General features: G+C 34.3%; 3 protein-coding genes and 1 long non-coding RNA gene across 8 annotated transcripts; 2 read left to right on the forward strand and 2 right to left on the reverse strand.

Moving 5' to 3' along the window:
* The first annotated feature begins 226 nt into the window (after nucleotides 1-226).
* LOC112287405 (uncharacterized) lies at nucleotides 227-2,578 on the forward strand. Its single transcript, XM_024530347.3, has 3 exons — nucleotides 227-1,764; nucleotides 1,870-2,055; nucleotides 2,147-2,578. The coding sequence occupies exons 1-3, from the start codon at nucleotides 778-780 to the stop codon at nucleotides 2,189-2,191; spliced, it is 1,218 nt and encodes a 405-aa protein (XP_024386115.1). The 5' UTR covers nucleotides 227-777; the 3' UTR covers nucleotides 2,192-2,578.
* A 2,404-nt stretch (nucleotides 2,579-4,982) lies between these two features.
* On the reverse strand, nucleotides 4,983-5,761 carry LOC112287425 (uncharacterized). The gene has a single exon (XM_024530378.3). The coding sequence runs from the start codon at nucleotides 5,758-5,760 to the stop codon at nucleotides 5,179-5,181; it is 582 nt and encodes a 193-aa protein (XP_024386146.1). The 5' UTR covers nucleotide 5,761; the 3' UTR covers nucleotides 4,983-5,178.
* A 16,020-nt stretch (nucleotides 5,762-21,781) lies between these two features.
* On the forward strand, nucleotides 21,782-22,777 carry LOC112287877 (uncharacterized). 2 transcript variants are annotated; one of them, XR_016505261.1, is made up of 3 exons: nucleotides 21,782-21,971; nucleotides 22,262-22,356; nucleotides 22,487-22,777. It is a non-coding gene; the product is annotated as an uncharacterized LOC112287877 (long non-coding RNA). The 2 variants fall into 2 exon arrangements; XR_016505262.1 differs by having other exon boundaries at nucleotides 21,848-22,122.
* Nucleotides 22,778-23,208: 431 nt separating this feature from the next.
* On the reverse strand, nucleotides 23,209-28,757 carry LOC112287876 (NAD(H) kinase 1). 4 transcript variants are annotated; one of them, XR_016505260.1, is made up of 13 exons: nucleotides 28,096-28,757; nucleotides 27,617-27,727; nucleotides 27,306-27,465; nucleotides 26,902-27,039; nucleotides 26,426-26,646; nucleotides 26,061-26,174; nucleotides 25,754-25,848; nucleotides 25,445-25,551; nucleotides 25,054-25,127; nucleotides 24,651-24,729; nucleotides 24,140-24,456; nucleotides 23,767-23,982; nucleotides 23,209-23,623 (listed from the first exon to the last, which is right to left on the reverse strand). XR_016505260.1 is itself a non-coding variant. In XM_090253887.1 (13 exons), exons 1-13 carry the CDS (start codon nucleotides 28,111-28,113, stop codon nucleotides 23,577-23,579), a joined length of 1,425 nt encoding a protein of 474 aa, XP_090110013.1. In that variant the 5' UTR covers nucleotides 28,114-28,757; the 3' UTR covers nucleotides 23,209-23,576. The 4 variants fall into 4 exon arrangements, 3 of the variants coding, with proteins under 3 accessions (XP_090110013.1, XP_024387226.1, XP_024387228.1); XM_090253887.1 differs by having other exon boundaries at nucleotides 23,767-23,856; nucleotides 24,286-24,456; XM_024531458.3 differs by having other exon boundaries at nucleotides 23,767-23,856.
* Nucleotides 28,758-72,089: the final 43,332 nt, after the last annotated feature.

Genomic DNA, 72,089 nt, shown 5'->3' on the forward strand with positions numbered 1-72,089 from the left:
GACTCGTTCAAAGATGGTAACCTCGCGACCAGCCCAGGTCTTTTGAGATACTTGTCGCTGATCAGGATTGCCGACGGCAACTGGTCCACGTGATAGGCTGCAGCTGTGTTTGACGCCGAGAAGCAACGTCTTTGAGTGGTCGGGCATGATGGGCATGAACCCTTTGATTTGCCACCGGTGTCGAATAATCCAACGTTAACGGCATTTGGGAGTATGGCCTTTGGGTGCTTGCTTTCCAGGTGCAGCCTGTGGGTAGGTCCTGATGATTGGAATGGCGGCGTCCCACGTCAAGAGTCAATCTAGAATGAGCAACGGTGCCACATCGAAGGTAGGTTTGGGTTCTTTGTTATTGTACAATGATGCATTCAAAGTGGGAGAATCCAATACCCTATATTTGAGCGTGCTGGGGCATTGCAATACTCTCACATCTCGTTTGAAACGACTTGGCGACAGGATTTAGAATCCGAGGATGAGAAGGACCATAACGGGGTCCGGACAAGATTGTTTGAAAGGCTTATGATCGTTAGACGAGGACTTTAGTAATATCATTTCAGTTGCAGGATGCAATGAGCAATCTGTTTGACACGAAAATGCGAATCGGGAATCGCAAAAGGCGAGTCGGCGAGTAGAAGAATTCGCAAAGATAGGGAGAGATGTCGGTGTCAGATGCGCAGGTAGTGCGGTAGAGTTAGACCTTTGCGCAAAATCAGTTTTGCAGAGAAGGTATCTGCGGGGAGCGACAAGCAGGCCACAGGTTGCGAGTGGTCGCATTCAACAATGAAACATCTAATGTCCACAATTCCCACGGGATCCCAATTTTCAAGTCGATGTGAATCATCTCCGCCTGCGACCACCGAGGGACGCGCGCTGTGGGGCCCAGTAGTACAAAGGTCTACGCATTCAGGAAATCACTCGAGATTTCGCGGTTTAGAAAATCGATCAAACTGTGACGCCTACAGCCATACTAGCAAGCTCTGCGATCTGACCTCATGTCATGTGGGTGGCTTCAATGCTGTCAACGGGGCACGAATGTCGACTGCGGAGCTCCATTCCCAATGGTCGCACCAGGACGGAGACGTGCCTTTGGTCGACCTGCACAATGCAGCCCAGCTGGGCGAGGACTCCCTCCGCGAGACGTCGTTTTCTAGTTCCATATTGCATGACGAGGTTCGCGAGGAAACGCACTCGTCGCTACTTTTTCCCGAAGAGTCACATCATGTGGTGGTCCCTAATGGTGACCATTGTGGTGATCGCTCGGCGTCGGAGTCTGGATTTAGAGATTCGGGGTCCAACATGATTAGAGGGGACGTTGACCACCACGTACCGGAGATGGAGATTTCATGGGGAGCCACTGAAGATGACAAAGACAATTACTGCCTTGATTTGTGGGACATTGTTGGTGATGACATAGTCGCTCAGCAAAAGCAGAACGGCAGAGTAGACGATGAGGGTGACAATGCGGAGCGTGGCAATGAGATTCTGAAGATCGCGTTTATCTCGAATGAGTGCAAGACGGAGATGGAGTTCTGTGCCGGAGATGGGCTGAACGTAAACATGGATCTTACAACTGCAGTGCTGCGATCGTCAGGCCTAGAGGGCGGCCAAGAAGAGCTGGCCGAACTAGGGAAGCATATTGTGCACTCGCTGTTGAGGTTGAATTATGATGATGTGTTGGCCGCTTGGTGCCACGACCGCAGCCTTTGGACCGACGGCAAACGACTGCAAACAGTGCCCGAGCACTTCACCTTTGACGACACCGCTGTGGTACGATCGATCATTCCCTGTTTTTGTAACTATTATTGATCTGTCGGAGTTGCAAAGGCATTCTTTGTTCCAAATTTGGCGATGACTCAAATCTGGGTACTTCAGGATGACTTCAGCCTCGTTCCAAAACCGGTTACTAGCCATCCAAGGAAAAGAGCTGATTCTAGTGAAAGCAGAGACCGGGATGCTTCAGTGATGCGCTACAGAGAGAAGAAACGGTCTCGTGTCTCCTCCAACAAGGTCCGGTATCAGGTTCGCAAGTTCAACGCCGAGTGCCGGCCTCGCTTGAAGGTCAGATAATCATGCCAAGCCTCACTCGTTATAATCGCTCCTTTTTCTCTCAATGGAATCTAAGATCCTTCTTGTGTTTCTTTCTCTTCAGGGTCGGTTTGCGAAGAGAACATATCACACAGCGATGACGCAGTGATGGCGGAGGTCGACCCACATGCCAGGTTCCTCTGGTTCTGCTCGGAGCTCGTGAAATCATTCACACACTTACACACACACACATGAACAGACACACGCAAACTTGAAATAATCAGTACATACAGAAACAATGGCAAACTTGTACATAATGTAGCGAGTGCTGGAGACACGATCAGTTCATCGATGCACTGGATGTTTCGCATCTGCTCATCAAAATGCCTTTTTTCTTCGCAGATGGTGTAGCAAATTCGTGAAGCAAGTTCCTGTCTTAGGGTGCAATTCCAAAGCGCCATAACCAGTAACATCTTTTGCTACAATGAAAGAAAGGATCCTTTATCATCAATGTAATTAAGAAGTATCTTGAATAAAGGTCTGAACAATAAGAACAGGATGCTTCCAGTGATTGTCTTTCTTGAAAAGTACGTTTTTGGTATTTTTATAACAATGTGTTTGGTGAAATGCTTGTTCCGTTCATATTATGTTTTCTATAGAGCAGCTCAGTGATGTATCTTTTGTTCTTTTTCTTTTTGAAAATAAAAATGAAATGAAATTACTTACCATATTAGATATAATTCAATACAGAATCATGAAAGAACAATATGGCTTGTTTGAGGTGATGTTATGAGATGTTTGGTATGATGGATGCATTGCTCATCATATTATGGGATGAAAATTGATATTCCTTCATATATATAAAAGTTTAATGGCTTCTTACCTATTTACGAAAAACTCAATAAGTCTTTCAAAAAATGATGAAATTAAAGTAGAATTGTGTAGATGTTCAATTCAATTCCTCAAAAATTAAGGTTCTATCCTATAAAAAATAATGATAGATAAAAATGCTCGAATATTCGTGTTTCAGAAATCAAATACTTATCGAAATACCCAAAAAAAAACTTATTCGTGAGGTGGAATAATAAATCAATAATTTTTGTATTTTTGCTCTTCACTTTCATCTCATAACATATGTGGATTTAATTTTTACTTCTATTGTCTTCATAAATGAATATTTATCATTATTACAATCAAATTTATTAACATAAGATTAAAAAGTTCTTAACTGTGTATCTGATTTTAATTTTTTGATTTTTTTCGTAATCATTTGTGCATGAAATCGTATTCCACAGATATAAGAAACATATTAGCACCATCTCACACAATGAATTCTAAAAAATAAGAAAATAATGAAGAAAGTTACTCAATATGCAAGTATATTTTGTACAAAAAATAATAAAATACCCAGCAAAAGAAATCGGCACAACAATTGTTTTTATGTAATATATTTGGTCACATAAAGGAGTATATTGCTTCCAGATTCCACAATTCACTCCACTTTATTCAACACTTTTTCTTTTGATTTTGTTTTTGGTTCAAACCTTCTTTATCTCCAGAAAATTATAACATCATTGTATGAAAAATATCACAAATACTGTTGGATATGTTTCAGGATACACAAGTTTGACATCCAAACAAGTAAATAAATAAACATATCAGGATTTCAACATTCTGAAATGCACCATCAGCATATCGAAAACTCCCACAAGTTCAGTTCGCACAGCCATTCAAAGTTTAGAACATAAAATAAATGAATAACCAAACAAACAAAACTAAATAAATCGAGCCATCCACTGCAATTCGGTCCATCGAGGACCCTGAAGGTGAACTCCTTCTCGTTTGATGAGCGGATTCCGTCACCAAGTCGTGGTGATGGGGTTTCAAGGGAGGCAACGAGGACTCTCCTCCATCGCTGCACAAATCAACACATCCGCATTTCAAAACTGAGCAGAGCCATGCATCGCCACCCCTTCAAGCAGCGCTGAATCCTTCTCAACCCAGCTCAGCTCGGCTCAGCTCAACTCAACTCAAAGTATCCCGTCAATTTGCAATCCAAAGTCGAGAGCAACCTCGATGGAGATCAACGCACACGCATACTGACCTTCGTTCCTTCTTTCTTTGCTTCCTAAACTCAACACCCAGCTCTCAATTCCGCAACAAAAATGACATCGCAAGCAGTTCCACACACACACACTCTGCACTCACTCCCCTCCTTCCTTCACACCACCTCCACCACACAACACCCAGACAGTGAGTGAGTGAGTGAGTGAGGGAGTTTTATTCTTGTTGTTGTTATTGTTATATTATTGTATACTTTATTGTATACTGTTGTGAAATTATGTTGTGAAAAATACTCATTAACCCGAGGCTCCACGACAATGCACAAATCAACACCACCGCATGCTAATCGCACCTCCAAAACCTTCAACGAGTAACACAGATTCAGGTATGCTCTTCCAAGAAGCTCCAAATGCAATGTACCACAACTCATTGCACCATACCAGAAACGCTCCAGAACAACAATTCCTAATGAATTCATGGTGGGTTCAGACGATAAAATTTGGGAAGAAACAATTGAATGATAGTAGCTGAAACTGGTATCCTCGCTCCGTGTAACATAGCAGTCAACCGCAAGTTCAACAGATTTATACCGGGGCCACCTGATGTTTAAACCAAAAACCACTGCTAATCATTTTTTTGAAATCATGAGTATCTCAAGGATGGCCGTGCATACCAACCCTCAGATTGTGTGTTACAAAGCTGCCCTCTACGACCTTCGTCGGGGTATGGATAGATTAAGACCCTGGTCGCACACTTGCGTCTCTGAGAGCCATCTGACAGCACATTATGCACACACCCTTGCTTAGACAGCAATCCACTCGTGGTTGACGGAAATCCTGTGGGTTGTGCCAAAACAAAGTTTGTGGAGTGCAAGGCCATCCCATGCACTAGTCATATATTTGAATTACTGGTGATTCTGTATTGCAATTTATTGCACGAATACAGTACGTTGAATTGGATGAATCGTCCAGTGGGAATGCACACAACGACTATTGTGGCAGAAAGACATACCTGAAACACACCAAAACCACACCAAGCATTCCAAAAAAGTATCAAATTCTAATGGACTTGTGCGTATCAAACTCGTACAGGCTAATCAGTTCTGTGAATCATGGCTCGAAGTTGGCCCGGTGCGGCTCCGCTTGTAAGAAGCTCGGTTTCGCCTTCCAACTCTGAAGGACGTAAACCCTGTCCAAGAGTTGGAAAGATCGTGGACAGAATTTGAATGAGTAATCGTTTTTGCTGTTCATATTGTTGGCGATGAAAAGTAGAAAGTTGAATTTCCAGCTGCTGCTTTTCGAGTTGTAGAGTCTGTTGCTGGCTTGTCAACAACGAATTTTCAGATTTCAACTGCTGCTTTTCGAGTTGTAGAGTCTGTTGCTGGCTTGACAACAACGAATTTTCAGATTTCAACTGCTGATTTTCGAGTTGCAACTCTTTCACTTGAATTTGAAGGCTCAAATTGTCACCAACCATGTTAATTGGTGAGTCGTTTGCCTGATTCTCTTGCAAGGGTCGTGCCTGCTCACGTTCCGATGGTTGTCCATCAGTTGCTCCAGTTTCACATGCAGCAATGTTGGTTGCAGCTCTGGGTTGTGAGCTCGTGCTGTACTCAGGCTGAGTGAAGTTAGAGCTACCTCCACCTACGCTACAACTGAGTGTGTCAAGTGACATCTCTTCCAGTGGGTCATGTGATATATTTTCCAGACATTCTGGTGGTAGTTCTATATTTGTTGTATTGCCAGGAGCTGCCTCTTGTACCAAGTCCCCAACCTAGATTCCTTCCTGGGACTGTCGTGCTTCCTCAGCTCGTACCCCATTTCTACCACTCGGGACATTTCCTATTGCATCGGGAGCAGACCGTCCATCACGAGGTTCAACAAGTGCACAAAATTCACAATAAATCTCATCGAATCTTGTTGGAGCTTCCAACTGTTCTTTGAAATTTGAAAGAACATACCGCACATAGCACTTGACCGGATTCTTGTCCTGCACCGGACCGAGGCGCTGCTCTACCTCGGGCAAGGTTGGAATACGATAAGTGGATCCTTCTCGCAGAGGTATCTCCCCTGAATAACCCTCCTTGCCATCCCAGAAGGAAAGTATCCGATATGCCAAAACCGCATCCTCTTTCTTTTCATAAGAGCCAACAGAGATGTATTTCTTGGAACCCGTTGGTTTCATTCTGGGCTCAAAGTACACCTTGTCCTTTCGGTTTTTTCGGCGGCGCACTCCTTTGCTTGAATCAAGAGCTACGTCTCTAAACTTGATCCATATGTAGGAACCCAGGAACAACACAATGGCGGCAGCCCAGGAAAGACACATCCGAATCACTCAACTGCGAGAAGACCTACCAATCGAACGAGACTGACGAGGAAGACTAACAAGTGCCAGAGACGTCAGCCAAACACACACACAATAGCAAACCCTGTATAAGGAGAGAGGGTCTTTTGAAGGAGCAAAAGATGGGAACTTGGGGGGTGGGGTGAAAGTGGGGAATCTAGTGTGGGACTGATTTTCAACGACCACCTCCAGAAACGCCCTTCCACCCCTCCCGTCCACCCCCTGCCACATCAACTTCGGAGGAACTTCTCGAACAATTATTCTTGTTGTTATTATTAGTATTAAATTCTTGCGTTGATATCCGTCATGCGTCATTGCTTTTTCCGGCTAATTCTCGTAAACATTTCTTCATAACTTATGAGCCTGTCACACAGTCGAAGGATAAGTTTAAAGAACTCAGTAAATCTTTGAAATAATTGTTAAGTAGCATTCATTTACAAAGTCATTCACATGCTAAAAGATCAAGTTGATATTCTTTTAAAAAATAATGACAGAAAAACATGTTAAAATATTCGTGTTTCAGAACTCAGTTACTCATTGAAATTCCCAGAAACAAAATTTATTTATTGAAGTGGAATAATAATTGAAGAAATTTTATATTTTTGCTCTTGATTTTTGTTTGTATACATGTGTGAACTTTTTTTTTATTACTGTCTTCATTAATGAATATTCATCGTTACTAATATCAATTTTATTAACTTGACCTTAAAAAGTTCTTAACTGTGTATCTGATATATGTTTATTTTTATTTTTTTTCTTAATTATTTGTAAATTAAAATCGCATTCCACAGATATAAGATACATATTAGCACCATCTCACAAAATGGATCTTTTAATTTTAAAAAGTAACTAATCATAAAAGTTACTCAATGTGCAAATATACTTTTTACTAAAAAGCATTGAAAACCCCACCAAAACTATTGAGATCATTAAATGTAGTTGGCACTCTCCATAATATTTACTGTAGACTACAGTAATTACCATAGTTACAGTATTTAGAGTCTAGTAGAGAAGTATTGTTTATCCTCTCCTCTTTTCTCTTCTTGTATATGAGATACAACCAGATTAATAGAAGTGTGTGTAAAAAACTCTCTCTCCTTAGAAACCCTCTTGTGTGTATGACTTACTACTACTCTTGTGTGTGTGTATGACTTACTATTACTCTTGTGTCTTTCTAAGTGTCTACGTCATGATCTTGTTTCTCTTGCTGGCCCCTCACACATTAGCTGCTTGCTTAGAGCACTTGTTCCACTCCCTACCTTGCTTGCTCTGAATACTTGATCCAGCCCAACTCCACCCTTTGCTTGCTCCTTGCTCCTTGCTGCGTCCCGCGCCTGCCGCCGAACTACTGCCGAACAGAAGCCGAACAACCATCGAAGTGCCGCCAAATCCGCCGCTGCCACCCTGTCGCCGTTGACGTTGCCGCCCGCCGCCACCACTGCTGCTGCTGCTGCCCTATCGCTGCCTGCTGCCGCCATCTTATTGCTGTTCTGCTGCCTTAATCTACAACTCTCTCTTTAAAAAATATATATATATATATATATATATTTTCAAGTTCAAGTTTATCATTTTATTTGACTTTATATTTTAAGGTACGTTTTATTCAACTTTTCTACTTGATCTTGTATTTTCTTTACAGATTTATTTATAATGAGTGCTTCAACATCTTCAACTGCTTCTACTATGATTCCAACTATTACCAGTGCATCCCAACATTTTCAAGCTCTTTTATTTCCAACATTGATTGTGGATGGAAACAATTATCTATTATGGATAAAAATGGCAAAAACAAATTTATTTGGAGAAAAACTCTCGGATGCCATTATGTTTGAAGAATCTCCTACAATAAGTATTTCTATATCTCCTGCTATTTGTTGGAAAGCACTTCTTCTCCTTCGTCGTCATCTTGTATCTACATTACAACATCAATAATTAGAAATAGAAGATCCTGTAGAACTTTGGAAGAATCTTAAATCTAGGTTTGATCATCAAAAGATCATTTTTCTTCCACGTGCACATCATAATTAGACACATTTACATGTCTTAGATTTTCCAAATTTAAATGCTTTCAATAGTAAAATGTATAGTATTGTCTCTTAATTACGATTATGTAGACAAAGCATTTCTGAAGAAGAAATGATTGAGAAAACTCTCTCTACATTTCCTCTTGTATTTGTTGTACTTGCACAACAATATAGGAATATGAAATTTCAGAGTCATTTTGATCTCATGTCCTATCTACTTCTTACGGAGAAGCAAAATGAGCTACTCTTGCGCAATGCGGAAGCTCATCCTATTGGAACTACAGTTCCAAAATCTTATGCACTTAATATTTCAAAGTCTAAGAAGAAATTATATAAACATGGAAAACATGCTCATAAGTATCAGGGTAGTCATAGTCAAGACCATTTCTACCCATATGGAAAGAATAAACGTTCTACTATTAATTATAATAGAAAACAAAAATCAAAGATGCGTTCTTGCCATAAGTGTGGAATGATTGGACATTTAGTACATGCGTGTCGTACTTCAGAATATTTTATTAAAATGTTCCAAGAAAATAAGAAATTACGAGCTGAGGCTCATGAAGTTCATACCATGGATGCGTCTATGGATTCAATTGGTGTTGATGACTTAGAGGCTTATATGAATGTTAGGGACATATTCCTTAGAACTTTCTAAAGAGAAGTTTCTAGAACCTTCTAGAAAACAAGCCTCTGGAACCTTCTAGAAGAGAAGCCTCTGGAACCTTTTAGGGAGAAGTTTCTAGAAGCTTCTAGAAAGGAAGTCTCTGGAACCTTCTAGAAGAGAAGTTTCTAGAAGCTTCTAGAAAGGAATCCCCTGGAACTTTCTAGAAGCTTCCTAGTTAATAGAAGTAGCTCGAGAAGTTTCTAGAACCTTTTAGAAAGGAAGCCTCTAGAACCTTCTAGAAGCTTCCTAGTTAATAGAAGTAGCTCGAGAAGCTTCCTAAGTAGGAGTATATATAGGGATCGAGGCTGAAGAGTTCTTCAGTCTCGACAACACATCTCTTGGAGTTCTAGCTCACCTTTCTAGTGTTGTTCTTGTACTCATCTGTTTAATCTAGTTCTGCCACTTCTTCTTGAACTTCTTGTTAGATTTTAAGTCTGTATTTTGTGTCCGTGACAGTTTGTCGACACTACACTAACTTGAGATATCAGAGCTAGTTCTTTCTTAGTAGAGTGTGGATTATCCCTCTACTTGAAGGTATACTAGCATTTTTTAGAGGTTGCGGATTACCCTCCTCTAAACTGATACTTCTTCTGTTACAATATTGGAGTCTTATTCTTCTTGGAGAGAGTGGATTACCCCTCTTCTTGAAATTCTTAAGGCGTTTTATAGGTTGTGGATTACCCTCCTATAAACCAATATTGCCTCTTATAGGGTCATTTTTGTCCTTCTTTTAGAATGGCCGGAGGTCAAGACATTAGTATGACAGAAAGTTCGGAGTCTAAGTTAGATGCTATTATGAATGCCCTCGCTACGTTGTCACAAAGAACTGCAGAGATTGAAGGAGTGGTGGCAAGGCTTCATAATGATGGAGTATCTGGGATAGCACAATCTAAACTACACCAGCCTCAAATTTTGGCACTTGGAGAAACAACTTTACCTCAGGTTCGACAAGAACCACTAGTTCTACAACATAAGAAGCATCGAGTTAGCCTTCCAGATAAGTTTGATGGAACACGTTCCAAGTTTCGAAGATTCGTCAATCAAATCAGGTTGATAACAGTTTTACAGCCCGAATGATATCCAACGGAGGAGTCACGTGTTGGGCTTGTTGGAACCTTACTTACGGGACAAGCTCTATCATGGTTTGCTCCTTTGTTTGAGAAATGATCATCCATATTAAACAACTTCGAAACCTTTTTGGAAGCATTTGCGGAAGCATTTGGTGAACACGATAAGGTTCGATGGACTACAACAAAGATCCGGTCGCTACGACAAGGGATGCGTTCTACATCAGTCTATGCTTTGGATTTCAGGCAATTAGTATGTGACATCAATTGGAATGAAGAAGCGTTGATGAGTCAATTCTATTGGGGTTTAAGAGATGATGTGAAGGATTTGCTGTTAACTCTTCCTGATCCACGAACGCTCAATGAAGCCATTAGCCAAGCTGTGAAGTGTGATAATCGCCTATTCCAACATCGCCAAGACCAACACTCAAGACAACATACAATTCGCCATGCTCCAACTATGTCGGCAAGCGGTGTGAATTCGCATTCAGAGGTGGAAGACATGCAAATTGATGTGGTACGTATCAAATCTCTTACTATAGAAGAAAAAAAGCGACGTATGGAGGAAAATTTATGCTTGTATTGTGGTGGAGAAGGCCACAAAGTCGGAAACTACCCCAAAAAGCAAAATCGAGGCATAGTCAAGACTAGGGGAGTATTTGTTCAGGAAAACGAGGATGCCCAGCCACAGTAGGAACCGTGCGGCTGGACAATGAAATATTCCAACAACAATCAGGTTCCTTTCTTTCTGCCCAACCTGCACTTTGTTTTACAATCCCTCTGTTTATCGGCCCTCAAAAACTGAGAACCTTAGCACTACTAGACTCAGGAGCATCTGCTTGTTTTTTAGACGAAGAATTTGCAAAGCGTCATAAGATCCCTTTAGTACAAAAATCAAAACCTGTTCATGTTGAGGTCATAGATGGGCAACCTTTATTGTCTGGTAGCATCACCCATGAATCAAAACCTATAGAATTAACATTTAAAGACCATAGTAGTCATATTATTTTTAATATTATTAGAACCCCATCAAATCCTATTATTCTTGGTCTTTCTTGGTTGGAAAAACATAATCCATTGATAGATTGGAGGTTGCGGAAGATGACTTTTCCCACAAAACCACCCAAGAAAAAACCTAGTAAAAAACCTCGAAAAAAGAAATCCTTATTCATTGGAACAAGAGCGTTTATAAGATCATCTAAGGAAGGCACTCCATTTGTCATTTATGCGGCTCCAACTACCGAGGAGAAGATCTCAACAGCAAGTATACCGGAGCAATATAAAGATTTTAAAGACGTGTTTTAAAAGAAGAATGCCGACATACTACCGGAACACTGACCATATGATTGTGCCATAGACTTGCAAGAAGGAGCACAACCACCTTTTGGCCCAATCTACAATCTATCGCAAACGGAGTTGGCAGAGTTACAAAAGTACATCGATGAAAATCTAGCCAAGAATTTCATTCGTCATTCAAAATCATCAGCTGGAGCATCCATCTTATTTGTGAAGAAGAAAGATGGATCATTACGGATGTGTGTGGACTATCGAGGCCTCAACAAGGTAACAAAGAAAAATCGTTACCCATTACCCTTGATTTCTAGTCTCTTAGAACAACTTGGACGTGCGAAGATCTTTACAAAAATTGATCTAAGGGGAGCTTATAATCTCGTACAAATCAAGGAAGGAGATGAGTGGAAGACAGCATTCCGTACAAGGTATGGTCATTTTGAATATAATGTCATGCCTTTTGGTCTTACCAATGCTCCAGCGGTTTTTCAACATATGATGAATGACATCTTTCGAGAACACCTCGACGATTTTGTTGTCATCTACTTGGACGATATTCTAATATTCTCTAAAAAGGAGGAAGAGCATGAGGAGCATGTTTATTTGGTCTTGGAGAAACTACGCAAGCGAGGACTATATGCCAAATTAGAAAAGTGTTTATTTCATCAGACGGAGATGGAATTTTTGGGGTTCATTGCGACTACAGAAGGTTTGAAGATGGACCCCAAGAAAGTAGAAGCAATCATGTCTTGGGAGGTTCCGAAGACGATTAGAGACGTACAATGCTTTCTTGGTTTTGCTAACTTTTATCGGATCTTCATCAAGAATTATTCTCAAGTTGCTGCTCCTCTCACTCGATTAACATGCAAGGATAAGTTGGAATGGGGACCTTTGGCAGAGAAGGCGTTTCAAGATTTGAAGACAGCATTTACTACAGCTCCAATTTTGGTACATCCAGACTTTACAAAGGCCTTCTATTTAGAAACTGATGCTTCAGATTTTTCTTTGGGAGCTGTGCTTTTACAAATGAGTGAAGATAAGAAGCTCCATCCAGTTGCATTCTATTCTCGGAAGTTCTCTGCTGTTGAAATCAATTATGAGATCTACGATAAGGAACTTCTTGCTATAGTGGATTCTTTCGAAGAATGGCATCACTTTCTTGAAGGAGCTGCATATCCAGTATCCGTATATACGGATCACAAGAATTTGGAGTATTTCATGACGGCTCGAGTTTTAAATCGACGTCAAGCTCGATGGAATATGTCGCTATCTAGATTCGATTTTGTTATTACTTATCGACTTGGAAGGCAGCAAGGACTATCCGATGCTTTATCAAGGAGATCGTATCTTGTACCAAAGGCTGGAGAAGCAGCGTTTGATCAACAATGTACATCGTTATTGAAGCTAGAGAGATTTCAACTTTGTGCTACTATTGTATCATTTGATGCTGACTTCCTAAACCAGGTACGTGCTATGACCATTAAAGATTCAGTAGCCATTGATATCAAGCAACGTACCAATGACGACAAGTTCAAGGTGGAGGGAGATCTTTTATACTTTGAAGAGCGATTGTACATTCCAAAAGGACTAGCACGACTCCGAGTTCTTCAATCTCACCATGATTTTCCAACTGCAAGATATTTTGGATTCAACAAGACCTTGGAGCTTATTTCTCGAGATTTTTGGTGGCCCCAAATGTGGAAGGATGTGAAAGATTTTGTCCTCTCTTGTGACATCTGTTCAAGATCTAAGAATCCTCGACATCGCCCTTATGGACTTCTACAACCATTGCCAATTCCACGTCGACCATGGTCTTCAATTTCTATGGACTTCATCACGGACTTGCCATCATCAAACTCATTTGACAGCATCTTTGTCGTGGTAGATCGGCTTACGAAGATGGCACACTTTGTTCCTTGTAAGAAGACATCGTCCAGTGAAGTCACAGCAAGACTCTTTCTCGATAATGTGTATCGATATCATGGACTACCAGATGATATCATATCAGATCGAGGTACCCAGTTCGTGTCAAAGTTTTGGAGATCTCTCTTTGGAATATTGAAGGTGGATATCAAGCTTTCTTCAGCTTTTCATCCTCAAACTGATGGCCAAACGGAACGGGTGAACCAAGTCTTGGAGCAGTACTTACGATGCAGCATCAACTATCAGTAAGACGATTGGACTGCATATCTACCGCTAGCCGAGTTTGCATATAACAACACCCTCCATGCGTCGACTCAACAAACACCATTCTTTTTCAACTATGGGTATCATCCGAAGCTTGATTTATTGAGTCCGTCAACAAATAACAATCCAACAGCTGAAGGATTTGCGAAGCAACTATCAGAGCTTCAAACTATGTTGAAGCTTCAATTACAATCCGCTCAAGAATCCTATAAGACGTCTGCAGATAGATTTCGGAATCCAGCACCTACTTTCAAAGTTAGAGACAAAGCGTGGCTTCTTCGACAAAATATCAAGACCAAGCGACCATGTGATAAGTTGGACTATCGAAGATTGGGACCATTTATCATCCAGAAGCAAATTAATCTAGTGGCATACCGACTGGAGTTACCGACTTCTATGAAGGTACATCCAGTCTTTCATGTTTCTCTATTGGAACCTTATCGAGAGTCATCTTTTTCTGGAAGAGTGCAATGTCCGCCACCTAGTATTGAAATCGAGAACCACGAAGAATACGAGGTTGAAAAGGTATTGGATTCACGGCAAAGGTGGGGAAAGTTAGAATATCTTGTTCATTAGTGCGGCTATGACATTAATGAGCGAACGTGGGAGCCAGCTGAAAATCTTGCGAATGCGCCACAAAAGGTACAGGAGTTTCATCAACGACATCCTGATAAACCTAAATCAATTCGATTATAGCTTCTTTCTGAAGCTTGTTCTCCCAACAATATAAGAAAAGGGGAGAGCACCAGCAAAATTCATAGTTGATGTAGTTATTTTCTCCAAGATAGATCGTAGTTTGGTCTTTTGATATGGATAGCCAAGAGATAGATACTATGCCAGTCAGAGTATTGCAACCGAGTAGCTCACGAAGGCGACCCCGAGATGAAGAACTACATGTACCACGACGACGACGGAGGATACCGAGTAACCGATCACTGGTGATCGTATTTGAGATCGAGCCTGCTTACGATGGTCAACTAGAAGGCGTGTTTGCAGGACAATTTCACAATGAGGACACGGAAGTTCATGCTTGGTCAGAAGTCGAAGGCGTGGGCCACTACCGTTGGCTTCAAGGGTCGATGAACCACTTGCCTCGTGAACAACAGTTGGAGTTCATAGCAGAAGTTATGCGACAGATCTTCATTTTCTTGCGTTGGTACTGATCAACAACATTGCTTCTCAGAGACCTCGAAGCTAAAGGAGGGAGTGATGTTAGGGACATATTCCTTAGAACTTTCTAGAGAGAAGTTTCTAGAACCTTCTAGAAAACAAGCCTCTGGAACCTTCTAGAAGAGAAGTTTCTAGAAGCTTCTAGAAAGGAATCCCCTGGAACTTTCTAGAAGCTTCCTAGTTAATAGAAGTAGCTCGAGAAGTTTCTAGAACCTTCTAGAAAGGAAGCCTTTAGAACCTTCTAGAAGCTTCTTAGTTAATAGAAGTAGCTCGAGAAGCTTCCTAAGTAGGAGTATATATAGGGATCGAGACTGAAGAGTTCTTCGGTCTCGACAACACATCTCTTGGAGTTCTAGCTCACGTTTCTGCTGTTGTTCTTGTACTCATCTGTTTAATCTAGTTCTGCCACTTCTTCTTGAACTTCTTGTTAGATTTCAAGTCTGTATTTTGTGTCTGTGACAATGAATGATAAAACCTCTAATGATGAATCAAATGATGCGCTCATTGATTCTGCAACAACACATACTATCTTGTGAGATAGATGATTTTTTATTGAAAAATCTTCAACTTGGTAAACTAAAAATATGATGACCATGGCTGGAGCAAATGCGTTTTGTTTCCAAGAGGGTACAGCGATGGTAAAATTACTTGGGGGTTCCATCATAAAATATAAATATGCGATGTTTGCACCCTTAGCACCTTGAAGTCTGATCAACTATCGAGATGTGCGTATTAATGGTTATCACCTCTCGACCGCCACTTTAAATAGAAAAGAGGTTTTGGTTCTTGCGAATAACCATAAAGTTGTTGAAAAAGTTTTTGCTATAAAAAATGGTTTATACCGAATTGTGATTTGGTCTCCCATTATATTTAATTTTGCATCATCTATCTCAGAGAGTCGTGTTTCTCTCTAAAATGGATGATTGGGACAAACCATCTATTATAGTAGATGAATCATTTGCATATATGATTATAGAAGCTCTTTCTTGCAAGGAAGACAATCCTGAACCTCAAACTATCAAAGAAACGATGCGTCGCTCAAATTGGTCAAAATAGAAAACTGCTATTGAGGAGGAATATGCTTCTTTGCATAAGAGAAAAGTCTTTGGTCTAATTGTAGACACTCTTACATCTCGCCCCGTGGGATATAAAATGGTATTAATATGCAAGCAAGATGCTCAAGGCCAAATAATCTACTATAAAGCTCGTCTTGTTGCTCAAGGATTTACTCAACGATTTGACATTGATTATGAATCCACATATTCTCCAGTCATGGATTCAATTACATTTCGATATATTATTGGAATGATAGTTCATGCCACCCTTGAGATGCATCCGATGCATGTAGTTACTGCATATCTATATAGTTCTCTTGATGCAAATATTTATATGAAAGTTCCACCTGACTTAGAAATATGAACTCCAAATCAACCCGCTCTAGGAAAATATCATGGAATTAAATTATGTAAGGCCTTGTATGGTTTAAAACAATCTGGATGAATGTGGTATCAACGTCTTCGAGATTATTTAATTACAAATAATTTTATAAGTGATCCACTAACCCCTTCTTTGTTTATCAAACGAGATAAAACTGGTTTTGTGATCATCGCTGTATATGTTGATGATCTTAACCTACTGGGTACTACATCTACATATGTTATAGCTACAAACCTACTTATACGTGAATTTGAGATGAAAATGCTAGGAAAAACAACTTTCTGCATTGGTCTTCAGATTATGCATCTAACAGATGGTAGCATTTTTCTCTACCAACTAACATATATTAGACGAATCTTGCAAAGATTTAATATGATTCATGCTAATCTATTGTCTACACCAATGGTTGGATGTGGTCGTGATGGTCATGATCCATACGGTCCATGCCATGAGGAGGAGGAAATATTGAGAGACTAATATCCATACCTTGTAGCGGTTGGAGCACTTTTGTATTTAGCTACATCTACAAGACCAGATATTGCATTTGCAGTTAGTGTTCTTGCAAGACATAGTGCACATTGTAGTAATATGTGAAGTCTTGCTTGAGAATGCTCCGGACACTTGGCTGTAGAAGGAAGAATAGAAATTGCGATAACAAAATCTTAATTCTAATAGAATACTAACAATGCTCTAATTAGACTATAATAATGGTAAACAAACGTAATCAAATTCAAAACAACTCAAAGAAATTTCAAACAAATAATAAAATTCTTAAAGAAATATTAGAATGATCACAAATATTACTCAAATATATGTCAATTCAACCTTAATTTAATTCTAGTTAAAACCCTATTGAATTTCACTCAAACTTTAGACCAAACCTAATTAAATCTTAAACCCTAATAAATCCTAAACCCTAATAAATCCTAAACCCTAAGTTAAATCCTAAACAAACCTTAAATTAAATCCTAAATCAAACCCTAAATCAATCCTAAACCCTAAACTAAACCCTAAACCCTAAACCAAATCTTAGATCAAACCCTAACCAAATCCTAATCCAAACCCTAATCAAACCCTAAATCCTAATCCAAACCCTAAACCCTAATCCAAACCCTAATCCAACCCTAAACCCTAACCAAATCCTAAATCCTAATCCAAACCCTAATCCAAACCCTAAATCAAACCCTAACCAAACTCTAAACCCTATTCCAAATCCTAATCCAAACCCTAAATCAAACCCTAACCAAACCCTTATCCAAATCCTAAACTCTAAATCAAACCCTAAATCGAACCCTAGCCAAATCCTAATCCAAATCCTAGTAATTCCTATGACAGATTTAAACCTCAATATCTAATGAATAAACCATTGATCTCAATTCAAATCTTGCATACTTCTTAAAAATCAAGTTTAAAACAAGTATAAAAAAAATTGAAAAGGATCGGAGTTACCAAATTGACGAAAACCTCAAAAATGTGTTCAGGTGTTAGCTGGCCTCCTTCTCCAATCTTGATGCCAACTTTCTAGAGTCAATTTCTCTTCTTTGCGCCGTTCGATTGGTTTCAAATTTCTCATGGACATAGAAAAACAAGTCTTATACCTTCTCACACAAGTTTTACTCCAATCCAACTAGTAATTTGCATGAAATCTAAAAAACCCTCACTAGACCTAAAATTCTACTTTCTGAGACCTTGACCCGCTTAAATCTCAATATCTCTTACTTCAACCGTTAGATCGAGCTGAAATTCACAATATGTATTTAACACAACTATAATCATGAACCCAAAAAATTTCACCCATAGATTTATAACAAAACTCTCGAAATCACTCAAAACATAAACCCTACTTTATTTCATAAAACCCAAGTCATCTGAAACAAACCTCCCCTTTGCAAAACTCTTACAAAATCATATCAACTCCAAATCACCCAAAATCAATGCCCATAGAAACCTTATCTAATCTTCTATCAAACCCCACTCTTCGATCTGCCAAAGAGTCCCGGAGTCATCGTCGAGATTCAATTTTGTGCCTCATGGTTTGATTTCGACCCTAGTTCATAACCGGCCCTCTCTGGGTATCAACTTTTGTCTTCTTGAGGTAATTTTTACTAATTTGCACTCCTAACTCCTCTCTACATATGTCTATATCCTTTATTTTTCTAATCTACCTTGTTTTGCCTTATTTATGGCCTTACAAAGTAAATAGAAGCATAATTTGTAAAAAGGTAGTATTAGCACCTTTAATTTTTCTACCCTTTTATTAATATCTATTTTTCCAAGATAATTTGCTACAATATTTTTGAAGTGAGATCCTCAAAACATGATATATTTCTTCACCCTTTCACCTACTAGTCATATTACATCACGACAACGTCCAACACTACAACATTGGAATGGCATCAAACATTTATTATGTTATTTAAAAGGTACTGAAGACTTGGGATTATACTACGCAAAATCTGCAGATCCAAAATTAGTTGGATATTGTGATGCAAGATATAAATCTCATATTGCAAAAACTAAATCTCAAACAAGATATGTATTTTTAAGACATGGAGCTACAATATCATGGAAATCAGTGAAACAAACAATAACTGCAACTTCATCCAACCATGCAAAAATTATTGCCTTACATGAAGCATCTCGAGAATGTATTTAGTTGCGATCAATTGATGAATTCATTCAAACAATTTGTGGATTTTCATATGATGATTCTCCAACTATCTTGTATGAAGATAATAGTGCGTGTATTACACAGATGCAAGTTGGTTTCATTAAAGGCGACATGACAAAGCATATTGATCCAAAGTATTTTAGTTATACTCATGACTTGATTACTAATCAAGCACTTATAATTAAGAAAATTGAATCTACAAATAACCTTACTAATCTCTTCACCAAAGCTCTCCAATTAAGCAACCATCGTTGATTTACTTATGGCATTGGTATGCGACAACTTGCTTTTCTTGAATAAGAAAGTTAATGAGTTCTTTAAATAATTAAAGAAAATGATGTTTTACTCTTTTTCCTTCATCTATGGTTTTGTCCTTAAATAAAATAAGATTTTCCTAGATAAGGTTTTAATGAGGCAACAATTGTTGATCTTGCAAGATCACAGAAAAGTATAGATCATAATTCTATACAAATTTTATATTATGTAAATATTATGATGAGCGAGGAGGAGTGTTGAGATCATTAAATGTAGCCAGCACTCTCGATAATATTTATTGTAGCTACAGTATTTAGAGTCTAGTGGAGAAGTACTGTTTATCCTCTCCTCTTTTCTCTTCTTGTATATGAGACACAACCAGATTAATAGAAGTGTGTGTGTGAAGCTCTCTCTCCTTAGAAACCCTCTTGTGTGTATGACTTACTATTACTTTTGTGTCTTTCTAAACATTCTCAACAAAAAGAAAATGACACAACAATTATTTTTATGTATATTGCTTCCAGATTGCACAACTCACTACACTTTTTTCACCTCCTTTTCTTTTGATTTTGATTTGGTTCAAAACTTCTATATCCCCCCAATGTTTTTAATATAACTGTTGATTACTAAGGGTGAAGGTTTCCAACGAGTCGTAAAAACAGATCTTTTCTATAATTGGGTGATATGGCACATTTTATAATGTAAAGTCATCACTCATCAGTAATGAATATTGACAAATTATGGTACTTTAATATATAATTATTGAAGGTGGTATAATATCCAAGTTTTACATACAAGTTGTGAAGGATAATTTGTATACTGTATTGATTAGGTGTTTACTATTTCTGACGCTGTTACTTTTAATGTGTCTTTTAAAATAAATATGAATTACAAGAATTATAAGAACATCATTGTTGATGTCTACATACAAACATAAACAAGAATAGGAATAATGAGGCCATGTGGAAAGAAGATAAAGAATTAATTGAATATTAAAATTTCAGTATTAAAAAATTGAAGCTGATATAATGCGATTTTTTGAAGTTTTTCATTTGATTATTAGTTTGAGGTGGCGCATGCCTAGAAACAGCTAGAAGATAACTAATGTTGAACACCATCTATGACATAAAAAACATATGAATCATATAAAAGCTTTGATGAGATATTCATCATAATTAGGAGATGCTGACATTTTAAAGTGGGAAAGTGCTCAAAATCCCGACAACGTAATACACCATAAGAATAGAAAAGAATTGTGACTAGAATCACATCAATGATCATTGAAGTGAACACCAATGTATGAAAAGTATCACAAATACTGTTGGATATGTTTCAGGATGCACAAGTTTGACATCCAAACAAGTAAATAAATAAACATATCAGGATTTCAACATTCTGAAATGCACCATCAGCATATCGAAAACTCCCACAAGTTCAGTTCGCACAGCCATTCAAAGTTTAGAACAAAAACAAAATGAATAACCAAACAAACAAAACGAAATAAATCGAGCCATCCACTGCAATTCGGTCCATCGAGGACCCTGAAGGTGAACTCCTTCTCGTTTGATGAGCAAATTCCGTCACCAAGTCGTGGTGATGGGGTTTCAAGGGAGGCAACGAGGTCTCTCCTCCATCGCTGCACAAATCAACACATCCGCATTTCAAAACTGAGCAGAGCCATGCATCGCCACCCCTTCAAGAAGCACTGTTCCAAACCCTGCTAAGCTGAGTGTTGTAAAGGAGCGAAGATGGGAACTTGGGGGGTGGGGGTGGAAGTTGGGAATCCAGGGTGAGACTGGAGTGATGCCTTGGATTACAGATAACAATGCTCTAATTTATCTTTTTCCAGAAACAAGTTCTCACAAAAGTACGACGTCGGAGTGTCGCAATGGTGGCCAGAGCAAGCGATGGTGGGGACAGTAACACACATGTCGAGGCACTCGACCCCACCGAACTATCCCAGAACCATCTCTCAATCCACCCACCCCACCTTGTCCTCCGGGTCCCATCTCCCCTCTTCGTACCGATTTTCAAACGACCACCTCTAGCAACTCCCTTCCACCCCCCTTCCACCCCCTGCTTGATCAACTTCTGAGGAACTTCTATAATAATAATAATTATTGTTGAATTCTTGCATTTATTTCCCCCGTGCTCCCTCTCCGTCCCGATCCACACATGGAACTCATGCCTGACTACCATCTGTGACGATCCTTCCAGCCTCCCATCCAGTGATTGCTTTTACCGGGTAAATCTCGTAAAACAATTCCTCAAAACTTGTGAGTCTGCTACACAGTCGAAGGGTAAGCATTGGGAACTCATTCCAACTGAAATCATTAGCCTGAAACTAAATCATCTCATGCTGGGAGTATGTTGCCACTGTTTGACCGGTGAAAGCCTTGGATACTATTAATGTATCACTTTCGTATTACTAACGTTGCACGGTGGAATCCCGAGCATTGATTGCATGGTATCTCTGGGCATCGGATGCTGTAAGCTGCATAAAGTGTTTCTTGTCGTTACCCTACCTCCTTGCAACCGCAGTGGGCTCGCCAGACCTGACGAGACGCGTTTTTCATGGAGAAGCATTGCTCAAATCAAACAAACACGACCACGTTACCAGGACTCCACCACCTTCCACCCTCCACTAAGTTTTCTGATACTGCACTTGCAGTGCCTTCCCACCCTTGTGCACCCACCCAGCTTCGTATTAAAATGGCGAATGCACTCTTGCTTGTCAACTACACACCGTTCCCAGAGTACCATTGCCCACGCAGGTTCATCGTCGACTTCGCACTTTGGCTACACTAGGCTTTGTTTGTGGGACGTCGTTGCTTCTACACAGTAGAACCATTTGGAACTCCAGTAGCCGGTTAGAAGATGGCTATGGAGAGGAACTCCAGGAAATCGGATCAGGATCGTGCCACTGTGAGTAATTTGTAGGAGAACGAGTTTCAGCCGTTCCTGTTATGGCGTGTAATTAGTCACATGGATGTTGTGGATTTTGGGAAGATTGAAGAGAGGCAGGTGCCAGTTCTGAGCCAGTCATTTCTTCTTGTTGCAACAGGGGAATTCTTGTGCCAAGCCAAGGCGGCTATCAAGGAACGCATGGTTGCCAAGAGCAAGGGTGCAGTATGGAAGCCAGTCCCAAAGAGAGGCGATGTGAGTGTGATCATCACTTTTTTGAACCTCAAAACCTTTCATCAAATTGGCGAATTTGTATACATTTCACCTGCATTGATATGTCTGTAGCGGAGTCATGCTGAATTGTGTCATTGTTGGACTTGAAAAGGTGATGAAAAGGATCCCCATCGATTTCAAATATACGATGAATGGATGAGTTCCAACGTCGGAGACTTCACGCGTTGCTCCTGATGGGAGTCATGCTCCCTGTGAGGAGGATGGCTAGACATAATTAAGGTCTTGGGGCCAGGAATCTGTTCCCTGGATTCACCTACCCCTGAAGCTTTGTGCAGTATTTCAAGTGAATCGGATGCAATGCTTTTATGTAGTGACTTCATATGGATAATTCAAGTGGCAAACTTCTCTAGAAGGACGCATCAAAATTTCCTATGCTGCACAAGATGTGTCTTGCTCAGTTGAAGGAGAATGTATGCATGTATGGCTGTGTTCAGTTCTTTTCAATTACACCCAGACATGCCCGGTTCAGTCTTGTGTCCTTGGATTGTGTTGGTGGTTCATGTCATCAACTCAGTGCGTATTGCGATACACTGCTGACGAGGACTTATCCTGGATCACTTGGTTATTACATTGCACACTCCGCCCCAGAGTACTAAATTAGGTTGCACACATGATACAACATGTTCAGTCCAAGACAAAAGACTTGGCAGTTTGGTGTTCTTAATAGTGTGACTAACCCAAAAGGAATCAAAGGGCTCCACTGGGTTGTAGGACTTCAAGGTGTAACTGTGAGGTGGTAAAAGAAATATAAATCACACAACTCTTCACGCAAGGTTAACAACAAGATTATGAGTTGTGCAGACCATGCAAAGATTTCATAAATCGTGCATCTTTCAGAACGAAAGATCAAGGTTTCAATAAAGCCATGCTGAGGATATCAAAAGGCCAGATCCGTTAAGTTCCATACAACTTGAGTTTCGAAGTTCACCACATAGCTGGTCAGAAATGTGAATCGACTGTCTTACGCCTGCAAAGGTTGGATAGCAGTTAAACTCAATCATCATCAATGTGAAGGACTGGGACGCTCGTCTGCTAACTGAATGTTTCTTCTGTTCCAATGCAAGCTTTCTCGCACGCTACGAAGAAAATCACCACTCGATTCTTTTTCACACACGGCAGGAACAGGCCATTCCGACATACGCACAATCAAGGCATCGCCTCCCCAAAGCTGTTGTCGCCCCTTACCATCGAAACTGGCCCATGCCTGACCCCTGCAGTTCAAGGGTAACTGCCCCACAAAAAAAATACAAGACCATGTTGTCCTCGTCAATACATTTATCCAACTTGTTGGTGCGATGTAAACAGTTGTCATTGGAGGAAAACGAATTAATAACCAGCCAGTATTTGGAACCTTGAGTGAGCAACCTGTACCTGAACACGCAATGTTACATAATCTGGCAAAATCAGTGGCCTGAATGACAAAGAATGTGGACAAATTGGTGTGAAAAGAATGCCTGGCACCTGCACCGAGACACACACTCATTAGAAGTCTTTCAAACCCTCGCGATGGAATACATATTCAGATTATGCTTTTCCCTTCCACATCAGGAGAAACGGGGTTCCTTAGGATTCGATCTTGAGATCATACTGCAGACGTTCAAGTATAGAAAAACCCGAATTAGTCGTTTTAGCTTTTACAAAAAAAATAAATAATAAATAAATAAATAAAGAGGTCTTATGACAGTAGTGAGCAGCATGGCACATAATAGATTCAAATTTAGGAGCGAAGCTCATAGTAAAATACCTGTGGATGGACAACTGAACCTCCGGCAGCCAAAGAATATGCTGTACTTCCTGATGGACTTGATATGATTAAACCATCACCTTGCACAATGGTAACAAAGTGCCCATCACAAAAGCACTCCAAATTTGAAAGAGCTGATGACATGCCTCTATCAATAGAAACCTCATTGAGGACAAGATATTCGGCAGATTCCGAGCTGGTGTTGTCATCTGTCTCACGATCGTGCCGGATGATCTGACAATGAAGTCGATGTCGCAAAGTGATATATGCCGGACCTTTCATTATTGCTTGTAAACTTTCTCTGTACATACTGCTTTCTGTGGAGTAAACAATTAAGGATTTCACTGCACCTAACAAATTCGGCCCTTACAGAAAATCGGAATTTTCTGTGGATTTCATAAGAACATCCATTAGAAGAAAGAATTATCACTAGCCAGGAAACAAGTATTCCTCAAGCGTTTCCTGAACAGAAAAAGAGATTTTTTTTTAATCTACAGCAAAGAGTGGATACGGAATTTCGTCATGAAGCCTAGAGAGCCCATGGAGAAGGCCACCAGTGGAGGCATAGGACCTTTGAACAGTGACGCAGCCTACAGCATCACAACCCAACGTGATTAGTACATACATCCAGCATCCTTAGACTATCCACACAGGTGTCTGTCATACACTATCAAAGGATGTGATATACTTTCCCGCCGCACTCACCAATCCTTTACACTTATCACATGGACTTCCACCACGTAAACCCAGCAGCATTTATAAGCTTCTGTAATATGGTCAGCACCTCAATTAAGTAAATGACGGATTCCAACCAAATCAAACATGTAACCATCCAGGCAAAAACAAGACCTGTAATGCACTTGAATATCCCGTCTCAATCTGACCAAGAAAGAACAAAGAAAGGATAATTTTACCCAAAGCATTGTTCCATCACCACCCAAGGTGATGACTAGATCCACGCTCTTGTTGATTGTCACCAGTTGTTTCTCTGTAGCAACAAGTTCACGTACATGATTTACACTTTAATCAGTTGGGGAAATTTTATTCTACTTATCTCGAAGGTTGAATACCTAAAGTTGCTTACATGCCATCAAGGTCTACGATTGGCCGTAGAAAGAGAGACTGTGCCAAGACGTAAAATTCTAACGTGAATTTCCTAAATGCAAAACCGGGATGACACTGTAAATGAGCCCTCTCGGGTCTAGGGTATTGAAACTATGCGTGGTTCACCCTCAAGTACTGATGAAACATGAGAATCACCGTTATTGAAACAAGCATCTTCAAACATATCCTCAAAAGAAGTACCTGTCTCACATGTCTGAATAAACTCAAAATCGGCATTCTCCTCCATCAGTTCTGCCTTCACTCTTGGCTCCACGTAGATTTTTGTAACATTTTGTTCTCTGAGCCACCTGCAGATCAAAGATGACATGCTCACTACAGAGCCACCAACATAAAAGCATTCGAAGTGCACTACTCGACTCGTTGAAGAAACCATCTGCACATGCACATTCTCTGCATGATGTCACACTGCAAATTGATGACGATCCAGATGATTCTCTGTCCTATCCCGCAGCAATGCTGCAAACACCACCAGAATTTAAATTCACTCACCACACCATCTCTTCGCAAAGCTGCTGCACGGCTGCTGCGTTCGGCTTCAAAAGGATGAACACTGATGCGGGTGAAGAATTCCAGACCAAAGCAATCTATCCACACGTTACATCAAGGCTTATGTGAGACTGAAGGATGCTGTCCAAATTATAGATCCAGCTAAATCGTAGGAAACCAGTGTTCGGTCAAACCAAGGCCAATGGCATGAGCATCATCTCGATCATATATATATATATATATGAAGAGAGAGGGAGCGAGAGAGAGCGAGAGGGAGACTTCATTGCGCCACCATCAGAAATGAAAATACCTGTTTATTGCTTCGGACTTCTGCATTGATGTCACCATCATCAAACGACACTAAATCATGGTTTTGTTCTTTTCTTCTCTCATCAACAGGATCCAATGTGAGTGTAAATGATGCCTGAACCACAAAAATAACCATCTCCGTAAGTCCTTGAAAATTAATTTAGCAAAATAGTAGAACACAAACTTCGAATTGGTAGCAACTAATGATCAGACAATATGGCACTCACATGTTGAACTGATCATAAACCAGACCCAACAAGATATTGGATTGAAGTCGATTCAGATTGTTGAGGAGCATGTCAGGCAATTCGCTCGTGTACCAAGCACTCACAATATCTCAAGACAAGTGGCAATTTCTTACTTCACCTTCTCAGAAATTTTACTGTCCAGCTGTGTATCCAAGTATAAGTTGTTGAAAAGATCAGGACTATAGCTCAACACTTTCGAGTTTTGAATGGTTTCTTTATATTGAAGATAACCGTTTGACCGAGTTTGTGTATTCTGTGGTGATGATCTAAACTCGGTAGCATCAATATCGCCCTCAGATATGACGGATGTGACTGAAAGATTATCCTGCCGTGAAGAGTCTGGAAAAACATCTTTTAAAAGTGAGCTGTGTAATCAATGCACCAATAGCCCTATCATGCGCGTGCACACACACACACACACACACACACACACACACGATAAAAATAATAAAAATAAAAAGATTTGATAGTGATAGAAGAGAACAAAGCCAAGAAGGACGCACGGTCGATCGAAACCTTGTATTGAAAACTGTAGAGCCCTACCAAATACAAAAGTGCGAAAGAAACAGTATTCAAGGCAATGAGACCGATTACCGAGAGCTCTTGATGCAATACTACGCTCGAGTTGGGAATTTCGAAGGAGCTCTAGTTCATACTTATGCTTCCATTGTGCAGCCTCATCTTGAGCTAGAGCCTTTTTCACAGCCACATCCTCCAGGGCCTTTGCAACAGCTGTTGGCATGTTGTGAAGAGTACAGTTGGAGACCATCCAATGTAAGTGCACGGAAATAGCGTGAAAAAAATTCCTTCATCAAAGTAAGTGAGCATAACAAGTGAACACCAGTTTTAAAGAGTACACAAGCATTCATGCGTGTCACCAGAGGAACATAAACGTCCGAGAAGCTCGTGACCGTAACAAGACAGACTCTCATCTCGCAGCATCTGCATAAGAGTTGCGAAAAGAGTTCATCTATAAAGAATCACAATTGAAGACGTACTCTGCAGAGCATCTGAAAATTCACTCAAATGATTCTTTTCATCTCGGTTCGTAATCATGGCACCGACACCATCAGAATCAAGCCTTTGTGATCGAATGGCCAAGTTTTCAATCTTCCCATGCTCTAGCCGATTCGGCGAGCTTGTGAGACCGATTAGAATCTGCGCCACCTCCATGTTGTTGGACGATCAAATACGGATATTTGAGTAACTTACATGTATCTGGATTATTTGAACACTCAATTACAGTTTCAGAACAAACATTCATGGAGCTCAACACATAAAATAATAAAATTAGGAGAACAAGACTCACTTTCCTCGGAAGCTTGAGGGAGTGCCGTCGTGTAAAGTGACGAGGTAATCCGACAAGGTCACGCGGAAAAGATTCACGAGCTACAGGTGTTCTCCACGCTACACATGCTCCCTGGTCCCTCCCAGCACCCAGCTCTCCTTTGGTCAGTTGGTAAAACATTCCAGTCATAATTTCGATTGTGTTGACGCCCGTTGGTTGATTAGCAAAGGGTTTAGTATCTAGGATTCACCCGTCCACTCTCCCATCAGCAGTGAATAAAGTATGCTCTGTAGGGGAATGGTGTAGGGCGTGAAACACGGCCAGTTGTGTTCGAAAACTACCGTTTTCTTTCAAGTTCAAGAGCATGGAAAGTAGAGACGCACATTCCAAGACGTGGAGGGTCGAAAGTCTGAGGAAAAAACCAAGAACCAGACTAATTCGTAGGTTTCAGCAAATAGAACAACAAGGCAGAAATCAGGACGAGTCATGAGAGAAATAACCTGCGTTAGCACATCCATCGTGTGGGCGAAAAGAAAGCCGCCTCAACAACAATAGCAATGACAAGTATCTTCAATCCCTGCGCCACGGGCTTCTCATCCTGTCTCCATTTCCATGACTGCCTCTCTACATTTAAACTTTAGCATCTACCAACACCATCCATCAGGGTCACTGATGAAGATCAGCACTAGGATGCGTACTTTATTTCCGAATTACGTGTAAGCTAATTGATAACAGCTTGAATTGAGCCCCAATCACGGCCCGTTTGCATAAAATCCACAATAAGAACTATCAAGGATGGTCTCCAGTACACACCCGAAAACTTCCACAAAACGGATTACAAAGAAACCGTACCGGAAACCTAGAGATCCCAAAGGAAAAACACTGATGGAAATGATACGATGTACTCAATCGGCAGTCCTGCACTCCATCAACCCTATTTCAAGCAGTCGATAGACAAAGCCAATGCACTCACAAGAAAGCTCACTTTGTAGAACCCACAGCGGACTCAAACGAGGACAGGACCGTGAGAAGGCAGCGGAAAGGACGCGACGAAGGGGGGAATAGGCAAATAAGTTGACGGATGAGAAGCGCTAGAACGCGAATAGTTAAGCAAGGCGAAAACAGTGTGGCTCCACCCCCAAGTTAGCAAAACTGATCGAATTTCTGTCTGCGGCACACCTGCACGAGCCCTCTCTCTCAAAGCCCTCTCCCAGTCGCACGACGACGAACGAACGAACAAACGGACGGACGGAAGTATGGACAGACGCATTCATTGTCCCGTATCAGACGAACGAACGATTGAATAAATGAACGAACGAACAAATCGATTGTTCCCGAAAGGACGCAACTCGAGCAGCAGGTGAGGCTGCACAGCTGTGGGTAATGGACGACGGGCTGCTGCCCAGAATAAAAAAAAAGGTACTAAAGGTCTCGCATAACTCCTCCTCCTTCGCCTTCCCTCCCTAACCCCATCCCAGCATGCCAAGTGGCATTCAGATGCAACCTTCTTCTGGATGTCGTTCTAAAGAATCTTTCGTTGAATTTTTTCATCACACACACATATATATACCTCGAGTAATAAACATCTACTTATTCATTTTTCTCTTACTGCAACTTTTGTAACTTTTATCACAATACAATAAAAGTGATATATACATGTATTGTTTTGGAATAGAAAATAAATAATTTCATATTGAAATTTCAAATTTTCAGAAACTTATTATTTTATTATCACAGTATGATTATTATAAAATGGTAAAATAATAATAATATTTTAAAAAAATTCTAAATATTATTTATGTATCCATTTAAAACATCCTTCTATTATATATTTCAAAATTTGAAGTTTTGTGGTGAGTTTGATATATAACTTATTTTAAAAATTTGCATATTTTATGTTTATTTTTAACATCTTTTTTGAAATATGTGTGTGCTATAATTTAGTCATTCACTTCTTATTTTATTTTTATAATTTTTTTCTTTTCATTTTTATTTAATAATTTTAGATAAGTATAAATCATGTTATTTTTTCTCATTTTTCATACAAAACATAATCTTTAATATATAGTGTGAGTGTAAAATTCACTCCTTAATCCAATTACAAAGTGGCCTCAATTAAGAGTTGCTTGTAATTGGTGGTGTGAAGTAGAAGAAGCAAGAACTAAAACAAAAGAAGCAAAACACAAAAACAAGTAAAACAAGTGTAATCAAGCAATTGTATACCACAAAAGTAGTCACAGTCTGTTTATTGAATTTTCACCAAATAAAAAGTAAAAAATAAAAGTAAAAAATATATTTTTTGAAAGGTAATTTTTTAATCTTTTCAATGGTATAAGAAACATGTAAATCCGAGTTACTATTTTTTAAACCTTCATAACTCGGATCTAAATAAATTCTAAATAAAATCTAAATAAATTCTAAATAAATTCTAAAAATTATTATAATGGTTTTATAATATTAATATTGATTTAAATCTATAATTTTCTATCTTGATGATTTTTATAATAATAAAATCAATTTAAATCTATTATAAATCATATTTTTTTATATAATTAACTAAAAAGACATGAGGTTCTTTCTCATGCTTCTTCTAACTACTAATTAAAATTTATAGTTTCTTTTATAAGTAATATGTATAGATAGAAGGCTAATATAAATATTGACTTTAGTAAATATCCCTCAATACTCAATACTAAGTAAATAATACTAAATCAACTAAGTTAATTGCCTCCAAGACTCACTAAAACTCGAATTCTACAACTAACACTCTAATTTTCTATTTGTCTAAATATTTCTATACTATTCACCATATATTGTGGTTCTAAGCACTATAAATGCATCTTTTTATTCTAAAATAATTAGTGAATCGATTTGATGACTCATATGTAGAAATACATATATATATATATATATATATATATATATGGATAGATAGATAGATAGATAGATAGATAGATGTTTCTGTAAAGTTAAAGATTATTATGAATAGTCTTTTTTTGTTGATATTATAGTAAATAAAATTTTGTAATTATATTTTCTTACAAATATAATTAGATTTCTTATTATTTTCCATATTCTCTAATAGTCTATTTTCTATCATTTATGATTTTTTTAGTTTTATTACGATTATTTTTTATATTTTAAATATTATATTAATTATTTTTATGGTTATGAAAATGAATCTTTATCTTTTATTTTGAAAATTACTTTTAAATTTTTTTACTACTTAAAATATAATATTTATTACCTTTTTGTTTATTTATTTGGATTTTATATTTTTGCATTACCTTTCTAAAAAAATAAATGTATTATTTTTTTTACTTATTTATTTATTTTTAAGATATCTTATTTTTAAAACATTTGCATAATTATATTTGGTTTAAAAGTTATACTTTTGAAAAGTATAAATGAAGATGAAAGAATCATAATTGATCAAAATTATTCTTTTGGTCTTATAAATTATAAAGACTTTATCTTTCATTAAAAAGAAAAGACATGATAAAAAATATTTAATTTTTTTAATATATATTTTTGGAATATTTATACTAAATTTTATTTTGTATCATAGATTTTAAAATATTTTAGGTGAATTAAAGATTTGCAATACATATCCTATCAAAAATTGTATCTAAAGGAAATTAAATATAAATTATAATAAAATAAAATAATAATTTTGATTTGAACATAATATATTTATATATTTATATATTTTTTTTATAGTTTTTGTAGTTTTTTAACCTATTATCTTATTATACTTTATATGTAGAGATATTTAAAAATTATTTATTTATTTATTTATTTATATTGAGATATTATTTTCTACAAGTATTTAAGATTATTAAAAAGATACTAATTATGAAAAATTCAAAATATGGATGTTTATCTAGATTTTTAATTTATCAATTAAAACTAAAATTTTACACTATAAAAATTAATTTTTGGTTGATGTAACAATATAAGAATAAATGATATGATTGCATGTGTATTTAATGATATTATTTCTATTAGAAAAAAAATCTTATATATACTATTAAAGTCTTTAAAATAATAATATATCTTTTAAAAAATAGACTCGTGAATTGATTAATATAGATACAGATATTTATATTAATAATTACATAAATTAGAAGACATAAGTAGAAGAAATAAAAATAGATAATTTCAATAATATCTTATAAAGAAGCATTGTGGACATGGATTTGACTTTCGAAGAGTTTGTAGATGTTTGACAGATTGAAAACTTGGCCAACAAGATAGTCATGTGTTGCACATGTTGACTACTTATTATACAAATTGGTCACTTATTGTATAAGTTGGCTATGTGGTACACATATTATAAACTTGTCTTATAAGTTGAACTTATGTTCCACAAGTCAAACATGTATTAGATGATCTGTAGAATATTGCTACAAAGCTCTTTAATTGTTTTTATTTTTATTTTTTGAAATAAAAAAAACCTCATTGCTATAGGAATAAAAATTACAATTAAATCAGATGCATATAGCTTGGATAAGAATGATTAACATAATAGACACTATTGAATAAATTTAAGCTACTATTATACAATCAAACAACATTGACCTAAAGAGGGCCAAAGTCATCTAATTAGTCGTAGTTGAGAATCACTGGCCCTACTTAGTTGCTCAATTATGGGGCTTGAAAAACAAACCTTGCCATCAATTCCAACAATACCTATTGGAAGTTACCATCTAACATAGAGGCAAAATTTTCTTAGAATCACTATTGTTTTTCAAACCAACATATAAATTTTATATTAACTGCTACTTAAAATTTTTGGTGTTTGTAAACTATTGACCATTTGACATGACCATAGTCAAGGATCTTGAGTCACATAGTCTGTGATAGTTTAGTCAAGTACCACCAAATGTTGTTAAAAATTATATCATTTTACTCTTTCTACAACATCTATAAAATTAATATTTTGAATTGTAACCAAAAAAGAGTGAACTAGTCAAAATTATGAAAAATTCTCTTTAAGAATAGCCCCTACTATCAAAAAAATGATTGCCATGGTTAGTATGCATCTATACTATATGTTAATGAATTGAGAATACAAACCTCTATTTCTAAGCTTATTAGGCAAGTATGCATTTTCAAAAGCAATGTAGAATTAATTCTTGAAAATAATATGAATAGATAAGTCATCAAAGAAATAGTGAATGGTCAATTCTACCTCTCGAAGCATTAATCATGTAGCATGGTATCAAAACAACTATAGAAGTTCTAATTCTTTGCTAGCATATTGTTTTATGTAGACCATTTTCATTGTAGCCTATATATTTTTGAAAGGATATCAAAATAGGATTGAACTTTTTCTAAGATCTAAAATCCTTCTAATCCATAGTAACATAAATTCCATCACAAAAAAAGACAAAGAAAATTAGTACAAAACTAAACAAAACCAAATAGAATATAACATGAAAGGCAAAATAAAATAAAAGTAAATAGAATAGAATAGAACAAAAAAATACAAATCAAACTTTACTAAGAAAAAGGGACCAAAGCCATACTTGACTAATTACAAAAATGGCCTTACTTAATTCTATTTATACTTTATTCAATCATTTTAGAATTTTTTAGAATATTCTTAATAGTAGATCTTACCATGATAATATCTTGTTCTAGAAGGTTCTAAAAGTGGATCCTATCTAATTAATTGCCTTTCTAAAAGATTTTAAAGATAAGTTCTATTTAGATAATCATCCTAAGTTCTTTCTAGAATGTTTTATAGTAGATCCTTCATGGACCACCAACCTAGCTTCAATTCTAGAAACTTCTAAAACCTTCCCAAAAACAACTCCAATTACCTATATCTATACATCAATAATACAAATATCTGATTCATGCACTGTTATAGATGCTAAATTATTTCTTCACAATAAAATTAAAGATGACATATTTATCTTGTAATAATTTTTAGTTAAACTTTACAAAATACTCCATAAATAAGATAATACCTTTTAAATATAGCCATTGAAGCTTGAAGGATTCCAAATAAAGTTGGCAACTTTCCTATAGAAAAAAAGTATGGACTTCTCTTTTAGTTCTCTATAGACTTGTAACACTTGGACCTAATAGTGAATACCTTCAAACATATTATTAGTATTTGACATTTCTTTTCACATCCATTATGAGGATGGAAGTACTAAATATCTAAGAGTGGCTAAATAAAAGTAAGTTTTGTTGATGTGATGTAATATAACTAAATGATAAAAATATATTCAAAATTAAATTTCTTATTAAATATCTAATTATCTTGGTTCAATAATAATTTAAGATATTAAAACATGGCTTTTAAAAAAGCCTTTTAGTTTATTTTCTTGTCTAAATAGTTAATAGGTCAAAATTTAGTTAATAATTTTATCTTCTAAGATATAGATATTCTTTTACTGCTTTAGAAAGACCATAATTTAGTAAAATCATATTTGAAGAGATAAATAATTAGCATAGTTGATACTAGGATTAAGTTGCTAGTAAGGTTGGGCTAAAAAATCCTAGGATAGATTAGATTGATACTCAAGGGTCGACCATTTGTGAGACAGGGACAAAATTAGACCTTTAGTCAATAAAATGACCGCCTAGGATAAAACACGATTTCATTCAAAGATCAAAAATTAAAATTGGAGAGTTAGATTGAAGCTTGTATCATAGACATAAGGCTTATTTTTATAGGATTTGATTGGACTTTGAAATTTTTATTCAAAGTCACGATTTGTAATGGTGACTTGGAATTTATGCAATAGAATTAGGGCTAGCACTCTCAACTAGTTTGTGAAATTGATGTCACATCTATGGTTCAAAATTTGACAAAGCTTGGTAAATTTGGTGTATTGAGTAAATTTGAATTTTTTTCATAATCCAACAGTGTCATATAATATATTATCTTGTTTGAAAATGCACCAAGCACCTAGGTGAAGAAGGTGAGGGTATATTTCACAAATATCCAAGAGTTCTTAATAGGTTTCACCCACATGGAAAGAATATAACTCAAATTTCAATTCAAAATTACTAAAAAACATTCTTCTTAGTAGCTTCAATTACACATAAACCTCAATTACCTTGTTACTTTCATATTTAAGTAATTTAGATTTTTTTTGTAAGCCCCAATCATAATCAATGAGCTTTGATAAATTATAACATCTAATCTGCTTTTCCACTTGATGTGAAATTTTGCATAAATTTTTTAATATAAGTCTTCTATACACTCAAGAATTTTCAGCCCAATCCAATTTATAGATTTTGAGAAAACCTCCAAAAACTGCACTAATATCACTCAACTGCCAACTTGAAAGGTGAAGCAAAAGTTCCAGTAGTGATTTCTCCTTCTCCAACTGTTAACTTCAACTTAAAATTGGTGTGTAACTTGATCTTCAAGTCCTTTCATACCATGCCAAATTTCACCTTGATCCAACTAGTAGATCTCTAGATATCATAGAAATCCTACCCAACTCCAAATTGCCAATTTTTGGTATGTTCTTAAATAAAAACCCAAATATCTCCCAATCGCATTTTTGGATTATTACAAAATTTTACATTAATTTAAAAAACCTAATTAACCAAGCACTATAAAAATTTGAGCTATAGATGTGACACCAATTTTATAAACTAGCCAAGAGTGCTAGCCCTAATTTGATTGCATAAATTCCAAGTTGCCAATACAAACCTTGACTTCCAACAACAATTGCCAAATTTCCTCAAATCCTACCAAAATCAACCTTATGCCTCTAAAACAAGCTCCAACCTAGCTCTGAAATTCTAATCTCCGAGCTTTGAATGAAACCCTACTTTGTCCTAGGCGATCATTTTAGTTGCTAGAGTTCTGATTTCACCTTTGTTTCACAAATGGTCGACCCCCTGATATCAATCTAACCTATCCTAAAGATTTCTTAGTCCAATTCTACTCTCAACTTAACTTTAGTATCAAATATACTAATTATTTACCTCTTCTAATATGATTTTATCAATTTATGATCTTTCTAAGGTAGTAAAAGAGTCTCTATAGCTAGAACGTAAAATTACTATTTAACCTTCAACCTACTAACTATTAAGATAAGAAAATAATCTAAGAGGCTTTTATAAAAGCCATGTTTAAATACCTTAAATTATTATTAAATCAAGATAATTAGATATTAATTAGAAATTCAATTTTGATTATAGTTTCACTATATAATTGTATTACATCATGACAACGGTGTAATTAAAAGATATCTAGGATTTTGTACAAAAAATATCAAAAGTTGATAGTTTAGGATTTGATAAAGTTTCTATGATATCTAAAGATCTATTAGTTAGATCAAGGTGAAATTTGGCATAATATTATAAGACTTTGTCATCAAATTACTTACCAATTTTGAGTTAAATCTAATAGTTGGAGAAGGAAAAATCACTACTGGAATGTTTGTATCAACTTTCAAGTTGGTAGCCAAGTAACATCAGTGTGGTTTTTGGGCGTTTTCTCACAATTTGTAAGTTGGATTGGAGTGGATTCTATATAAGCACATAGAAGACTTATATTGGCATTTTTGTGCAAAATTTTGTTCCAAGTAGAGACTTTGATTAAAAGCTACAACTTGCTAAAGCTTGCTAATTAGGATTAAGGTTTATAAAGAAAATTCAAAATTGCGTAATTATAAAAGTAGTAAGGCAATTGGAATTTAAATATGATTGAGATTACAAAAACGATTGTTTTTGAGAATTTTGTATTAGATTTAAGCACTTTTGAATTAAAATTCAAATTACATTCTTTTTATAAGAATGAAACATATAAGGATTTTTGGATACTTGTAAAACAAAATCCCACCTTCTATAGTCAAATGCTTGGTACATTTCCAAATATGATAATATGTAATACAACATAAGTCATGAACTTGATGTAAAATGTTTGAGAAAGAAGGTATTGGATTTTATTTGTGATTATTTGGAATTGATGGCACAAAACGGCAAGAAGGTTCAATTTAGAGTTTTTGATCTAGCTTTGGGTGGAACTTCAAGTGGATTTTTAAGTAGAGCTTCAAGTAGATCTTCAAATAGAGCTTCAAGTGGATTTTTTGTTGGTGAACAAGGTACATACTTTGATCCAAATATCACAAAAATATTTCAAGCATTTACATTATTTATGCAACAATAACATGGCAATGATCGCAAAGAGGCTTTGCCAATCAAAGCATTGCAAGTAGTAGTTAACAAGGTTGACCAATTTGATGGGAGGGATATTTCCAAATATTTAAGATATTATGTGTGGGAAATAGAATAGAATTATATTTTTGAGAAAGAGATAATTTAATTATTTGAGCTTGCTATGGTACTAGACATAAGAGAGCATATAAGGTCTATTATGGAACAATTTAGAAGTTCATAGAAAGTATTTTTACATGCATTGAAGGATGAATATTTTTTAGAAGATATTAATTTAGTTACTAAGAAATCATTCTTAAAAAAGATTGAACAATCTAATAAGAATTTATAAGCTACAAAATTATTAAGAAAATTTTAAAGGCAATTTTTTTGATTATCAAGAATGAAAAAGTTAATACTAGGATAAAATAAGATTGAATTTTTTCTTCAAGCTGCTAATGGATATTTATAAGAAATGTTAGAAGTTCTTCTTGAAGACAAGGAAGAAGATGAAGGGTTGACAATAAAATGGAAGGCTGTTGAAGATGCTATTGGATTGCTTTCCAAAAGAAAAAGGAAAAAGAATAGGATTGGTGTTCAAAAATTGGTGTAAGTACCGAAGACCCCAATGCCTACTATACAATTGATTGTGCCTATTGTTCAACTTCCACTGCCTACTCCAAAGAAAGAAGATATAGAATTTGAGATGATTGTACATGGGATGTGAGATCTTGAAAACAAACATGCAAGGCTTAAAGAGAAGACTTCTACAATAAATTCAAAGGCTAATTTTAAACAAGGATATGTACAAAGATGTATTTGGTGTGATGATGAATTTTTTTCTTAAAAAAATTACAGTGAATTCAATGAGATGGTGCAACAAGGCGTTGTTTATTAGAAAGATTGAAAAGTTGCATTGAAGGATACTGGTAATCTTTTCCAAATCAACTTTGGTAAAAGAGATATGAAAGCGTTGATTAAAGATTATTTTATAATTTATGGAGTTATAGTAATGGAAGCTACAAGTTATAGAACTAAGGTGGATAATGATGGCAAAAAAAATTTGTTAGAAATATTTAATCAAGTGGACTATGTTCTTTTGCCATTTCTATAATACAAAAAGAGAAGATGCCAATGGAAGCTTTACTGAGAACTGCTGTAAAAATTTATGGTGCTATGAATTGAGAGGATCTTATAGAAGCTTAATCAGTACATGCATATATTACTAAAAGCCAACATGAAGCTTTAATAAAAGAAAAGAAGAGAAGAAATTTTGATGATACAAGAAAAAGAAATTCTTCTAAGAGGAAAACTTGAGGAGATAAGGTTCATGAAGCGGTTTCACAAGAATTACCCACAAAAGATACTTCAACTATATTAGAAGAAAAAACAAAGGAAATGAAAGATAAAGATAAATTGACAACTTACAAACTACTCTCTAATATTGAAGCTACATCAAATTTAAAGAGAGTGTTTGAGGAACATATGCTCAGTACTAAGGTTGAATTCACATTCAAGGAGATTTTGGAAATTGCTAAGAAAAAATTCCATGATGTCATTATTAACAATATTAAACAAAAGAGATAATTAATAAAAGAAGCTAAATTGAGTCATACTATTGATGCATACATATATGAGGGTGAAGAAGATGAATTTGATAATTATTGCAAACAATCAGGAAGTGAAAAAAAGAATCATAACTAAAGAATATATTTTGATGATTAAAGTAGTAAAGATAAAGAAGCTTCTAATATTTTTGAGAATAGAAATATTATGTATAAGAGAATTGATGATTTAAAAAAAAAATATGTGCTATTAAAAAATAATTGTACAGATTAAGAATATTAGAAGATAATAAAAATTTTATTGGTATTTATGAAGAAAATGGAGAAGATGATCTTTTAGAATTATTTGCATCTATTGGATTAGGTAATAATAATAAAGTTATATAAATTCATTCAAGAAAATTTTATGATATGATTGAATCTTTTCAAACACTAGAGATTATGGTTAAGACAAAATATAAGACAATAGATAAGAAGGAGAAACCTGTTGATGGAGCTTTGCTAGAAGATTCTAAAGAACTTATAGAAGAAGCATTAAAAAATAAGAGCTTAAAGAATCTAAGGAATATTAAAAAACAAGTTTAGTAAAGAGACTTTTGAGGAATTGAAGATTAGTCCTGATGGTTCTTTATTGCCAAAAGAAATAATTTGCTTCAAAGATATGTTGACAAAATAAAGTAGATCATTTGCCTTTAAATTTCATGAAACTAGATGTACAGATCCAAATATTATTAGGCCTATGGTAATTTTTATTATACCACATGTACTTTGGAATTTAAAGCCAATTTTAATATTAAAGGCACATTTATCAAGCTTGGTGGAATTATTAAAAGAAAAGATAAAGATAAAGATTTTAAAGCCCTCTTTTGTGCCATATTCTAATCAATGGTTTACGGTGCTTAAGAAAAATAAATTATAAATATTAATTTAAGATATGAAACCAATGAATGCGGTGACTATTAAGAATGTAGGAATTGAGCCAATAGTAAATGAATTTGTTGAAGCAACTGCACGAAGGGCAATCTATTCAATGGATGATTTGTATTGGAGCTATGACCAATTTGAACTTGCAGAAGGGAGTAGAGATATGACAACAATGAAAACATTACTTGGACAAGTTAGAATATGTATTCTTCTTCAAAGTACAAAAAAGTCAGTTGTACATATGATGAATGAGATGAACAAGGTATTGAAGAATTTTATTCCTGAAAAGACTTTATCTTTTTTAGATGATATTTGTATAAAGGGGTGCAAAGAAAAAGACAAGGATGAAACTTTAGATAAGAAGAGATATTGCAAGTATATTGGTAATCATATATAAGATTATAAAAAAATATTGATTCGACTTGAAGAAATTTATCTTACATTATCGGATATAAAATCTATATTTGGAATATAAGAGGTCATAATTATTGGATATTTATGTAGATTTTATGGAAGAAAACTAGATCCAATGAAGATTGATGCAATTAGAAGAATGAATCGAGATTGTAGTTCTTTAACAAATGTTCATAAGTTTTTAGGTGCATGTATATTTTATCATATTTGGATTCCTTACTATGCTCACATAGCGGATCCATTGTATAAATTCTTATGCAAGGGTTGTCATTTTAAATGAGAAAAAAAATATATTAAAGTAGTACAAAGATTGAAGAAATTATTGACATCACCTTTAATGTTGAGAAAAATTAATTATAAGTACAATATGCTAATGATTTTCATAGTGGATATTAGTCCAATTGCCATTGAATGGATTGAAGGTCAAAATGATTTGAATGGACATAGATTTGCAGTGCAATTTGGAGCTAAGGTTTTAAATACTCGCCAACATGCATATTCACACATGAAAAGGGAACTATGGAGAGTTGTTTCAGCTATAAAAGCTGAAAAAGATTATTTGATTGGGGCAATGGTGGTAATTGAAACAGATTATTTGCCTTTACTTAGAATAATTATTAATTATATAATACCAGATATTGTGATGTTGAGATGGATTACTTATATCAAGTTATTAAATCCAAAATATAGGCATGTTGTAGGGAAAGTCAATTCGATAACAAATATATTATCTTGAGCAATATTTGATAGAAAAGATGAGATGATTGAGGATATTGGTGATGTGGATACAAAATTTTATTTGGTTGCATAATAGAACAAAGAAAATAAGCTATTTCATGAAGAAAATTAGGAAGAAGAGTTATTGGATCTTTGACATTATTTGAACACATTAATCAAGCATACTTATTAGTTGATTTAAATTTTTAAAAAAATTAAGAAAAAAAACATATAGATTTGTATTATAAGGAAGATTTCTATAAAAGAGGCGGAAATCAAATATCACAATGCCACGACAAGTAGTAGGTATCAAAAAAGATCAACAAAGACTACTCAAGGAGTTGAATGATAGTCTATGGATAGGACATAGAGGAATTTGGGCTACTTTTACTAAATTGAAGGAACAATATTGGTGAAAGAATATGTATTGAGATGCAGCTTCATTTATAGAATCTTTTATAAGTTGTCAAATGTATTCAAATATACAACATTGAAATGGTTTACATCGGACACATCCTTTGGCTATTCATTTTAAATGGATTATGGATTTGGTTATTATACCAATGAGACTATAGCAGATGAGATATTTAGTTTTGGCTTATAAATATTCCTCAAAGCAAATAGAAGGCAGGGTACTAAGAACAAAGTCCACTGAAGAAATTTGTAGGTTTTTACATGAGGATTTTATTTGTTATTATGGATATGTAAAAAAGATCACTGCAAATCATGGAGAATTGAATATCCATGAAGCTCATGAGTTCTATAAGAGATGTGAAATTAAATTATCATTAATTATAAATTATAATCTAGAGGGAAATGTAAAGAGTGAACGTGAACATCCACCAATTATAAAAGCCTTGGTTAAAGCTTCCAATGGAAGAGTGAGAGAATGGCCTTGACTTGTACCTTATGCATTATGGACTCATTAAATATCACATAGTTCAATAACATGATATATGTCGATAGAACTTATGATAGGTCAAAAACTAATTATGCCAATTAAAGAATATATTCTAACTTAAAATATGCTATTATAAGAAGTTGAATTGATAAGAGAGGAATTATTAGCTATTAGAATTTGGCAACTTGGACAAAGATTGGAAGATGTGGAACTAGTATTAAAAAGGTTATAAAAGGCGAGGTTAGAAAATAAGACTCAATTTGATAAGCAACATCGATTGTGGCCTAGAGCAACTGAAGAAGGTGATTGAGTACTTATTTATGATAATAGTCTAAATAACCAATATAGTGCTTTGCAGAAGTTTTTAAAATATTGATTTGGACCATATGTAATAGTAATGGTTCAAAATAATGCCACATATTTATTAAAGGAGTTAGATGGTACAAGATTGAAGATATCTATTGTTGAGAAGTGAGTGAAGATTTTCAAAAGACGAGATAGAGAAATCAATGTGAAAGATCGCACTGAAGATATCAATATTTTTGAAGAAGATAATTATTTTGAAATGGATAGTAAAAATAGTAATGAAAGATTTGATGCACAAAATGAAGAGATGGTGTGATGTGAGTTATGATATATGATTCATTTGGTGCATGCTAGAAGATGTGCAAGTTAAGAGAGGATAGATGTCTTGATGTAATATGACTATATAGTAAAAATATAATCAAAATTGAATATCTAATTAATATCAAATTATCTTGGTTCAATAATAATTTAAGATATTTAAATGTGGCTTTTATAAAAGCCTCTTAGTTTATTTTCTTATCTAAATAGTTAGTAGGTTAAAAGTTGGTTAGTAATTTTACCTTCTAAGATATAAAGATTCTTTTATTGCTTTAGAAAGACCATAATTTAGTAAAATCATATTTGAAGAGATAAATAATTAGAATGGTTGATACTGGGATTAAGTTGCAAGTAGGGTTGGACTAAAAAATCCCTAGGATAGGTTATATTGATACTCAAGGGTCGACTATTTGTGAGACAGGGTCAAAATCAGACCTCTAGTCACTAAAATGATCGCCTAGGATAAATTACAATTTCATTCAAAGATCAGAAATTAAAATTGAAGAGTTAGATTGAAGCTTGTTTCATAGACGTAAGGCTTATGTTTAGAGGATTTGATTGGACTTTACAATTGTTGTTCAAAGTCAGGATTCATAATGGTGACTTGGAATTTATGCAATAGAATTAGAGCTAGTACTCTCAGCTAGTTTGTGAAATTGATGTCACATCTACAGTTCAAAATTTGATAGTGCTTGGTTAATTTGGTATTCTAAGTGCATGTGAAATTTTGACATAATCTAATGGTGTAGTTGAAAGATATCTAAGATTTTATACAAAAAATATCAAAAGTTGACAGTTTAGGATTTGGTAAAGTTTCTATGATATCTAAAGATCTATTAGTTAGATCAAGGTGAAATTTGGCATAATATTATAAGACTTTGACATCAAATTACATACTAATTTTTAATTAAATCTAATAGTTGGAGAAGGAGAAATCACTACTGGAATGTTTTCATCAACTTTCAAGTTAATAGCCAAGTAACATTAGTGTGGTTTTTGGGCATTTTCTCACAATTTGTAAGTTGGATTGAAGTGAATTCTATATAAGCACATAAAAGACTTATAGTGGCATTTTTGTAAAAAATTTTACTTCAAGTAGATAGTTTGATTAGGAGCTAAAGCTTACTAAAGCTTGCTAATTAAGATTAAGGTTTATAAAGAAAATTTAAAATTACCTAATTATGAAAATAACAAGGCAATTGGAATTTAAGTATGATTGAGATTATTAAGAAGATTGTTTTTGAATACTTTTTATTAGATTTAAGCACTTTTGAATGAAAATTCAAATTGTATTCTTCTTATAAATGTGAAACATATTAGGATTCTTAGATACTTGTAAAATATAATTCTACCTTCTACAGCCAGATGCGTCATACATTCTCAAACAAGATAATATGTAATATGAAAACATTCTTATGTTATGCCAAAAAAAGAGATGTAGATTTAGATCAATAAAGAATAATTCTCTTGAAGGTAGAGCATTTTCATCTTTGAGTGATAAAATCAGCATTGACTATTGATTTGATTTTTATCAAGTAAATTCAATCAAGTATGTCTTGTAATCTACTTATTCATGATATCAAGAATAATTCTTCTAAGTCTTATGATACTTTCAAATTCAAGTTCAAGTTCAAAAATAATCTATTCTATTTTAAGAAACAATTATATATTTTAAAAAATAAAGCACACTTATGTGTTTTTTAATCTCATCATGACTTTCTAGCAATCAAATATTTTAGATATAACAAGACTTTGGAGCTAATATCTAGAAATTTTTGGTGGCTTCAAATATAGATATTAGTCAAAAGCTTTATACAATTGTGTGATATTTTTTCAAGATCTAAAACTCCTCATCATTGATTTTATAGACCTCTTGTCACGGCCATAATCATGTAAGCTAATAATTACATATAGAAATAGGTAGAAGTAAGTAAAAGTAGATAAAAGTAAGTTAATTGTATAATATTTAATATAGAAGCTTCCTAGAAACTTCCTAGACGCTGCTTTGACTTCATAGGTGTCTTTAATTGACTTTTTGGATTAGAAACGTGGTCAACAAGTTGGCCATGTGCCACACATGTTGTTAGCTTGAAGATCAAGCTAACTATGTGGCCCACACGTAGAAAAACTTGCTTTGTAAGTCAAGGCATGTGTCCTACAAAGTCAACACATATTGGAGGTCCTATAGAACGTCGCCACGTAGCCCCTAGTTAGATAGTATATATAGAGACAAGAGTGAAGGCTTCTTCACTCTTGTCAACTCCTTTCTTGCTTCTAGTCCAGGTTCAAGAGTCTTTAGTTTCTTGTCTTGTGGCAATAGCCATTCCAGTTTCCTTTTAATATACCTACTTGTTTATATTTTGACTTATTATATCGAGATAGCCTTTTGGTGTATATTTTTTCTTATCGAGTCTTTGTCCTTGACAGATTGACAAGAGTACACTTACAATATCAGAGCTTTGTTTTTTCTTGAGTAAGAGTGGATTACCCCTTTCTCTTGACAAGACATAAGCGTATTAGAAGTTTGCGGATTACCCACTTCTAAACTGATATTGTTCTTAGTATCTTCTTTGTTATCAAGTCTTTCTTTTCTTTTGTCTTGAGCAATATCAAACAAATTTTTCTTCTTAGTGTCATTATGGCAGAGCTTGTTGAAATGAAGAGTGCAATGGCACAAATGCAAGAGCAAATGAGGGAGTTAATGCTTGCGATGCATCAACTCAATTCACCAACACAGGAAAGAACAAGAATAGCAGAAAGTGGAGATATAGAGATGATCGGAGCTGCTTCAACATCTACAACAAATCACGTTCCTTCTCCAATTGTACAACATCCTATAAGCACTAGAGAACCAAGAATTGCCTTACTTGAGAAATTTGATGGTACGAGATCAAAGTTTCGAGGGTTCATCAATCAAGTACAATTGGCAATTGAACTTCAACCGCAAAGCTATCCAACTCCAGGATCACAAGTCAGGTTTATTGGCACTCTACTTTCTGGTTCTGCATTATCGTGGTTTTCGTCTTTTCTTGAACAACGAAATCCAATATTGGACAATTTGAAAGCTTTTTTGGCGGAGTTTCGATCTATGTATGGTGAACACGATGCAACTCGTGTTGCAACAAATAAGATCCGAATTCTGCGACAAGGAAATCGCTCAGTAACAGTATATGCTTCACAATTTCGACAACTTGCAATTGACATCAAGTGGGATGATGCTACACTCATCAGTCAATTTCTTTATGGATTGCAATACGAAGTAAAGAAATTGATGCTCAACTTACCTGATCCTCAAACTTTGAGTCAAGCAATCGATTTTGCGGTAAAATGTGATAATCGACTTTTTGAATTTCGATCTGAGAATCATTCACGGGAACCTCAACGTTATTACTCAATGGCAACATCAACATCTTTGCCAAACGTACATTCGGAAGTAGAAGACATGCAAATTGACGCGGTACGTTTTAAACCTCTAACTGAGCAAGAAAAGATTCGTTGTCGTCAAGAAGGATTATGTTTATATTGCGGAGAACCTAAGCACACTGCTCAACATTGTCCAAAGAAACGACGCAACTATAAAATGAGGGGTACGACGGTCAAAGAAGACAACATGTCGGAAAACGGATCCGTCCAGCTACAATAGGGACCGTGCAGCTGGAACCTTGTACAATTCCTAATGAAGGTCCTATCCTCTCCTCAGAACCCTCTCCTTGTTTTATAATAGACTTATATTTAGGACCTAAGAATTACAAAGCCTCTGCTTTATTAGATTCGGGAGCCTCAGCATGTTTTTTAGATGAACAATTTGTTAAAAGTCGTAAAATACCCTATGTACAGAAACCTAAACCAGTACATGTAGAAGTCATAGATGGTCGTCCCTTGTCTTCTGGAGATGTTACTCATGAAACTCATCCTATAAAAGTAACAATAGACGGTCATGATAGCTACATAGCTTTTAACATAATTAAATCCCTGTCCAATCCAGTTATTTTAGGTTTATCCTGGCTAGAAAAATATAATCCTCGAATAGATTGGAATTCGCGTAAACTTGACTTTTCCAAAAGCATTATTAATAGTTCTACGAACCAAGTAAAAAATTATAAGTCTAGTACAGTAAAACCCGTACTGATAGGTGCAAAAGCATTTATACACGCAGCAAAAGAAGGATCAACTTTTGCTATTTATGCTGCACCTATTTCTGAAAACGTAAAGACTTCAAGTGGCATTCCAAGTCAATATCAGGAGTATCAAGACGTTTTTGAGAAAAAGAATGCAGATATTCTTCCTGAGCATCGTCCATATGATTGTTCAATCGACCTCAAGGAAGGAACTCAGCCACCATTTGGACCAATTTACAGTTTATCGCAAGATGAGATGGCTGAACTCAAGACATATATTGACGAGAATTTAGCGAAGAATTTCATACGCCATTCAAAATCTCCAGCAGGAGCTCCAATTCTATTCGTAAAGAAAAAAGATGGATCTTTACGAATGTGTATTGATTATCGAGGACTCAACAAGATCACAATCAAGAACAGGTATCCATTACCTTTGATATCAGGACTCCTTGACCAGTTGAATCAAGCTAAGATCTATACAAAAATAGATCTAAGAGGAGCATATAATCTAGTACGGATCAAAGAAGGAGATGAATGGAAGACTGCGTTTCGAACCAGGTATGGACATTTCGAATATAATGTCATGCCCTTTGGACTCACGAATGCACCAGCTGCTTTTCAACATCTCATGAATGATGTATTTCGTGAATTCTTAGACAATTTTGTCGTCTGCTATCTAGATGATATCCTGATCTATTCCAAGAACATCGAAGAACATGAAATACATGTTCGTCAAGTATTACAAAAACTTAGAGATGCAGGATTGTACGCCAAGATGGAAAAGTGTGTATTTCACACTACTCAAGTTGACTTTTTAGGATACATCATTTCAAATGATGGTCTCATGATGGATTCTAAGAAAGTCCAAACAATCGTGGATTGGAAGATTCCAAGGACGGTAAGAGATGTCCAATGTTTCTTGGGATTTGCGAATTACTATCGGATCTTCATCAAAGATTTCTCACGAGTTGCAGCTCCACTTACACGCTTGACTAGTAAAGATAAATTTCAATGGAATCAAGAAGCGGAAGCAGCATTTGAAGCCTTGAAGACATCGTTTGTCTCTGCACCAGTCTTATATCGTGTTGACTTTTCCAAGGCATTTTTTATGGAAACAGATGCATCAGATTTTGCCTTGGGTGCAGTTTTATCACAAATGGGAACAGATGACAAACTCCATCCGATAGCTTTTCATTCAAGAAAATTCTCAGCAGCCGAGATCAATTATGAGATCCACGATAAAGAACTTCTTGCGATCGTGGATTCCTTTCAAGAATGGCATCATTATCTAGAAGGCGCTTCTAGTCCAGTCACTGTGTATACAGATCACAAGAACCTCGAGTATTTCATGTCAGCACGCGTGTTGAATCGTCGTCAAGCTCGTTGGAGTATGTCTTTGTCAAGATTCGAGTTCATTATCACTTATCGGCCAGGAAAACAACAAGGTTTATCCGATGCCCTATCTAGACGTTCTTATTTTGCACCAAAAGAAGGAGATGCAGCTTTTGAGCAACAAAGAACGGTCCTCTTGAAACCGGAGCAATTTCATCTCCGAGCAATGAAATCAACATTGACTGTTGATTCAACTTTTCTCAAGCAAATCCAGTCCAGTATGTCCTCAGACCCTCTTGTTTATGATATCGAGAACAATTCTTCCAAGTCTCATGATCCTTCTAAGTTTGAGTTCAAGAATAATCTATTATATTTTGAAGGACGCCTATATGTTCCAGAAGGAGAAGCACGTTTACGTGTTCTTCAAGCACGTCATGACTTTCCAGCAGCAGGGCACTTTGGATATAATAAGACTTTGAAACTCATATCAAGAGATTTTTGGTGGCCACAAATGTGGAAGTCAGTCAAAGACTTTGTACAATCATGTGATATTTGTTCAAGATCAAAAATTCCTCGTCATCGACCTTACGGACTTCTTCAGCCATTACCTATACCAGAACAACCATGGTCTTCTGTTTCTATGGATTTCATCACAGATCTTTCAAGCTCAAGATCTTATGATTCTATATTTGTGATAGTAGATCGTTTCACCAAGATGGCACATTTTGTGCCATGTACAAAATCTATCACAGGTGAAGAAAAAGCTAAGCTTTTCATTGATAATATCTATCGCTATCATGGATTACCTAAAGATATCATATCGGATAGGGGAACTCAATTTGTGTCAAGATTTTGGAGGACCCTTTTCAAGATTTTAAAAGTGGACATAAAACTATCTTCGGCTTTTCATCCTCAAACTGATGGACAAACAGAGCGCGTAAACCAAGTCTTGGAGCAATATTTAAGGTGTACTATCAACTACCAACAAGATGATTGGACAACCCTTCTGCCATTGGCAGAGTTTGCTTATAATAATACGGTACATTCTTCCACGCAACAAACACCTTTCTTTGCCAATTATGGCTATCATCCACGACTTGATACTTTTGATTTTTCAAAAGTTGATAATCCTGCAGCAGAAGATATGGCAAATCGGTTGTCAGAGTTACATGCAATAATGAAGACACAATTGAAGGAAGCTCAAGAACGACAAAAGATAAACGCAGATCTATATCGTAAGGAGCAACCACAGATCAACGTCGGTGATAAGGTATGGCTACTTCGTCGCAATATCAAGACTACTCGACCTTGTGACAAGTTGGACTATCGTAGGCTTGGCCCCTTTTCTGTTTCTGAACAGATCAACCCAGTTGCATATCGGTTACATCTATCAGAGTCAATGAAGATCCATCCTGTATTCCACGTATCTCTTCTTGAACCATATAAGACAGTGGATATACAAGGAAGAAGACAAATGCCACCGCCTCCTATAGAAGTAGATAATAATGAAGAATTTGAGGTGGAAGAGATATTAGACTCAAGGCGGTGCCGAAATAAGCTGGAATATCTTGTTCATTGGCGCGGATATGATATTAGTGAATGCACATGGGAGCCATCCAGGAATCTAGCAAATGCATCAACTAAAGTCAAAGTTTTTCATCAACGACATCCATCAAAACCAAGATGAAAATCTCTCTTATAAAAGAGACAAGATTGAGGCAAGATAACATTCAATTTCCTATCCTTGTTTGTAACTTCTTTGCATTTGTGACGCTAATTAGATGGAGAGCCAACAACCAGCAGATTCAACTCAAGAACCTTCATTTGCTGACCTGCCGGACGAGACATTACGATTGTCACAACCTTCAAGTCGACCCAATCGAGATGAAGATCTTCAAGAATGACATGTTCTTCCTCGAACAGATGGTGAGATACAACGCGTTTGGTATCACGATTTGGGAAGGGACTCCCGATGTTTGGTGATTTTGCTAGAGGTAGGAACAACTCCTGATGGTGTTCCGAATATTCTATTCGAAGGAAGTTATGAAGGCCTCAATAATGATCAATTAACTGGGTGGTCTTCCCGCCCTGGTATGGGACACTACCGATGGTTGAGAGGCCCTATCAATCATCTTCGAAGAGAACAGAGATCAGAGTATGTGGCGAATACAATTCGTCGCATCATAGATTTCCTCAACATATGATGACCGCTCCTCGTGGAACTCGTCTCTAGAAGGGGGGGTAATGTCACGGCCATAATCATGTAAGCTAATAATTACATATAGAAATAGGTAGAAGTAAGTAAAAGTAGATAAAAGTAAGTTAATTGTATAATATTTAATATAGAAGCTTCCTAGAAACTTCCTAGACGCTGCTTTGACTTCATAGGTGTCTTTAATTGACTTTTTGGATTAGAAACGTGGTCAACAAGTTGGCCATGTGCCACACATGTTGTTAGCTTGAAGATCAAGCTAACTATGTGGCCCACACGTAGAAAAACTTGCTTTGTAAGTCAAGGCATGTGTCCTACAAAGTCAACACATATTGGAGGTCCTATAGAACGTCGCCACGTAGCCCCTAGTTAGATAGTATATATAGAGACAAGAGTGAAGGCTTCTTCACTCTTGTCAACTCCTTTCTTGCTTCTAGTCCAGGTTCAAGAGTCTTTAGTTTCTTGTCTTGTGGCAATAGCCATTCCAGTTTCCTTTTAATATACCTACTTGTTTATATTTTGACTTATTATATCGAGATAGCCTTTTGGTGTATATTTTTCCTCATCGAGTCTTTGTCCTTGACACCTCTTCAGCCATTACATATTCTGAAAAAATCATAGTCTTCTATTTTTATGGATTTTATCTCAAATCTTTCAATTCTAAGTTTTTATAATTCTATATTCATAATAGTAGCTTATTTTATTAAGATGGTATATTGTATACCATGTAAAAAATCTATTTTAAGTAAAAAAACAACTAAGTTTTTTTATCAACATCTATAACTATGATGGATTGTCGAAAGATATTATATCGGATAGGAGGACTTAATTTATATTAAGATTTTGGAGAATTCTTTTTAAGATTTTAAAGATGGATATTAAGCTCTCTTCAAATTTTTATCCTCAAATTAGTAGACAAATAATATAGATGACTCAAGTTCTAGAGCAATATTTTAGATTTACCATTTATTATCATCAAGATGATTAAACAACACTTTTGCTATTAGTAAATTTTGCGTATAATAACTTGGTACATTCTTCTATTCAATAAACACATTTTTTTTATCAATTATGGTTATCATCCATGATTTAATAATTTTGACTTTTTAAAAGTTTATAATCATGTGACAAAAAATTTGGCAAATCATTTATTAGAGCTACATGCAACAATGAAGGCATAGTTAAAAGAAGCTCAAGAACAATAAAAAATCAATGTGGATTCCTACTACAAGAAACAACCACAATTTAATGTTGATGATAAGATATGACTACTTCATTGCAATATTAAGACTATTCATCCTTATGATCATTTGGACTATTGTAGACTTAGACCTTTTTCAATTACTGAACAAGTCACTCTTATTGCTTATCAATTACATCTATCGGAGTCTATGAAGGTCCATTCTATATTCTATGTGTTTCTCCGTGAACCATATAAGACAATGAATATCTCAAAAGGAAGACAAATGCTACTTTTTTCTATAAAAGTAGATAATAATAAAGAATTCAAGATAGAAGAAGTCTTAGATTTAAGGTAGTATCAAAATAGATTAGAATATCTTATTTGTTGGCATAGATATGATATTAATAAATATACATAAGAGCTAGCAAAGAATCTTGTAAATACAACAAAGAAGTTTGAGGCTTTTTATAGATAATATTCATCAAAATCAAAATAAAGAATAGATTTTTTTATAGCAAATCTTTGCTATAAAAGAAACAAGATCTAAAGAAGATAGAATTTTATCTTCTATTCTTATTTGTAACTTTTGTATATTTGTAAGACTAAAAAAATAGATAATCAACAACCAGCAGATTCAATTAAAGAGCTATCTTTTGCTAACTTATTAGACAAGATATTGCAATTTTTACAACCTTTAAGATGACATAATGAAAATGAAGATCTTCAAAAATAATATGTCTTTCTTTGAATAAATAGCAAGATACAACGTGTTTGATATCATGACCTTAGAAGAGATTCCTGATATTTGGTGATTTTATTAGAGGTAGAAACGACTCTTAATGGTATTTCAAATATTTTATTTTAAAGGAGTTATAAAGGCTTCAATAATGATCAAATTATAAGGTGGTTTTTGTATATTAATATGAGATACTATCAATAATTGAGAGGACCTATCAACCATCTTCAATGAGAAAAAAAATTAGAGTATGTAGCAAATATAATTTGTCGTATCTTGGATTTCTTCAATATATGATGATCACTCCTTCTATAATTTTTTTTTAGAATGGAAGGTAATATCACAAACATACATATTTATTTTAAAATTTACCTCTATGATTTAATAAAAATAAATAAAAATAAATTTATTTTATAATATTTTTTAAAAAAGCTTCTTCAAAGCTTCATAGATATTGCTTTGACTTTACATGTATTTATAATTGATTGATAGGTTATAAACTTGGTCAAAAAATTAATCATGTGTTGGTAGCTTACAAAACAAGTTAACTATATGATACTCACATAGAAAATTTGCCAAGTTAAAAAATGTATCTTACAAAGTCAATACATTTTGGAGGTCCTATGGGACATCACTATATAGCTCTTAGTTAAGAGTTTATATGGAGGAAAGAATGAAGCCTTCTTCATTCTTCTCAATACCTTTCTAGTCCTTAGTCTTATTTCAAGACTTTCTAAGTCTTCTTATCTTTGGCATTAGCCATTCTAATTTAGTACTATATCATCTTTGAATGATTTTGTAGTCTTTTTGAGTGATTCAAGAGTATATTGGCATTTTAGTTCTTTAAGGTTCATATCTTTGAGAAGAATTCAAAAAATATAAATAATTAAGTGAAATGTTTTATAAAGAAAGATAAAAAAAAATTAAATATGTATAATCAAGAAAAAATTGAAATACCTATTGCCTAAAATTATATAATTAGAAAATATTAAAATTAGATTAAATACAAGAAAAGAATTGATAAGAATGAAGAAGGCTTCATTCTTATCTTTATATATACTATCTAATTAAGAACTATGTGAAAATATTTTATAAGACATTTAATATGTGTCTAATTTATAATACATATGTCCAATTTGCAAGAAAAGTTTTTTATATATACACCACATATTTAACTTATACCACAAGTGGCTAACATGTACAATATATAGTCAACTTATTTTTTGAGTTTTTAACCTATTAATTACCTATAGATATGTATGAAAATAAAATTACATCAATAAAGATTCTAAAAGGCTATTCTATAGAAAATTATCAAATTTATCCAACTTACTAATTAAAATAAAAAACTTTTAGTCTCTTAAATGTCAGCCATCTTCCTTCTCCAACCTAATTATTGATCTTTTAGTAGTGATTTTTCCTCACTAAACTATTAAATTGCTTCAAAATTTGATTAGTGTATGGATTTATAAGTCAAAATTGCTCCCACCAATTTTTGCTTCTATAGAATTGGCAGATTTTGTAGGATTGTGTGAGCCCATATTTCAATACTCAATGAAATTGATGCTATACAATAAGTTTAAGAGGTAGAATAGAAGAACTTCTAATTGTGTAATTACTAAGTTGATTTAAATCTTAGTATTAATAATTCAATTAAATTTAAGCCTTCAAAGCAATAGTCACTAATATTAATAAAAAAAATGATTTAATAAAATTACTATGGTCTTCAAGGCTATTTGCATGATCCCTACTTAAATTTCAATGAATTGTTTAAGATCATTTATATAATCTTTAATTACTAATTTTTATGTGATTACAAAAGTATAATTAATTAGCTGAAACTTATAAATTATCATCCCTTAAATAACTGATGGTAAAATTAATTGATCAAATTATTACCATTAATCTATAGTAAAATTTTAAAAATCTTAAAAATTAAATTAAAAGTAAAAATTAAAAGTCAAAGTCAAAATCAAAAATCAAAAATAAAAGTCAAAAGTAAAAGAGAAAAGATTAAAGGTTAAGAATTAAAAATTAAGATCTAAAATTTGAAATATAAAAGTTACGCATTATTATAAAAATAAAAGAAAAAATGAGACTAAAGAGAGATAAAAGCGAAATAACCTTGATAGTGCCCAAGAATTGAGGGCAGCAAACCTTTTCTACTCCAAAATTTGCCAAATTTTTTGATTAACTCCAAATTGAATGATTTTTAGTTTTTTGAAAATTTAACTTAAAGGCGCTCCTGATTTAATAAAATTAAATTCAATCTGGTACCTAAGCAGCAAGAAATGTTCTTTTAAAATTGAGTGACTAAGAGTGCCATAGTAGGCAACCTCCCTCTACTTGAAAGTTAAAAAAACATTCAATTCGTCTTTGAATTTAGTGAAATTTATGCCATTGAAAGCTTAGCTTGAAGATGCACTTATTTCCGAAATTGCACAATAATCCAATTAGAAATCATTGAGAAATGCTTTTTCAAAGGTGGATGATCTAAACTGCCAAGGCAGCCGACCTCCATGCATTCAAAATTCCACCACAATTTTGTACTTACTCCAAATTAAGCAACCCTTATCTTTTTAGAAAGCTAACACCAAAAGCTACAACTACAAAAATATTCACATTGAAACTCAAAAAATTAAATGACTGATTGAGGAAAATTTGAAGCTCTTAAATCCTTGAGATATTTGAGAGGGTGAGGAAGCTATCTACCACAATGACCTATGTCTCAAAATCCAATATCCATCATTCACTACTCAAGATATATGCATATACAACCACAAGTTCACAATGAGATTAAAAATCAAAAACAAAATTAAGATTAGGATTTAAGGCCAAAATTTGGCATGATTTCATCCTTCACCAAAAGAAGAAAGAGAGAAGGCTTGGAGAACCAAGCCACTCTTATACAATTGAGTGGTGGGTTGTAGAAGGGCGGCCACATCTCCACCCTTGATTTCTAAGATCACTAATATAGATCTACAGCCTTCATTCATTTAAGAGCCAATTTCATTATTAAGGTTGATGGCTCTTGTAAGTAGTCAAGAAAGTATCTTTTGGAAAACCTAACTTCACCATAATGTTCAAAATACCTTTTTATGCTAAAATCGACTAATGACATGTCTCAATCCATACTCAATTATAATTTTTATGGAAGTATTTACCTACAAGGAACTTGGCAATTCTTGTAAAATCCTTCAAAATGAGAATTTCATCACTCCACTTGTATTTTGAAGGAGAGGGTGCTGATCTTGTTTTCTTCATTCCACAAAGTAAATCCGGTACCACCATTGCATTAAAAAGGCTTCTATTAATTAGAAGAACCACTATGCTACTTGAATTTGTTGAATTGGAGGAAATTTCAAAATTATCATTGCTAAACTTCACTAAATCTTTCAAAAAATTATAATCCTAACTCATTCTAAATCATGTGAAATGATTTGAGGTGAATTCATATGCCTTTAATTAATCCTCATAGTACTAACTAACAACCTCTAAATTATTAAAATTAATTAAGTTGCTATTTTAATTTTCTAATTCTTATCACTTTAGTCCAAATTAACCTAACTTAAGGAATTAGGCTATAATTTATACCATCAAAGGTTGTAATCCTAAAAATTCTATAATACTAAATTCTACTCCTATAAATCCTCAAATTCCACTCTTTAATCAATTAAAGAATCCTAAAATTATTGTTGGTGCCTGATTTTGTACCTTAAGGTTTGATTTTGATCCTAATTCATAACTAGTCCTCTTTGAATATTAATTCTTGATATTTTAAGATAAGTTTTATTAAAATCTATTCTTAATTCTTTCTTAAAGATTTTTATATGATTTATTTTATTAACCTACTTTTTTTTGCCTTGTTTATGGCCTTATAAAATAAATAGAAGTAATTTTCTATAAAAAAGTAATATTAATACTAAAAGTTTTTATTACCTTTCTATAATTTATCCATATTTTGCTACTATATCTTTCTATTAGGTTTTTCTGTAATAAAATTTATATTTTTATCTTTCACCATATAGTCATATTACTACACAACATTACGTTTCTTTAGGACACTATCAATGGCTAAGAGGACCCGTTAACTACTTTCAAGGATAACAAATTTTAGAGTATATTGTAAATATAATTTGATATATCTTAGACTTTTTTAATATGTAATTATTGTTCCTTATAGAAAGGAGTTCATTTATAGAAAGAAGGATAATATCATTGATATATATATTTATTCAAATAATTATTTATATAATATAAATAAATATATATAGATTAAAATAAAAATAATGATAATATCTTATAGATAAGTTTTTTAGAAGCTTGATAGATGCAACTTTGTCTTTAAATATGTTATGCAAGTTAATTATGTATTGTAGGTTTTATAGAACTCTGCTACGTAGCTTTTAATTAGATAGTATATATAAAGGTAAGAGTGAGGTCTTCCTCATTCTTATCAACTTCTTTTTTGCTTCTACTTTTATTTCAAGAATCTATAATTTTTTAATATTTGAGAATATCCATTCTATTTTTTTTAAATATAAAAATCTATTTTTTTATCTTTTTATCTTCTTTTGAAAAATATCTCATTTGATTATTTATATTCTTTGTTTTATTTTCATTTATATATAGTGAAGATAATATTTTTTTCCAAAATAATCACCTTATTTTATAATTTATATTTATTAAGAATGTAAAAATTACAAAATCTTTGTCTTATTAGAATTAAAAGCTTCAATTTATTTTTTAGCTAAAGATTTTTTTAAAAGATATATTATATTCTTAATAAAAAAAAATATAAGTCCTTTCTTGTAAAAATCATATATGGTTGTCTTTTGTCTTATAAAATTATTATGCATAAAATTACTTTCTAGATGTAAAATAAATTGTTATATTAATTTAGTAATACTTCATATTTTTAGATTTTTTTAAACTAGTTACTTCAGATTTATAGAGGCTAGAAAAATTTAACCATTAAATAAGTTAGATTTCTTGTGATTTTGATTTTTTTCATAGTATAATCAAGTCTTTTGCTAATCAAGTAGAAAGTCAAAAGTCTAGTATATACAAATCCTTATTTACAGATGTAAGAGTTTCTATGCTTGCAACAAAAGAAGAATCATCTTTTGTTATTTATGTTATGTCCATTTCTAATGGTGGAAAGGCTTTAAATAGCATTCCAAAAAAATATCAAAACTATCAATATGTTTTTGAGAAAAAAAATACAAATATTCTTCCAAATTATTATCTCTATGATAACTTAATTGATCTCCAAAAAAGAAGTCAATTTCCATTTGAATCAATCTACTACTTATTAAAAATTAAATTAGCTTCATTCAAAGAATACATTGATGAAAACTTAGCCAAAGATATCATGTGTTATTTAAAATCTTTAATTATTATAAAAAAATAAGTATCCTCTAGCTTTGATATTGAGACTTTTAGAACAATTGAATTAAGCAAAGATCTATAAAATAATAAATCTATAAAATAATATACAACTTAATACTTATAAAAAATAGAAATGAATAGAAGATTATATTTCAAAGTATATATATATATATATATATATATATATAGATATATATTGAATATAATTTCATACCTTTTAGATTTGCAAATATGTTAGCTACTTTTTAATATTTGATTAATAATATTTTGTATGAATTTTTATATTATTTTATTATTTTTTATTTAAAAAAATACTTTAATCTACTCTAAAGATATAAAATAATATAAAATTAGTTTTTATTTTATATAATAAAAATTTAGACCTCCAATACTATATTTGAAGGTAGTAAAGTATGTATTTTATATAATTTAAGTTGATTTCTTTAGATTTATCATTTCAAACAAAAAGCTTATGATTAATCTTAACAAAGTTTAAACTATCATAGATTAAAAAAGCAAAGTCAAAGTTATATATATATATATATATATATATATATATATATAAGAATTTTTTGAATATTATAGAATATGAATGGATGAAAATTTGTAGGATTGTAGATTTACTTATTTTATAAGAATTTAATAAATTTTAATTCAATCAAACGATTAGATTATAAGTTATTTGGATTTAATAGAATAGAGGTTTTAGAATTTGGTTTTTAAAGGTTAGTAAGTGTTTTTTTGATCTCGAGTGATTTTCTAGTTGGATATTTTTTTATTTTTTTTTGATCAAGTAAAAAACTTAGTTTGTAATATTTTTGTTAATTTTGAGAGAAACTAAATAGTTAAATAAAGAGCTATTGTTACTAGCAGATTGATCTTAAGATTGAAAAAGAAAGATAGCCAACATCTAAGCGTATTATGAGATTTTTAGCTCAATTAGTAATTTAAATTTTCTTTTATTTTTTTTACTTATTATTAATTATTATATTGAAATATTTATAATTTTTTAAGCAAGTTCAATGATTTAATTAGTAATTATTGAGATTTTAAGGTTGATATAGATATTTGTTAAAATTGGGTAGGATTTCATAAAGATTTTAATAAAAGTTATTTGGATTTTTTTTAGAATTCTATTAGATTTTGTTAGAATTCTTTAAGGACTTATTTAGGATTTTATTAGAAATTAAAAATTTACTTAGGAATTTTTTAAGATTCTTTTAAATACATTCTTGAAGGTTCCTTTATGATTTTATTAAGATTTGAATAAATTTTGATTAGAATTACTAATGTTAAATTGAGATTTATTTATAATTTTATTAGAATTGTTAGGCTCTTTATTTATTACAAAATATAATTTTATTTTTTATAATCAAGTATTTAGTGCAACCTCAAGCAAGACGACATGCAATATGACATTGGACTCTATAAAAATCCATCCCATATTCCATGTATCTCTTCTTGGGCTATATAAATTAGTAGATAAACAAAACATATATATATATATATATATATATATATATATATGTATATATGTTTTTTCTAAATATGTTTTATTTTTATATATATATATATATATATATATTTATATATATGTTTTTTCTAAATATGTTTTATTTATATATATATGTATATATATATTATATCTTTTTATGAAAGTGGACAATAATTAAGAATTTGAGGTAGAAGAAATTTTAGACTTAAAACAATGCTAAAATAAAAAATAAAGGCCCTCAAGAATAACAGTTTCTTTCTTGAATAAATGGAAAAATATACGGCATTTGATATCACGACTTAAGAAGAGTCTTTCAATATTTGGTGATATCATTAGAGGTAGGAACTACTTTTGATGGTGTTTCAAATGTTTTATCTAAAACAAGTTACAAAAGTCTCAAAAATGATTAAATAACATGATGGTCTTTTTGCCATAATATGAAACACTATCAATGGTTGAAAGGACCTATCAACTATCTTCAATACAAGCAAAAATTAGAATAAGTAGAAAATATAGTTTGTCACATCTTAGACTTCTTCAACATGTGGTTACTGCTTCTTGTAGAACTTCTTACTAGAATGGGAGATAATGTCACAAATATATATATATATATATATATATATATAAAAATAAAAATAAATAAATTTGATGATATCTTGTGTAAATGTTATATAAATATAGCCAATATAGGCAACAAGTTAGCCACATATTGCACATATTAGTTATTTGTTATATAAGCTAGTTATTTGGTGCACATATTGAAAAAAGTCTTACTTCAAGAATTGCTAATCTCTTTATATTTGGCAATAGCCACTGTACTTTCTATCTTATATCCATCTTTGATTTATTTATTTATTTATTTTAAGTTCACAAAAGTGTACTACTTTTTTAGAATTTTTCTATGATTTATGTCCTTGAAATTGATGAGAATTTAAAGAATATAAAATTAAAGTAAATTAAATTAAATTAAATCAAATACTTATGTAATGACAAAAAAAAATATCATAGATAATTTATTGTCCTTAAATACATTAAATATTCTAAAAATATAATAATAAAATATATATATATATATATATATATTAAATATTCTTAAAGTATAATAAAGAACACATAGAAAGAAAAAAAATATATAATGTAGACACATAATTAAAGTGGTCGTCAGACTTGGGGGTCCACTTTGAAAGATAATGATTCAATCACATTATGAAAGTCTTTTGTTTGGTGTAAACAAATCTATTTTTTTGGAAAGCCCAACTTTTGATAGAAGTATTAAAGAAGAATACACCATTACATTATTGAAGAACAGTAAGTACTTACTTAGTTACAACCACATAAAGTTTAAGCATAGTATATTGCTAATAGTAAAAAGACAGCAAAGAGGTAAAGTAAGTTATTGTGGTACTACCGAGGCTTTAGTAATATGAGATAGAAATGGATGTAATATCAAATGGATGGAAGTTGCCTCATTGGTAGGCAAACCACCACCTATAAGTAAAGAGTGTTGGAAGTAAGAATTATCTTCCTCCATACTTCTCTTAGAGTACAATCCTTGCTGATGCTAAGTGTTTGTAGCCTTTAGACTTCTCTTTTTCAATAGGTTATGGGCCCACTCATATTTTCTTGAGTGTTTTTTTTTTTTTTGAAGTCTTTTAAGTATTTTTGTAAGTATGGAGTAGATCAAGTTGTTGTAACTGATGTTAGGCATTAAAAGTACCTAACTTTCATATTTAGGTCTAGAACTAGATCTTAGTTTGTTCTTACTTGTGGTTAAGAGCATTTTAGTGTTGATGGTTGGTTTATCACATAAAATTGCTTGTTATGCTTAATAAGCCTCTTTTATTATATAGAGGTGACTTGTGAGTATAAAAGAGATATTAGAGTGATGATTTAGATTTGGAAAGCTCACCAGACTTGTGAGAAGTCTTAGAAGTGAAGTTGAGAGTGTTTTTGAGAGTTAAAACACTAGTTTGTTCACAAAGAAGGATTCTAGGATTCTAAGGTAGCATTTTTTTTTTTTTTTTTTTTTTTTTTTTTTCATTTTGAGAGCATTAGGACTTCTTCTTACTATCTTTTTTTGATACAACTCTTCTTTAGACATGGCTTCAAGTGAAGGTGAAGGATTGAGAGTTATTGAGAAGTTTAGAGGTAAAAATTTCTACCATTGGAAGGTCAAAATAGAGCTTTTGTTGGTATCTTTGGATCTTTGGGATATTATAGATGAAAGTGAAGAGGCTCCAAGCAAAGATGCTAATATGAAGGAGAAGAATGAGTTCAAACATCGTGAAAAGAAGGCTTTTGGATTGATTGCAACAAATGTAGATGAAGCCAACTTCTCTCACATTATCTTTTGCAAAGGACCAGTAGAAGCATGGAAGACTCTTTGCAACATCTATGAGAGCAAGAACTTATCCATCATCTATACAAGGAGGAAGTTCTTCACTTGCAAGATAGAAGAAGGTGAAGACCTCATGACTCATATTAATAAGGTAAAGGCTCTTACAAATCAACTAGCAACTATTGACAAGCCTTTAGAAGAAAGTGATATTGTCATGAACTTGCTAATGAGCCTTTCCAAATCCTACAACTACCTTATTGTGGCATTGTAGTCCATCAAGCTAAAAGAGCTTACAATGGATTATGTGACGGCAAGACTTACCCATGAAGTAACCAAGAAAAAAGAAAAGGAGCCTCATAGTGAAGATTCAGTATTTTATTCACGTCAAAGCAAAGGCAACTATTCAAATCAAGGAGGTAATATCAAATCTTGCTTCATTTGTGGCAAAATAGGCCATTTTGCTCGAAATTGCTACAAAGGCAAAAAGATAAAGAAGGAGAATGCAAATAGTATGCAAGATGAGTTTAGAAGACAAGATTATACATTCACGGCAACAAATGGGACCTCAATGGCTACCATGTCAAGATGGATTGTGGATTCAGGTTGTTCCAAGCATATGACACCTTATAAATATTCATTTGATATTTATGAAGCTATTCCAGCATGAAACGTGGTATTGATAAATAGTGGTACATGTGAAGCTATTAGAATTGGCTCTATTATGATCGAGGTTGTTGTGAATGGACAAACCAATAGGATCAGATTCAAAAACATCCTTCATGTGGCTAAAATGAAGCAAAACCTATTTTCGGTGAGTAAACTTGTAATGGAAGGTTTTAAAGTTCAATTTGACATGAATGGATGTTTTGTAAGAACATTGAGTGGAGACAAGGTCTTCAAAGGCTTGAAAGAAGGAAATTTGTACTACCTCATTTGTAAGAAGGTGAATGGACTAGAGGTAGCCGTATTTGCTGAGTTTACATCAAATCAAGACAAGTTGAATATATGGCATCGTTGCCTTGGCCATTTAAATGTGAAGAGCATGAAAGAGCTGAACACCATGGTAACTGGCTTAGATCTTGGCAATACAAGCCATAATGCAAAATAACTTACATATGAAGGATGCATACAAGGCAAACAAAAAAGGGCCTCATTTCCAAAGAGTGTAGCAACACGTTGTCATGTTGTGGTTCGGCTACTATATGAAAATAATGTAATTATATACTTAATATATAATTTATTAAGTAACATGGTGAGAGCCATGTTAGTAGATTTTAGTTGGTTTTAGAATATAATTTGATTATTACCTTGAAAAGAGGTTGTTTAAAAAAATTACTATAGATTTTGTATAACTTTAATTTTCTTTTGATAGTGGCTTTTAAGATTGGTTTTGGTTGATAGTAACTTCTAAATATTTAGAATCACCTTTATTAGACATTGGTGACCTTTGAAAACTTCTTTTGGTTCTTCTATTTGGTGTTTAGAGCATAAATTATGTAAATCTTATAAGAAAAATGATTGAAGAAGGATTTTGGTAGAAATGAGAGTAATTAGGGCACCAATATAGATGAATGGAGATGAATAATGAAAATCTCCATTCCTATTGGTCAAAAATCATGACCAATGGGCTTTGAGGAGGCTACCCGAGGCCATATTAGGGATTAGGGTTAATTTCTCTCGATTGATTCGAACTTTTAAGGCTAGGGTCAGAAGGTTTAGGTTTTTGGCTATGCTTTTGGTATAAGTTTTGTGTCATTTGGGGTTTTTATGAAGAAGTTATGGGCGCTCAAAGTTAAGGTGTTAATTTTAGGACCTACTGTCACTCTTTAGGGCATTTCGCACACATACAAATAGCAAACGAGAATCGGCAATAGGAGTTAGAGAGAGGACTTTTTTGGCTATAATTCATGCCTAATATTTGTCAAATTCTAAGCTTTAATAAAGGAGATATTGGTAGTTGAAGTCAGTGCTTGGAATCTAAGGGTAGTAAGTAGCCCGATTTACTTGTACTTGTGATTTGAGCTATATCTTAGACAATTTGATGAGGTTTTGACTCAAAATTTCCAAGATTGTGTATAATCTTGTTATAAAGCTTTATACATAAGTTTTGTGGATTTTAGAGTTTGGATTTTTGAGATATAGAGAAAATAGTTTATGGGTGCTTGTAAGTTACGGTTTTGTACACCTATTAGGTTTTCTAAGATTCTGAAAGATCGGTGATATATGTATGATTCATTTTTGTTGTGATAAGGGTTAAGAATAGCATATATCTTATGTAGAAATTTAAAACAAACTGAACGGTTGGATCGAGATATATGAGATCCTAAAGTCTGATATGAAAAGGTCTTTGCGGGAAGAAAAATATTTTGAAGGATTTTAATATATTTTGAGTTTTTATACAAAGAAAAGAGGATTTTGGGAGTTAAGGCATAATATACAAGTGAAACCTAAACTCTCTACAGCTAGATACTCAGTGTATTCCCAGATAGCAAATCACACTGTCGAGGTAGAGAGAGTTTGCCTCAAGAAAGTGCTAGGCTTCTGGCTGTCACTAAATACTCAATCAAGTTTGAAATATAAGGGTAAAAATTTTATATATATAAAATCCTCTCCTTTGGAGCAATTACATCAATATACAAGCCTTAAAATCCAAAGAACACCAAAATACTTGATAAGGTGTTATAAAAAACTTATATATCCTTATGAAGAATTTTTCCCAAAGTTCAACAGCTTATAACATACGATCTAATCGTCTAAACAACTCCAAATTTTACATGGAGTACTGATATATCTTTAGCAACTACCACACCAAAATTTAACCGTAAATTCGTCTTGGATCTTGTGATATCTTGAAAATCCTAACTGTAGCTTCAAACCCTAGCTTTTTTACACCCGTGTACAACTTCCTTCATATTTCACAAAGAAATTATTCAAATACTATGAAACTTTGATCTAAAGCTTCTTAACCCAATTACACACACTTGTGGAAATTTTGAGCCATAAATTCGTCCAGAAACTCAAGATATGGCTTCAACCATAACTAGCAACAAAACGATATACTTACTGCCTTCAAACTACAAGTGCTGTCTTCAACGCCTCATAACTCCTTCACCCAATCTTAGAATTCACTATACAGTAAATAGAATGTGTAGCCGAAAAAATACTCCCTCCAAATCTAGTCGCCGATCTTCCGTTGCTCTCCGTATTCGTATGTGATGCCCAAAAGAAGTGACAGTAGGTACGAAATTGACACCTTATCTTTGAACATTCATATCTTTTCCATAAAAATTCGAAATCACACAAAATCTTCACCCAAATTATACCCAAAACCCTAAACCTTCTGACCCTAGCCTCAAAAGCTCGAATGGCCTCGAAAGAGGAACCCTAATTCCTAATATGGCCTCGGGCAGCCTCCTCAAAGCCCATTGGTCATGGTATTCGACCAATAGGGATGAAGTTCTTCACCCCTTGCCTTCATCCAACCATGCCTTACTTTCATCCTTTCCAATAAGCCTCCTTCTAGTTATATTTTCATCTTTTAACTCCTCCCTTCCCTTAATCTTTATACTAACTATCTAAATCCTATATAATATAAACTCTATAATCAAACTAGATTAACTTCCAAATAATTTTTCTTATTTCAATTCATTTTAAATTAATATACTAACTATTCTAACTCACATTAAGACTTATAAATATATTACATGTTTTCACTAATTTTTACATATTGTAAGTAATTACAGTACGACAACGCCATACGACAACGTGCTACGAAGTTGCTAGAGATTGTCCATTCTGATGTATGTCAACCTATGAAAAACACAAGTATTGGAGGATCAAGATATTTCCTCACCTTCATTGATGATTATTCAAGAAAGATTTGGATCTAAATTCTTAAAGCCAAGAGTGAATGCTTTTGGAGGTTTAAGGAGTTTAAAGCACTTGTTGAGAAACAAAGTGAATGCAAGATCAAAGGTGTTACATATGGACAATGGAGGTGAGTACATGTCTAAGCAAGTTGATGTTTATTTGAAGAATGAAGGAATTTCTAAACAAACCTCAACTCCATACACTCCACAACAAAATGATATTGTTGAAAGGACAAATCGAACCATCGTAGAGATGACAAGGAGCATGCTTCATGCTCAAAACCTTGGCTTTGAATTTTGGGCGGAAGCTGTAGTGAATGCAATATATACAAGAAATAGATGTCCAACAAGTGCTCTTGCATCAATGACACCACAAGAAGCTTGGAGTGGGAGACAACCTTGCATTTCCCATATGAGGACCTTTGGTTGCATTGTATATGCAAAAACACTAGATTGTATGAGGTCTAAACTTGATGCAAAAGGTACAAAGTGTGTGTTTCTTGGTTATTGTGAAGGTATTAAGGCATATAGGCTAATGTGCTTGGAAACCAAGAAGATCATCAGAAGTCATGATGTTGCATTTTTGGAGCACAAGAATGCTTGTGAGCATTTGGAGATGTGTCCAAGTGGGAGTAATGGTGTGTTTGTGGACACATCTTTCAATTCAACAAAGAAACAAGAAGATGACATCAATAACGATGAAAAGCCAAAGCAGGTTGAAAAGATAAAGGCTCATACAATTAAAAGGACCAGCAATGAAACAAATGAAGATGTTGAAGATTGGGATGTTGATAATGATGAAGAGTAGTAACCATTGAATGAGAAACAACAAGATTTAAAAGTTAGAAAAGAACAAAGAGTAGAACAAGGTGAATGTTCTTCAATCAATGAAAAGAGATATCCATTGAGAGAAAGAAAGCAACGTGGCGAATGGTGGAAGGATCACATCTTCTCTCAAGTAAAAAAAAGAACATATAAATGTTGTTCTTCTTGCTGATCCATTATCTTTGTGTGATGCTATGAAGTGTGAAGATGCAATCAAGTGGGAGAAGGCTATGGAAGAAGAGTAGCAATCTCTTATAGACAACGGTACATGGAAATTGGCACCTCTTCCAACAAATCGATCTAGTGTTGGTTGTAAATGAGTGTTTAGGACTAAAAGAGATGCAATGGATGTGGTGGTGAGGCACAAGACAAGATTGGTTGCCAAAAGATACTCACAAGTTGCTGGAATTGATTTCAATGAGACTTATGCATCCGTTGCCAAATTCACCACCATTAGGACCATTGTAGCAATTTAAGTAGCAATGGATTTGAAAATACACCAAATGGATGTAAAGACGGCCTTTTTGAATGGAGAATTGTAAAAAGACATCTACATGGATCAACCTCAAGGATTTGTACAACAAGGCAAAGAACATCTTATTTGCAAATTGAAGAAATCTTTAAATAAATTGAAACAATCACCAACGGCATGGTACCAACGAATTGACACCTTCTTTATCAATGAAGGATTTGTAAGGAATGAAGTTGATCATTCATTGTATGTGATGCAATCTAGAAAGTTCTTGCTGATTGTAATCCTCTATGTTGATGAATTGATCATCTTGGCTAACAATTGTCACGGACATAATCATGTAAGCTAGTAATTACATATACAAATAGGTAGAAGTAAATAAATATAGATAAAAGTAAGTTAATTCTATAGTATTTAATATGGAAACTTCATAAAAGCTTCATAGACGTTGCTTTGACTTCATAGGTGTCTTTAATTTGTTTTTTGGATTAGAAACGTGGTCAACAAGTTGGCCATGTGCCACACATGTTGTTAGCTTGAAGATCAAGCTAACAATGTGGTCCACACGTAGAAAAACTTACATTGTAAGTCAAGGCATGTGTCCTACAAAGTCAACACATATTGGAAGTCCTAAAGAACACTGCCATGTAGCCCCTAGTTAGATAGTATATATAGAGACAAGAGTGAAGGCTTCTTCACTCTTGTCAACTCCTTTCTTGATTCTAGTCTAGTTTCAAAGATCTCTAGTTTTCTTGTCTTTTGGCAATAGCCATTCCAATTTCTCTTTCAATATATATACTTGTTTATATATATTTTGTTACCTCTCTTTGAGTGAAGGCTCACTTGTCTGAATTGTTTTTTCATCGAGTTTTTATCTTTGACAGATTGACAAGAATATACCTACAATATCAGAGCTTTGTCTAATCTTGATTAAGAGTGGATTACCCCTTTTTTCTTAATAAGATATAAGCATACTAGAAGTTACGGATTACCCTCTTTTAAATTGATATTGTCCTTAGTATTTTCTTTGTTCTCAAGTCCTCTCTTCTATTTTTCTTGAGTGATATTAGACATCTTCTCTCTTCTAAGTATTATCATGGCAGAACTTCTTGAAATGAAGAGTGCAATGGCACAAATGCAAGAGCAATTGAGGGAGTTAATGCTTGCGATGCATCAACTCAATTTACCACCACAAAGAGCAACAAGATTGGCAGGAAGTGAAGATATAGAAATGGTTGGAACTGCTTCAACATTTGCACCAAACCATGTCCTTTCTCCTATGATGGAACGTCCTTCAAATGTTAGAGAACCAAGAATTGCCCTACTCGAGAAGTTTGATGGCACTAGATCCAAGTTTCGAGGATTTATCAATCAAGTGCAACTTATGATTGAACTTCAATCCCACAGCTATCCAACTCCAGGATCGCAAGTTGAATTCATTGTTACGCTTCTTTCAGGTTCAGCACTATCGTGGTTTTCATCTTTTCTTGAACGACGAGATCCAATATTGGATAATCTAGAAGCTTTTTTGGCGGAGTTTCGATCCATGTATGGAGAACATGATGCAATTCGTGTTGCAACTAATAAGATCCGTATTTTACGACAAGACAATCGATCAGTAACGTTATATGCTTCACAATTTTGACAACTTGCACCTGATATCAAGTGGGATGATGCTGCACTTATTAGCCAATTTTTCTATGGATTATAATACGAGGTAAAAAAATTAATGCTCAACTTACCTAATCCTCAAACATTGAGTCAAGCAATTGACTTTGCTGTGAAGTGTGACAATCGCCTTTTTGAATTTCGATGTGAGAACCATACAAGTAGACCTCAACGTTACTATAATTCAATGGCAACACCAACACTTCTTCAACACATACATTCGAAAGTAGAGGATATGCAAATTGATGCAGTACGTTTCAAACCTCTTACTGAGCAAGAAAAGACTCGTCGTGGTCAAGAAGGAATATGTTTATATTGTGGAGAATCAAAGCACACTGCTCAACATTGTCCAAAGAAACGACGCAATCACAAAATGAGGAGTATGACTGTGAAAGAAGACAATATATCGGTGTCGTGTTGTAACACGAGTATACCGTGAAAATATAAAGAAAGGGGACTTTTATTAATGTTCAGTTACCTCGAATATTGGAAGCAACGACCAACTCCAATGCAAATACTGAGTGGCCAGGTTCAGTCACCCCGTTACAGTCAGCCGGGGCATACTGAAATGCTCCGTTCGATTCCAATAACGGGAGTCAGTAGGAAGAGAAAGGACCAATTCACACGACGGGTGAGCTTGGTTCGAAGAGCCAATTGGATCCTATTCTCTCCTTAGAGCCCTCTCCTTGTTTTATATTAAATATTATTTTAGGACCTAAACATTACAAAGTCTCTGCCTTGTTAGATTCAAGAGCCTTAGCGTGTTTTTTAGATGAAGAATTTACTAAAAGACATAGCATATCTTTAGTAAAGAAAACTAAACTTGTTCATGTAGAAGTCATAGGTGGTCGTCCATTGTCTTCTGGAGATATTACTCACGAAACCCTTCCTATAGAAGTAATAATCAATGGTCATAATAGTTTTGTAGTATTTAATATCATTAGATCTCCCTCTAATCCAGTCATTTTAGGTTTATCGAGGTAAGAAAAATACAACCCTCAAATAGATTAGATTTTTTGAACTCTTACTTTTTCTAAAAGTATAACTATCAGTGTAGTTAATTAAGTCGAGAGTCATAAGTCCAGTTCAATTAAACCCGTATTTATAGGTGCAAAAGCTTTCTTGCATGCTGCTATGAAAGAATCACCATATATTATTTATGCCACACGCATTTCTACTGGTGAAAAGACTTCAAGTGGCATTCCAAGCCAATATCAAGAATTTCAAGATGTATTTGAAAAAAAGAATGCGGATACACTCCTAGAACATCGTCCCTATGATTGCTCAATTGACCTTCAAGAAGGAGCACAACCGCCATTCGGACCAATCTACAGTTTATCACAAAATGAGTTGGCTGAACTCAAGGAGTATATTGAAGAAAATCTAGCCAAGAATTTCATACGCCATTCTAAATCTCAGGCAGGAGCTCCAATTCTATTTGTGAAGAAAAAAGATAGATCATTGCGGATGTGTGTTGATTATCAAGGACTCAACAAGATTACCATCAAGAACAGGTATCCACTACCTTTAATATCTGGACTTCTTGATCAGCTGAATCAAGCTAAGATCTATACAAAAATAGATCTTCGGAGAGCATACAATCTAGTACACATCAAAGAAGGAGATGAATGGAAGACTGCGTTTCGAACTAGGTATGGACATTTTGAATACAACATCATGCCTTTTGGACTTACAAATGCACCAACAGCTTTTCAACATCTAATGAATGATGTTTTTTGAGAGTTTTTGGACGATTTTGTGGTCTGTTATCTAGACGACATCTTGATCTATTCTTAGAATCCAGAAGAACATGAACTTCATGTTCGTCGTGTGTTACAAAAATTAAGAGATGCAGGATTCTATACCAAGATAGAAAAGTGTGTATTCCACACTATTCAAGTTGATTTCTTAAGTTACATCATTTCAAATGAGGGACTTATGATGGATCCTAAGAAAGTTCAAACTATTATAGACTGGAAGATACCAAAAACGGTAAGAGATGTTCAATGTTTTTTGGGATTTGCCAACTACTATCGGATCTTCATCAAAGACTTCTCTCGAGTTGCAGCTCCACTTACACGTTTGACTTGTAAAGACAAACTCCAATGGAATCAAGAAGCGGAAGTTGCTTTTGAATCTTTGAAGACAGCGTTTGTTTCTGCACCAATCTTGTATCGTGTTGATTTTTCCAAAGCATTCTTTATAGAAACAAATACATCAGACTTTGCTCTAGGTGCGATTTTATCACAAATGGGAATAGATGACAAACTTCATCCACTAGCCTTTCATTCAAGAAAATTCTCAATAGCAGAAATCAATTATGAGATCCACGATAAAGAACTTCTTGCAATTGTGGATTCTTTTCAAGAATGGCATCAATATGTAAAAGGCGCTTCTAGTCCAGTCACCATGTATACAGATCACAAGAATCTCGAATATTTTATATCAGCAAGCGTATTAAATCGTCGCCAAGCTTGTTGGAGCATGTCTTTATCAAGATTCGAGTTCATCATTACTTATCGGCCAGAAAAACAACAAGGTTTGTCCAATGCCTTGTCTAGACATTCTTATCTTACACCAAAAGAAGGTGATGTAGCTTTTGAGCAACAAAGAACGGTTCTCTTGAAGTCGGAGCCATTTCATCTTCGAGCAATAAAATAAACATTGACTATTGATTTAACTTTTTTCAAGCAAGTCCAATTAAGTATGTCTTCAGACCTTCTTGTTCATGATATCAAGAATAATTCTTCTAAATCTCATTATCCCTCTAAATTTGAATTCAAGAACAACCTACTCTATTTTGAAGGACGCCTATATGTTCGAAAAGGAGAAGCACGTTTACGTGTTCTTCAAGTTTGTCACGACTTCCCAGCAATAGGACATTTTGGATATAATAAGACTTTGGAGCTGATATCTAGGGATTTTTGGTGGCCTCAAATGTGGAAGGCAGTTAAAGATTTTGTACAATCATGTGATATTTGCTCAAGATCGAAAACTCCTCGTCATCGACTTTTTGGACTTCTTCAGCCATTATCCATTCTAGAACAATCATGGTCTTCTATTTCTATGGACTTCATCACGGATCTTCTAATCTCAGGTTCTTATGACTCTATATTCATGATAATAGATCATTTTACCCAGATGGCACATTTTGTACCATGTAAAAAATCTATTACAGGTAAAGAAACAGCTAAGCTCTTTCTTGACAATATCTATCGCTATCATGGATTATCCAAAGATATTATATCAGATAGGGGAACTCAATTTGTATCAAGATTTTGGCGGACTCTTTTCAAGATTCTTAAAGTGGATATAAAACTATCTTCGACATTCCATCCTCAAACTGATCGACAAACAGAGCGTGTTAATCAAGTTTTGGAGCAATATTTAAGATGTACCATTAATTACCAATAAGATGATTGGACAACTCTTTTGCCATTGGCAGAGTTTGCTTACAATAACACGATACATTTTTCTACAAAACAAACACCTTTCTTTGCTAATTATGATTACCATCCACAACTTGATATTTTTGACTTTTCAAAAGTTGATAATCCTGCTGCGAAAGATTTGGTAATTCATTTATCAGAGCTACATGCAACAATGAAGGCGCAGTTAAAAGAGGCTCAAGAACAACAAAAGGTCAATGCGGATGTCTATCGAAAGGAACAACCATCATTCATCTTGGGTGATAAGGTATGGCTACTTCGTCGTAATATCAAGACCACTCGTCCTTGTGACAAATTGGACTATCGAAGGCTAGGACCATTTTCTATTTCTGCACAAATCAATCTAGTTGCATATCGTTTACATCTACCGGAGTCAATAAAAATCCATCATGTATTCCACGTGTCTCTTCTTGAACCATACAAGTTAGTGGACATACCAAAAAGACAACAAGCTCCACCTCCTCCTATAGAAGTGGACAATAATGAAGAGTTTGAAGTAGAAGAAGTCTTAGATTCAAGGCGGCGCCGAAATAAATTAGAATATCTTGTCCATTGGCACGGATATGGTATTAGTGAACGCACATGGGAGCTAATAAAGAATCTTACAAATGCAGCAAAGGCGGTGGAGGCTTTTCATCGACGACATCCATCAAAATCAAGATAAAAACCTTCTTTATAAAAGAAACAACATTTAGGCAAGATAACATTCTACTTTCAATTCTTGTTCGTAGCTTCTTTATAGTAGTGACGCTTAGGAGATGGAGAACCAATAACCAGCAGATTCGACTCAAGAACCTTCATTTGCTGACCTGCTGAACGAGACATTACGATTGTCACAACCTTCAAGATGACGCAATCGAGATGAAGATCTTCAAGAACGACATGTTCTTCCTCGAATAGATGGCGAGATACAACGCGTTTGGTATCACAATTTGGGAAGGGACTCCCGATGTTTGGTGATTATACTAGAGGTAGGAACAACTCCTGATGGTGCTCCAAATATTCTATTCGAAAGAAGTTACGAAGGTCTCAACAATGATTAAATAACTGGGTGGTCTTCCCGCCCTAGTATGGGACACTACCGACGGTTGAGTGGCCCTATCAATCATCTTCAAAGAGAACAAAG

The sequence above is a fragment of the Physcomitrium patens genome, chromosome 10, assembly GCF_059467195.1.
Source record: "Physcomitrium patens ecotype Gransden chromosome 10, ASM5946719v1, whole genome shotgun sequence".
NCBI lineage: Eukaryota > Viridiplantae > Streptophyta > Bryopsida > Funariales > Funariaceae > Physcomitrium > Physcomitrium patens.

Bases quoted from the DNA above. Each gene is read 5' to 3' on its own strand.
- LOC112287425 (XM_024530378.3), bottom strand. From the start codon at position 5,760: ATGTCACTTGACACACTCAGTTGTAGCGTAGGTGGAGGTAGCTCTAAC.
- LOC112287876 (XM_024531458.3), bottom strand. The intron at 26,175-26,425 runs GTGAAGTAAGAA...TTTGTGGTTCAG, and splicing joins ACAGTAAAATTTCTGAGAAG to GCATCATTTACACTCACATT. The intron at 23,624-23,766 runs GTACAGGTTGCT...TTTGTGGGGCAG, and splicing joins ATGTAACATTGCGTGTTCAG to TTACCCTTGAACTGCAGGGG.
- LOC112287405 (XM_024530347.3), top strand. From the start codon at position 778: ATGAAACATCTAATGTCCACAATTCCCACGGGATCCCAATTTTCAAGT. The intron at 1,765-1,869 runs GTACGATCGATC...TGGGTACTTCAG, and splicing joins CCTTTGACGACACCGCTGTG to GATGACTTCAGCCTCGTTCC. The intron at 2,056-2,146 runs GTCAGATAATCA...CTTTCTCTTCAG, and splicing joins AGTGCCGGCCTCGCTTGAAG to GGTCGGTTTGCGAAGAGAAC.